General features: G+C 37.4%; 2 protein-coding genes across 2 annotated transcripts; one reads left to right on the top strand and one right to left on the bottom strand.

Annotated features, from left to right (window-relative positions):
- Nucleotides 1–7,165: 7,165 nt before the first annotated feature.
- On the bottom strand, nt 7,166–45,929 carry LOC120418602 (rap guanine nucleotide exchange factor 2). The gene is made up of 6 exons (XM_039581045.2): nt 44,844–45,929; nt 12,384–12,572; nt 11,913–12,326; nt 8,607–10,278; nt 8,167–8,544; nt 7,166–7,821 (listed from the first exon to the last, which is right to left on the bottom strand). The coding sequence occupies exons 1-6, from the start codon at nt 45,123–45,125 to the stop codon at nt 7,718–7,720; spliced, it is 3,039 nt and encodes a 1,012-aa protein (XP_039436979.1). The 5' UTR covers nt 45,126–45,929; the 3' UTR covers nt 7,166–7,717.
- On the top strand, nt 22,696–23,816 carry LOC120418596 (uncharacterized). Its single transcript, XM_039581042.2, has 2 exons — nt 22,696–22,952; nt 23,029–23,816. Exons 1-2 carry the CDS (start codon nt 22,950–22,952, stop codon nt 23,578–23,580), a joined length of 555 nt encoding a protein of 184 aa, XP_039436976.1. The 5' UTR covers nt 22,696–22,949; the 3' UTR covers nt 23,581–23,816.
- Nucleotides 45,930–63,758: the final 17,829 nt, after the last annotated feature.

The raw sequence follows: 63,758 nt of genomic DNA, 5'->3' as shown, positions 1-63,758 counted from the left end.
TTCGTTAACAGGATTCCGAGATATAATTTTTTGAAATTAAAATCCGTTTTTTTCAACGCGCCGCGCGCAAAACCGGAAAATGACGAAATCGGCAAAAAATCAACTTTTTTAAATAAAACTGCGATAACTTTAAAATTTCAGCGATGACCTATACATGTCTGGGTACCAAAAGTTGCGTCTTTTAATTACGAAAATAACTTTTTTCCATATTTTCATTCAACAACAACGAGTGGATTTTTTTTAGTTTTCAGATAACCAAAATCAAGCTTTATCAATAGTAATTTACCAATACTCACAAAATGTTCAAGGAAAACATTTGTAAAAAAAAATATTGGAAATGAATTAATTAACTTAGTCAAACAATTAAAAATATTTACCACAAAAAAAAAACAAACTCCAAACTCAAGTTTAAATCATTTTTCAAACATTCAATCAATGTGACAAAATGAAACAGAATCATAACTTTACGCTGGCCATAATCGTTAAAATTAGGCTCTATTTTTATATTAGTTTTTCATTAACTTTGTTGTTGTTTTAAGATAGATGTCCTTTTGTATGATATACAAAAATAATAAAAATCTTTAGTTTCATAACATATAACATGAATATCTATGTCAAATGCATCCAATATTTATTAGGAATTTTAATGTCTTAAATAACCGCTTCATTCTCAAATAAATTGAAATAGTGAAAGAAACCTAAAATTTATGGTAAATTCCCAAGGAAGAATTGAGTGTATTTAAATTGAAAATTATTCAAAATATTAAAATAATTTTCAAAAGAGTATACTTGGGATTACCGACTTTTTGACAAAAATCAGAAATTCACGACTTTTTCCCGTTTTTTTTTTCGGATTTTTGGGAATTCCTGACTTTTTCCCCGACTTTCTTGATTTCACGACTCGAGTGGCCACCCTGCTTACTCCCAACTTAAGCGGTATATGCACTTTGGAAGGAATCGGTCAAATTTCAAATGGGCAGCAGCGGCAGCGATACAAGCCAGAGAGGGTGGCTGTTCGTAAAGCCTTTTCTGGTCCCTTTTCTTGGGAGGTGCGTATTGGCCCTTTATTAAAAATGGAAATTGAACGAAGAAAATACCGTACTTTTCTTTTTTCCTAAAAATCTTCTAACTCTTGGTAGAATTAACCAATGTTGACGCTTCCGGTTGCAAAATATCCTGAATTTTCATATTTTTTTTCGACTGTTGGAAAAGGGAATAAAGGTCCAAATTTACCAGAGATATCCCAAATTCCGTTGGGGTACCTCGGCCCTCCGATGTGGGTTATATAGATACTGATTACTTTTCCTGTCATTCTCGCATGACGAAAAGGCCTACTTTTCTCTACTTAAAAATAAAAGAATCGAAAAGTAATACTTTTTAGCACTCAAATGGGTACTGAAAAGTTGAACTTTTCAGCACTTGTGTCGAAAAGTTATACTTTTCAATATTGTTTTGATTTTATCGGTGAATTGACTAAACACATAGACAATTGACTTAAAATTCCATTCAAAGGGTGTTTTTCGTAATTGCAAAAAATGTTGTATGGAACTCGTTGCAAAACTTGTTTTTCAGCACTCGTCGTATTTATCTAACGAGGTTTACCTGAAAAAATCTTCTTTTTGCAACTTTTTGCATAAACTACTCTTTTAAAAATTAAAGGTTTCAGTACTCTCATTCTCACGTATTTTCCCACAAGATTCACATTTCTGAGGAACAATCTCCACAATGTTATTTAAACAATGCATTCCTACACTTTCTACTGACGATTAAAATACCGGCATGCTTGTTTGATTCTTCGATTTCGATACAAAAAAAAACACAATAACTATTCCTGACATTTTGTATTGAGAGGGGAGGGTTTCTAAGGTTCTGATTGTCCTGCACGTCGTGTCCACAGAAAATAAAAACTATGGATCTGCCCGCACTCCAGGCCACGCTTAAATAGTGTTTTATTTTTCCTAAATAAAAATATCTCTTTTCCTCGTTTAAATATATATCATTGTGTGTACACCATCTACAGAAAATCTTACTTAAAAACCAAAAAAAAACGGAATTAAATCGAACAAATTTACACTGCCTTCCGAACTCGCACTATATATTGTACATACGCTCTGCCCTCCTGTTTCGTTCCTTCTCAGAACCGGGGTCCCCGCGGTCGGGAGATGTGACTGTGGAACTGCTGCGAACCGTACTGCGTGTACGAGGGTGGTCGCGCTGCAAAGATCGGGGGGGGTTTTGGAAATTACTACCAAGTGTTCGCGTACAAAAAGTCACACTCTACACAACGACACGACACTACGGGGATTAATCAACTCGCCGGAACATGGGTTTTCGCTCCTCTGGTTGGCGCGGTTTGTTAGCTAGGTTTCATTTTGCGTTTAGTATCTTTTGTTTTTGGTTTTAAATTTTTGGTAGTTTACCAGCACCTCAGGATACACGGGAAGGATATTCGGGAGGAACGCGGGTGGAGTCGCTCTCATCACCTGTGGTCCACACGCACTACAGAACTACAAGCAAAACAACGGGTTAATGATACAGACGACCACCTGTTTAATTTTTTTTCGGGCATGTCGATCTATGGTTTCGAAGCTACACTGTTTTTTGTTAAGGAAACTTGAAAGCTAAAATATTACGTTTATGGGAAATCCTTTGCGATTCGATTGTCGATACCTTACCTGGAATTATGCTGAAATGTCGTTTTCAATTGACAGGGAGAATTCGATAGAAATGAACCCAATGAAACGCAACACTTGTGCAACATGATGGTAAATGTGTCATAAATAGATTTATATTTGTTATTTGATTCGGTTTTGGTTTTGTTAGTTCTTCACAGACATAAAGATCTCTCAACAGCAGTATATCTTTTTAATTATAGTAATATATTTGTATTTTTGGAATTAAATATATAGAGCTCGTACCTTTTTCTTCGCTAATCTCTATTTTCTTAATAATATTCTTTTGATTATTAAGATGTGTCTAGTTGCTAGTTGATAAGCCGAACTGGCCAGAGATGTACATTTGTCCCACGTACATTTTCAACGAGTAGTTATTTCTAAGTCCAAACAACAAGGGATCGGTTCTGTCTGTGTTTTTTTTTTTATTTGGTAAAAGCGGTATACGCACTTCGGAAGGAACCGGTCAAGAAAAAAATCAAATGGGCAGCAGCGGCAGCGCAAGCAAGTCAGAGAGGGTGAAGAAAAGCCCCAAGAAATCGCTCTCTCTCCTTTGTTCTGCTGTTCGTAAAGCTGTTTCTTGACCCCTATCCTTCCGAACTGCATACTAGCCTAAAAGAAGTAATTTGGTCCGAATACTTCAAAGGATACAAAACTTCACATGGGACAACTGTGCATTTATGAGCAGTAAGCGGTTATTTGAAACACATCTAGTATAGTGTTGAAACTCGTACTTTGAATTTCTTTCTCTGGGAGGATACTCATTGCATTTGGCTGGCCACGGTTTGATTTGAACAAGATATTTCTCTTGTCAGGAATTAAACGATTTGTTTTCAACTGTTCAATACTGGGAACGCAATAATGCTATTAAATTAAGAAGATTTTTTTATTCTGATTGAACGTCTCGAGTGCGTGTCAAAAAATCAAAATAACATATAAGAACATTCAATGTGACCGAATATTAACATTCTAAAAAAATGACTAAATCTTGAGAGAAGATTCGAATTAAGCGGAGAAAATTACAAAGAAAAACATGTAGTTGGATTTTTTTAATTGATTGATATCTTTTGGAGGAATATTATGATCACTTTGATATAGAGGTGGGCAAAAAAAGAGCGAGCCGCTCAAAGAGCCGGTTCATTAAAAAGAGCGAACGAACCACGGCTCACAAAAAAGAACCGCGGTTCTTTTTTAAACTCCGGTCTTTTAAAAGAACCGGTCTTTTGAGAACCGTTCCGTTGAATGAATTTTCAACAAATTGTAGTGTTAAATTTGTTTTTGAGAATTGAAAATATAATTTCAAATATTTCAATGCTAATAAAAAATATCCCAACATTGTTCCTTGGTGTACTTTTTTCGAGTACCGTCATCAGGGGTGACATTGGGTCATACAAATTTTGGCATTTTTGTATGACTCAATCTCCCCCATACCCAATGTCACCCCTGATGACGGTACTTTAGAATAAAAATAGGCAGGTTAAAGAGGGACTATTTCCCGACATTTTCAGAGCTGAATCGTCATATTTCATTGGATAGCAACTTTCTCACCAATATATAATTGAAGACTCACCAAGCAATATTTGAAAACAACTGAATAGTTTTCAAGCTCAAATTTTAAGCTTCCTATTTTTTTGAAATTCCAAAAGTAAATGATTTTCTAAACAAAATTATGAAACTTTTCATTTTACTATTCGTACATTAAAGTATTACCCGAATACGAATTTGAGCATTTCAAATGGCTTACCTTATAAATTATTACCAGAGAGATTAGAGATTTTGGAAATAAAGTAAATCCTCTTGCCCGAATAAACTCATAGACTTTATAGTTCAAATCAAAATGTAGAAAAGAGATAACAGAATATTTTCTCTAAATAAAATATCAGCATTAGTTCAATTTTGGCAGAGATAAACGCAATTTTAAAATTAATAGCAATTTCTCCAAATTTAATTTTAGATTCCATTCAATTATTCGAACATTTAGGTTCGAGTAGAAATGTTGACATAGAGACCGCTAAGACCTATGGTTTTCAAGGGCATCTTCTCGTTTTTAGTCATTTTTTCTGATTATTTATATAATTCTAATGTTAAATAGCTTTAAAAATCGCACCATGCTTAACATAACATTTTCATCCTTATTTTGAAAAAGAGCGAAAGAGCCGTTCAAAAGAGCGGCTCTTTTTAATGAGCGAACGAAAATGAGCGGCTCCTAAAAAAGAGCGGTTTTGCCCACCTCTATTTGATATATTTTTACACAAGATCAAAATCCATATTTTCATAATTTTGAATTTCTTTTTATATGGGATAAAATCCGCAACTTTTAAGCCATAGAAAAGTACCTATTGATAAAAATTTGTCGCCGAGTTAGGATTCTTTGAAAAAAAATGTTTTTTTTTTTGGAAAATTTAAATTTCGCTCGATTTTTTTTATCAATTCTAAGACCGTTGCAAATATTTTTTCAAAGTTTAATGAAAATAGAAATCAAATCAACTGAAAACAATTTAAAATGCATTTTTCCGCATTAATAATCATATTAAGGGCTGGATTGAAAAATATTTGGATTTTTATGGAATTCCAATGCAAAAACTTTTTTTTGTCGCAAATAATAACATTTCGTCAATACATAGATATTTTAGAAACTAATGATTGCAAAACAACTGGACACAGTGTTGGTACTCTCGCGCTCTCGCGAGAAAAATACCTCTCTCTCGAGTTCTCGCCGCGAGTCTCGAGCTGCCGAGAGAAACTCACCGATTGCCCGTGCTCTCCTCCGCACGCGAACGGGCTTTCTCGCGAGCCAGAATAGAGTTATCTACGTGCGCATGTGTTGCGTGTACGCACACGAAAAAGATTGAGGTTAAATTTTGTACCCTCCAGCAAACCGAATGGCGTGCTAGTGTGCGTGAGATCGGACTTAGATAACTCTATTGGTTCGCATTCATAACCCTGAAACCAAAATAGAGTTATCTAAGCCCGCTCTCACGCACACTAGCACGCCATTTGTTTTGCTGGCCGGTACACAATTTAACCTCAATCTTTTTCGTGTACGTACACGCAATACATGCGCACGTAGATAGTCATATTGCTAGCTTAGGACGAACGGATAGCACGAGGCGCTCGCGAGTGCTCGCGGCGAGAGCGAGAACGCGAACGAAAATGCGAGCGCGAGCGAGAAGAGAAAAGTACTACAAGTTCTCTCCCTCGCTCGCGAACGAGAAATGCTTTCCTTCTTCTCGTTCAAATTCCAACACTGACTGGACAGGTGTAAAATGCATTTTAAAACACTTTTTTTTATTCAAATGTTGAAATCATGGCTCGTAAATACAATTTTTAAACTTTTTTATTTTTTGTCCCGCCCCTCGACTTTGGTCAGAGTCGAGAGACATAAACTTCAAAAAATATTTGCAACGGCCTAACATTGTAAAAAGGTCAAATATTCAATATTACGCCCTTTTGAAATATTGGAAATACTTCTAAAATTTGAAAAATATTTTTTAAGGGACCAAGATTTCACAAATGTTTAATTTTAAAGTTTTAACATTGAGAACAGGACTGTTAATTTCTGAGATATTGGCTTTTAATGGTCCAATTTTCAATGTTTGGATATGACTTGAAAAACACCAATTTTCTTGTTTCTTCTTCTTTTATTCGCTGTATTTCAGCAACCAGAGGTCCAATCTTCCCGTTGGGACATAAACCTCAAAAAATATTTGCAACGGCCTAACTCTTCGAAAAACAATATTTTCAGGAATGGACAATCATAGACACTATTTTAAAAAATCGAAAAACGGATTTTTTGAGTTCAAAATTAAACTTAAAAAAAAACTTTTCTATGACTAAGACATACCAGCTGCCTTGTATGGCGTCATCCATAAAGTATGTCACGCTCTAGGGGGGGGAGGGGGGGGTCTGAGCAAGTGTGACATTGCATGTTATAAGTATACGAAAAGCGTGACAAAGGGGGGGGAGGGGGGGTAAATTTTGGCTGATTTTAGCGTGACGTACTTTATGGATGAAGCCTTTGAGAGAACCAATGATATAAAATTGCTAGAAAAGGTCACCAAAAACATTGAGCCAAATAAAAAAAAAATACACAAAAAATAGAAATGAACGAAATCGATCGATTTCGTAGAGAATTGTTGCGTGGCTGTCCAATGTATTTTGGTTATGTCGTTATTTTTTATGTACTTAGCAAGTGTTTTTAAATTTAAATTATTGATAAAATTCGTTACATGTGAACGCAATCAACTTCAAAATAAGCCAAAATATATAAAATATAAAATATATTTAAAAAACAATACATTTCACCGACCAGTTTCGAAAGAATTTGATTAGTAAAAACAATACATTAAATTAACCAGTTTTTTTGTAAATTTAAGTGGAAATCATGTGCTGGAATTGAATAGTACCTTAACTTAAGATCGGAATGACTTTGTAGAGCACAAAAAGCTATTTTTCAAAGTTTGAATTTGCTAAAGAAACGTTACTTTGATGAAAAACAATTAAAGTTAATGCTTTGGTCACAGTTGGGATATCTAATCATTGAAATTAACATTTTGGCATGTGGTTTCAGTTAGTTCCATCATTTCCGGTTCACATCAGTCTTGGAGTAAGGTGCAATCGTGGCGAGTTGTATCACTAGCACACAGGGCTAAAATCTATTTTTCGACTAAAACAGACTTGCTAGAGACTTTGGTTGAAGGTGTGTAAAAGGGTTAAAAATATATATATTTTTATTTTATTTTTGGTTAACCTTCTTTTAAGTTTGATTTATCTTTCTGTTTGTGTACAGTTTTGCGTCTTGTTAAATCTTGTTTGGCAGAGAGTTGAAACATGGAATCAACATTCCACTTTACTTTAGACATCCATATGTGAATCAACGATAACAACAATATCTTAATTTACCGTCAATTTTGGAACAAATCCACGAATATCAATACACTTGCTTAAATGAGAATGATTGTTTTGAAACATATTAAATCCCCCGAAACGTGCTCTTGGAATGACGACACCACACCAACATTATTCGCCTAGATCAAACAGTAGTTTTAGACGTCGGTAGACAGCGTTTCAGTGACGTCGCGCTCGACCGACTCACACCCGTCGTCTTCCTCGTCGTCGACGTCATCCACCGAGGTCTCCACGAGCAGCTCTGCAAGAAGACGGAAAGACACGCGGTGTGTTGTGGTTCAGCATACTGTTGAACAGCCACATTCAACATGCTATTTACCATTGAGTCATGCGGTCACATAAGGGGGTGGGGGGAGGTGTGATGGTAACCAAAGATTGTGGGTGAACAAATTATTCACAAACGTTCCTACGGAACGGGAACGAAATTCACGGATAATGACTAAACCTAAAAACAAATTCGGCAGGCAATCGACAATCGCATTCACAAAGGATCAACCAAAAATTGTAGAAAGGGGAAAAAGCATGCAACATCTATCGTAGAGATCTAGCTATTAGAAACACCAATTACGTTTGGAGCAGGACTTACCAGGAGCGGCATTGCTGAGCACCGTCACCGAGCTGCTCTCGGCGGACAGGTCCAGGCTCGGTGGAAGCGGTGGCGGGGGCTGTTGCGGCGGGGGCTGCTGCTGGATCACATCAACGTGCTGCTGCTCGTGCATTCGAGCTGGAATGGCCGGCGGGAGATTGCTGGCGTTGGGCGAAGGTGCACCGCTGTTGGCCGCCGGTTGCTGCTGGTACATCGGTGAGATTGCGTTGACGCCGGGCGGCACGTAGCCGGGCGTGATGGGCGAGATTCCGACCGCGGCGATGATCCGCGACGAGGAGCCAAAGTTTTGGTGCGGGGTGGGAAACGAGGACAGGACCGAGGTGCTGTTGCCGGTGATGCGCCGGTGGGCTGCTTGGGCTGCAATGGGAGGGTTAGCACGCATTCTAAAAAAAAAAAAAAAACGCGGAGTTTGAACTCACCATAGTTCGGTGGACTGCGGAATGAGCTGCTCTCCGGTGGGAGCTCCATCGGTGGCGGCAGTTGACTAGGGGAGTCCACGGAGCTTTCCAGTATCCGGCTGGACATGACGACCGAGGGCCGCCCGTTCGGGTACATCGACATGGTCGCGTTATAGTTGGGTGGATTGGGTAGCATGTTGGATAAGTGAATTCCGCTGCTGGAAACCGCATAGCTCGGATGAGTATTCGGGTACGGCTGATGGGGTTGCGGAGGTCCGGCGCCGCTGCCACAGCACTGGCCACCGCCGCCACCACCGGAAGTGGCGGCAGCAGCGGCGTGCGCGGACGGACTGATCGAGATGCCCGCGTGATGATGATACGGCGTATGATGGGCGTGGTGATAATGGGACAGATTGTTATGATGCACGATCTGACTATGATGATGGATGTTGTTCAACGGGGGCGGCAGAACCGACCCGACCGAGGGATGTCTGGGTTGATGAGGGCGAGTTTTGGTTTGCTCGGAAAGCGAGAGCAACTTTTTGACCGCCTGCGGCGACGCGGCCCCAAATTTTGGCGCACCGCTGTTACCGCTACCGGAACTTCCGATCGACAGGCTGCTCATCCCGATACCGAGCGCGCCCTTTTTTCCCTCGCTCGTCGAACTCGTGCTCGACGTCGTCGATAGCGTCGGGGAGGGGTACCGTTTTCTCACCTGAACGTTGTTTGGTGTGCTTCCCCCCTGCTGTTCGCATTCCAACGACAGCCGGTGCAGTTCGTCTTCGTCCGTTGTGACCTTCATATTGTTCAAATATGCCTTCACCCGTCGCACCATCTGGGCTTCCTCGAACATCTTCTTCGGATTGGGCGCGGCCGTCGATTTCTTTCGTCGCTTCACCGTGTGGCTATTAACCACCGGTTGCGGAGGCAGCATCAAGTTCCCACTCGAAGGTACGGACATCTGGTTCAGCGCAAGCATGGCCGAACTCGGCGGTTGACACTTCAACTCCAGCATCGTCAGGATGTCGTACGGCGAGTTGCACATCTGCAGCAACGTGCGCACCTCCTTCGAAATCATGCGAAGCTTTTCAAAGTTGATGAGACTCTCGATTTTCGAATCATTTCCCAAATGGATAAACGTGAGATCTTTCTTGACCACCGGGTAAAACGGAATCACCGGATGCTGCGCGTTCAGCTCGGTTTGTATCAACTGCCGATACTTGGACATGTTCCGCGACGGATCCATCAGCTCTTGCAGATCGTTAAACAACTTTTGGTACTTGGATGGAAGCTTCTCCCACGTCTGCCGCAACCGGGAAACGGCCGCATGGCCTAACCCGCTCACAATCGCAAACAAACTGTTGAAGTTCTTGCACTCCTTGCAGTGCCGCGCAATCTTGATAAACTGCTTGATAATTTTACACCTTCGCATCATATTGTGCTCGCTGCACACTTCCGTCACCACCCAGAACATTTCCCGGTTGACTAGCTCGGCAAACTTGACCAGCATCGGTTTGCCGTAGCGACTCTTCAGATTGAACAAATCGTCGATATATTCGGTGGACTCGATCTGCCGAAAGATGGAAAAGTCCTGCAGCGTCAGCTGAATCGCCAGCTCGTTCGCGTTCAATTGCAAAAAGTGAAAACAGGAAATGGAACAGGGATTAAAAGACCGCGCGATATCGTCCGGATACTACTAAGTGTTTCCTTGGTAGTATTATGAATTAAAAAGAGATTTCGAATAGAAGATACATCGAAAGTTATGCAGCTGATACAGTGTTAAAGGTGTTTTGAACCATTCCGCCCTAGAAGGACAGATATACTCGAAATGGAAATGTTAGTGATAAGGGCCGTGATATGAAAATTATTGCAGTGCCAGCTGTACCCTACTCAGGCGCCGTGGTCTCAATTGTGAAAATGCAGTTGACTTGCATCGTCTGTCCGACTTGTAAACCTTAGATGATGTGTCTCACAGATTGTAGAGGGGAGCGGCAAAATCGCGGGCATAGTGAGATAAGGGGCAAACAATACCTTGGAATTGATGTGAATCCGTACGAATGAGTTTTATGCTGGGGAGTGATGCGGATGATGGAGCACGAGATGTACGGATGTGCTTAGTTACAGTCCGATGGCGTGGCGTAGAGTGAAGTGGAAATAGGTGGTTGGTAGGAGTTAGTGTAAGATGTGAGTGAATAAGTTTAAGGGGATAAAGTTGATAAGGAAGAGGATGGAGGTTTGGATTAATGGATTTTAGGGTAAGGAGGATTGGGTGTTGTCAGGATAAATGGAAAAATGTGTGATGATAGAGATTTAATATGTTATTGGAATGATGGGGAGTAGATTTATTGACTAAATGAGGATATTAATAAAGGTTGGTTGTTATAGAGTTGGATGGAGGAGTATTAAAAGTTGAAGGAAGGAAATTATAGGGTTTGTTATAAATAAATTGATAAGGGATGTGGAAAGTGAGAGATATTTAAGAATAGGGAAAAAAGTAGTGAGAAGTTGTGGTGAATTTGAAGATAATTAAGCATTTTGGAGAAATATACAATTATTAAAGATAGAGTGATTATGTGAGTTTGTTGCTAGTAAGAGTTATTTATGGAAATTTTAGAAAAAAGTAATATTATAAGGTTTGATATTAAGGTAGTTAAAAAGATTAGTTGAATGAGAAAGAGGAATATAGGTTGTGATATATTGTGATGTACATATAATCAATTTATGTAAATATAAATAAATATTATTAAATTAGTATTGTTATTAGAGATAAATTAGTTAAAAATAATAATAAGGATTTTGAATTTATGATAATAAGGAAAGTGTTCTAAAGAGATTGAGGTAAGTTTACGGATAAAAGAAGTATGATAAGGTATAATATAATGAAATTAAGAAAGATTGTTAGTAGGAGAATTATGTTTAAATATTGAGTTTTTATACTGATATAGTGAAGGGTATTAGTGCGGGAAAAATGATTGGGTTATATAATCAAAATATATTTTATTAGGAAAGTATAAGTATAAATTTATTAGTGAATAGAAAAGGTGCAAAGAGTAAATAAAAAAATTAAAGAATAATGAAGGTAAAATTTGTTAAATGAGATTAGGATTCGTTTAATAGAGTAGTGAAATTTTTTTAGTTTAGTTAAGTTTGATGATTTAGATTAATTAGTTGTAGTTAAGAGGGAGTGAAAGTATTTATGTGGAGTATAAATGAGTTAGAAAAATTAAATAGTAAAGGACGAGAGAATTAGACAAACGTTATGTTAAAATTAAGTATCAATATTAAATTGAAGGAAATTAGCAATATTAATGATAGGGAATCGGCGGCTTGGTGCTGTATCCGATAGTAATCCGTCTGGGTGATGCACACAAACTGACAATCGTCGCACTTGGTCCTCATGATCCCGCGATGGTACAACTTATCCATCGTCGGCATTATCCCGAAACTATCCCCGATGTGCAGATACTCAATCTCCCCATTCGCGTGCTCAATCTCCACGTGCCCATTGATCAGCACGCTCCACGAGTCCAACTCCTCCCCATCGTTCATGACGATCGTGCCGGCCTTCTCGACCACGGCAAACACCATCACCGAGCACAGATCCCGCCGCACCGCGAACGTCATGTTGGTGAACGCCTTCAACTTTTGCGTAAACTCCAGCAATATTTCAATATCATCCATCGTACGGTCGGTCGGATCCTTCTCCAAGCACTCGCGCACCGTGTCGCGAACACTCATGCTCTAAAAAAAGTTAACCAAATTAACATCACAACACAAAAAGAAAGCGAAAACACTCACGTCGATGCTCTCGGCGATGTCCTCCTCGTCGGAGTCGACCACCGATTCGACCAGCCCGGACAGGTCGACCTCGTCCGAGTCGAGCGACGAGCTCGTGACGGACGTCATCGTGTCGGTTTGGCTCGTGTCGCTCGAGTGGGACAGCCGGTTGCCCTTGTCGTACAGTTCCGGTGGGATGCCGGCGGTTAGCTGGGGAAGAGAGGAGAGAGAGAAGACAAATGTTAAAAATCATGCTTTAATCACATATATTTTTATGTCAGGGTAGCCACCAGATTTCAATTATCTATTTCCCGCTTTTTTCTGTAATTCTGTAATTTCGGAATACATTCGTCCGGCTTCAGCTGAAGATTCATGCTGTCCCATGTTGCATGTTCGAGTGTAGACCTACGGAAAACCTTGCCGCGAGGAGAGGTGAGTGAGAAGTACACGAACCACCTACGACATAATTCCTCGGGCGGCCCAGGTCAACTCGAAGTTACCCCAGGCACCCCCAGTGCAGGACACATTGGGGGTAGAAAGCGGATAGATATTTCAGTGAATACAATAATTATGACAATATAGTTTCATATAATCCTTATTCCTTAATCTTACCTTTTGACACTATCAAACCTAGCAATATTACTATTGCATCTTACCATTCCCTTTTGATAGTGTCAACTTCAAACCTTCACTCATTGTGCAATTAACACATAATTTCCGCTATATTCTTCATGCGGAATCTTCGTCTAATTTCTTCGCCTTATTATCACTGAACCACGGCGCGATATTGTTCTCACATTTTTTGAGCTTCAACGACCGATTGTTATTCGCGCACTTATAAAAATACTTGTTCTGTTTCGCGGCTTTGTGAAAAATACACGTGTGTTGGCTGATACAATGACTTTTTCGGTCATCGTATGCTCGCAAGGTACATGAAAGAGAAAAAGAGAAAAAATGGGATAAGTACAATGTAAAATAAAATCGAACATTGGAACAGACTAACACAGAAAGAAAGAATAAAGAAACCTTATTTTGCAACTAGACAGAAATACCAACTTGTAACGAGAAGTTTACAAGAAAACAACTGAAGTTGTGAAATATGGGACAAGACAAGCAAACTAGAATATTTAATATATATAATAAAACAGATTGAACGTACCTTTAATCATATTAATAACAGTTATGCCCAAATTTCTTACCAATTTTTTTCAGCAGTTACATTTCTACAATAATGTATTGCGATTCCAAGTTTGAAGAATAGAGTAGTTAAAGTTTGTGAGGTAAGGGACAAGTTATAGCAATAGCAAAATAAATAGATGGATAGATTTTAGATTTTACTAAATTGTATCTTAAAAGAATAGTAAACATCTATCTTGTTTTGAAAATAGCCAATGCACCAATTGCAAACATACAGCATGTCACGTTCACACCGTATGGAGTAAATGTGATAAGCTATATGTCCACATTCGGGGCACCACCTTTTTTCAAAATACAGGAAATGATAGAAGGAAGACCCCTTCTGTATAGTGGAAGATTTCTGCAACACCTTGGATTCGGACCAGACATTTTGTCTGAAATAAGAGAGAAAGACAAATATTAAAATTGTGGTATTATCACTAAATCCTATCATCCTTTCACCCCCCAAGACATGGTCTATCCTTCGTGCCTTCGTGTCTTGGGTGATGGCGAATTCTACCTTCTTCAATGATCTTCGGACCACCTCCAACTAGAATTCACAACAGGACCTCCCTCGGCTCCAGTTTACAACATGACAGCGACGAGAACACAGCCGAATGGGAGTTGACAGTATCAAATGCATGCTATACACTTTGCTTTGTTGGATACTTACTAATAGCAAAGGGCGAGAGTCCTGCGACTCTCAGCAATCATGAATACTGCCCATTTGCCACATCTATTTCCCGCTTTTTTCGAGACCAAAAGAATTATTTACGGGTTTTTTACAACAAATAACAACGATGTTTTAAATATGCCATTTTATTATTTTTTATAACTCAAAATCAATGAAATATCGTCTTTTTTAGAATTATGTAAATTATCTCTTCAAAGGTGGGTCATTCCACCTGAAGTGTGCAAGAAAAAATGCAAATTTGAAAATTACTATCTCCGATTCTGCTCAAATTTGGCAGAGCTGTTGAGACTATCAAAACATGCAAAAATCCCAAATTTCATCCAAATCGGACCACCCACTCCATTTTTGTACCCTCCCAAAAACTCGACTTTTTGGCGATTTTTGAGCGAAACCCCTATCTTCAAACGACGATAACTCAGGAACCACAAATCTTAGAGAGTCGGTATTAGACTCAATTTTGAAGGAAATTGGACGTAGAATCCTTTTCCGTGATCAAAATTTAGATTAAAACATTTTTCTACCTGTATTGCGCAATTGAAAATTTTAAATGGCCGTATCTCAAAACAGCCCTATTTATTTTTTTAAATTTGACCTCACCATCGTAATCCCCGGCCAATTTTACATATCGACTTATCGACAGAAAGGAATATGTTTCGTTCCAGAGATATCGAATTTTAAAGTTTTAAGTATTTGAGATTCAGCTACACTCGCCGCATCTGCTAGAAGCAATAACTGCTACCTGGTTATTTATTGAAATAAGATTTCATCCAAAATAATCATTAGCAAATTAGCCCTCAGGACAGAGCAAGAACGACACGTAATACAGGGCAGAATGGAATTCCCCCAGAGCTAGCAATTGATCTTGTAAGTAACACTTAAGAAAAAGTGTACGATACATTATCGTGTTAAAAATTATGAATTAACATGAACAAAACTCTCGTGAAGCATGATTAAGGAGGAGGATTTCTGGAAAGTATAAAACTAAAAAATGTAAGAAAATCACAAAGATTAATCTGATTTATTTCCTGATGAAGATCAAATTCAGTTGTGTTGATTTCGACACCGTCCGAACAATAATATTTTTTTGTTTGTCAATCATTTCGAAATCTTGGAAGACGATACAGCTGCTGTCCACATGTATCAGAAGTATATGGTTTTGTTTTTGAAATTAAATGTACCAGAATTGAAAAAATCATCAATTATTCAGATGAAACTGGCTCACAATATAAAAAATATGATCAATCTTTCAAACCGTAAGACAGATTTTGGGGTTTTTGCTGAATGGCACTTTTTCGCTACCGCACATGGCAAAAGCTCTAGAACCCATGAGAATTATTTCATCTACTACACTCAGCTCTACATTTCTTGACTTTTTTTATTACGTCCTATAAACATATAAAAGACAATAGGTTATAGGACCTTTTTTAAAAAAAAACTCTGGATTTGTTCGTTCTCGCTTCAAATAAAAGAAGAAATAAAAGAAATAATTTAATAAAATGGGAAGAAATGAGAAGTTAGGAAAAATATAAAAATAATAGATAAATAATGATAATTTTTTGAAAATTGTATTGCAAAAACTCAATAGCATTTGCAAATAAATATTAAAAGTTCAAATTTTACTTTAGATGGAGGCGATGAAATAAATAAATTAAATTAATATGGTTCAACGACACTGAGATCAGGAAGAACAGAGCATTAAAAATTACCCAATAAACATTCCTTAAACAAAATATCGTATAAAATTATAAAAATAATTCATCTTACACAACACCAGGTAGTAATTATTGATCAGCACGACTGAGTGCTTCTAGCAGATGCGGCGAGTGTAGCTGATGTAGGTAATCTCAAATACTTAAAACTTTAAAATTCGATATCTCTGGAACGAAACATATTCCTTTCTGTCGATTAGTGATTCTTATGTAAAATTGGCCGGGGAACACGATGGTGAGGACAAATCTAAAAAAATAAATAGGACTGTTTTGAGATACGGCCATTTAAATTTTTCAATTGCGCAATACAGGTAGAAAAAATATGTTAATAAAAAACTTGATCACGGAAATGGATTCTACGTCCAATTTCCTTCAAAATTGAGTTTAAGACCGACTCTCTAAGATTTGTGGTTCCTGAGTTATCGTCGTTTGAAGATAGGGGTTTCGCTCAAAAATCGCCAAAAAGTCGATTTTTTGGGAGGGTACAAAAATGGAGGGGGTGGTCCGATTTGGATGAAATTCGGGATTTTTGCATGTTTTGATAGTCTCAACAGCTCTGCCAAATTTGAGCAGAATCGGAGATGGTAATTTTCAAATGCTGTTCCGCTTCAGATGGAATGACCTCAATTTTGATTTAAAAAAATGGTGAATTTGAATCTGATTTACTCATTTTATCTGACAAAAAAAAAGTACCAATGTAATATTACTTATTACAATGATTTACTTTGTAGATTACAAAATTTATGCAAAAACTGTTTAATGTTTGTGTAATTTTTTTCAAATAAGCTTGTATAAATTCAAGAAGAGTAATTCATTTAATTCAACTGATTTCATTAGTAAACATTTAAACTGATATTTAGAGTTTTGGAGTTCCATTCAACTATGATGTGTGCGATTAATCATTTTGCTGTAATTGGATATTCTAAAATGGATTTGGGAAGAAAAGGAGAAGATTAGTAATTCTTCATCCATCGAAAAAAAAAAAATCTAAATGAAATTTAAAAAAATCACGTTATTGACAATTTTTGTAAAAACAGAAACTTTCAAAAAATTCCTAAATATAAAATTACTTCTAAAATTAAAGCACTCATTGTTTTGAATAAGAGTAGATATAAAAACAATATGTTTTAGAAAATAATCGAAAGCTTAACAATTCATATAATTTCAATGCTTGTTTTCCGAATTGGTATAGTTTTTGATACTTCGTTTCAACTGTAAATGGTAAAAAGTTAAAGATAACTTAATTTAAAATTGCGTATTACTGTTATTATTCTTCCGAAGAATTTAGAAAACTGTCTAGAACTTTGATTAAAACAATATTTTCACTGACCTCCATTTTTTTTATTGTTAATTTTGATATTCAATTCCATGTTTTAGATGTTTGTAGAGACAAATTCTTTAAACATATTTGCAATAACTTAAATCAAAATTGGATTATTCTTTTTTTTGTAATTTCAATATTGTCCTTATCTTTTCAAAACGTTAAACAGTTTTTCCAGTTTTTCATTCAGAACGAACAACGATTGGATTTTTTTTCTAAATTTAAGTTTTCCGATTACAATAAAGTTCATGGCAAACATATAGAAAAAAAATATTTGAAATTACATAATAGTTAAACAATTTAAAAAAAACATTTCCAAACTCAAAATGGTTTTTTTTTCTTCAAATATTCAATCATTTTTTTATGAACAAAAATTTATAAAAATCTTTTGATTTATTTATAAAAAATATTATGATAATCTGTGTCAAATGCATCAAATTTTTATAAGGAATTTAAATGTCTTAAATATATCTCGGGTTAGTTTTCAAAAGGTCGTAAGCGCCAGTTGTTCAAAATTTAGTTTTTGGCACGGTTGTACTCTTCTAACACACTACTAACGATCCACTCGAGCAGAATTTCCAAAAAAAAATAATTTAAACAAAAATATCGCCCACATATAAAACGTCGAATGTGCTTTTCATATGGAGAAGTCACATACGTCCTTGGTGATGCAAGGTCGTAAGTACTGGTAATTTCAAAAATGTACTTACGCTCATAGGAAAAGGACGTAAGTTCAATAATAATTGCTTAATTATTGTGGGCCCATGAGTTTTTACGAAAAAAGATGAATATTTGTTATCTCGTTAAATACATTGCGCTGATTATATGACCTAAAGGATGCGCGAAGAATATTTTCCAATTTGCCAGCCAACAAAACGAAGTTTCAGCCATTCATTCCGGCAGAGACGGCTAGCTTTCCCCAAAATCATCATTTTGTGTGGCAGCCGGAATCAACACAAAATCAAGATGCAGAATCTGTTCAGGAACGAGCGATAATGACCGCATCCATCTTATCACGCATAAACGCCCTCTGAAAACTCCAGGAACCCCGAGCTCTTCAAGGTCCTATGGACCACTGAAGGAAAGATAAACAAATCAGTGGTAATTCGTCATTTTGTTCGTGCTCTCAGCTGGCGTATGAGCCAACGCGAGAGAGAGAGAATAAAATCTGTCAGTTGGACTTTTCTCCTCTGCGATGTTTTCTCCCAATCTCTTCCAAACATCGACTGCTCTCTTTGCGGGGGGTGTTGAAACGATGTTCAAAATAAGAATGTTTGATTTAAATGTGGTTTAGTCATAAAATAAATAAATTTTGCCAATGGTCGTATTGTCATTCTTACTCAAAAAAGTCCCAAGTACAGGGACGTATGAAACAATTTGCTCATGTAAAAGGTCGAATCAACCTGGTGTGATAAAACAAGGCTAAAACACACATAAATTGCTATTTTTTTTTATTCACTTGATATGGCTACCATAGCTTATAGTCAAAGCAATGATTTTGACTGAAAATATGCCTTTGAAACCCTCTTACATATTAATAAGAATTAAAATAATGGTCAAAAACTTGTTCATCGTTTTTCTCCACTTGAGGGGTTTGGCTCTTAGGACGTTTTGAAAACTAACCCGAGATATCAATAATTCTCAAATAGATTGCAATTGTCAAAGAAACCTTAAATTTGAAGTAAGTTACTAAATAAGAATTGAGTAGATTCAATTTGAAAATAGTTTTTGAACAAGTATTCTTGGGATTCCCGACTTTTCCCAACTTTTTGACAAAAAATCACAAATTCCCGACTTTTTCCCGATTGTTGGCAAATTTTGGCGTATTCCCGACTTTCCCGATTTCCCGACTTGAGTGGTCACCCATCATTTTGCATCATTACATACAAACCTAAATACAATTTTGGCATCTGGCCATGCAAAAATGCTTTAAAAAAATAAAATAAATGGTACCTTGAAAAATATTTTTCGGAGCAATTTTACATCTTCGATAAATTTTTTGGAGAAGTTATTGTGAAAAATTCTAGACCAAGATTATAGTGAAAAAAGGTTTTTTTTTTATTTTAACGTTTCCTAAAACGTCTAAAATATAGTCAAACCATTTTTTAACATTCTAAAATTTAGAGCATAATTTTCAGATGAAGAATCAAATTTGAAATGAACAAGAATTCAATTTTTTTTTGTATCCGCCATATAGTGATTGTTTCTGTAAAAATCTTGGTAAAAATAAACTTTTTTGCCAGCAAAAGGCATGCTCATGCTGAACAAATCTGAATTTCTTTTTTTTAAATAGAAAATTTCGTATAGATTCGAAATTAATTTTTTGAAAAACTTTTGACTTGCATGATAAGAAAATTTAACTAATTCTAATACTTTGACATGCAAATATTCAAATCCGATAAAAAAAAATATTGCAAATATTTTCTCAAGTTTGCAAAATTTTCGTGGGAATATGGCCATAATAATTTAAAGAAATTATTTTAATTTTTTTTTTTTGAATTACACCTAATGTTTTGTTGTAATAACTGTAAGATACAATAATTTATTAATTAATATTTAAATACAGTTTCAAACTAAAAAGGACGTAGTTTAACGCGTTAAAGTGAAACGGGACGGAATTTTTCAATTCAAATGTGTTTTTATTAGAATTTAACAGTTCTGCTCCAGGATGTTACATTTGCAATACAGAGATTTGGAGAACCTTTCAACTGAGAACAATTCATAAGCCTTTGCAGGGAGGGTACATATTTATACGTTTAGATTTTGCTAGTTGAGTGCTCTTTTAGGGAAAATAAATTTTGAGAAAAAACCCTAGATCTATGGGAACGGAATGTTATTTTCAAAATTCAAAAACAATTTTGCAAGAGCTAAAATTATCATGGGATACTCACAAAAGAAAATACAAAGTCGAAAGCTTGAGACTATTATTTAGAATAAAACTCATGTTGAAAAAAACATATAGAATTTATTTAATAGAAGTTTGTCGAATTGTGTCTTAAATGATAAAATTTCCAGGTTTGTCAGTCGAATTCCTGATTTTTTCCTGGTTTTCATCCGGTCGAATTGAATTCCAGACTTTTTCTAGATATTGATGACAAATATTTCTCGCTTACTTTTTTCAAAAGATCCTATGTACAAAGGAAACCATGGTGCATTTTTTTCCATTTTATTACATACATGTATGATTCTTCAAAAAAGTCCGCAAAACCACTAAGCTATTTTCTGTAAATTACATGAAATCAGGATTTTTTTTCATTGAAAACTTAAAAAAAATGTTTGAAAAAATTTGGTTGTCAAGTTCGAAAATTTATATGACAATCTAATTGTATTTAAACTTGTCTAAGAAACAAGGTAATAAAACCCATTTTTCAAATAAATTTAAAACTGCTTTCTTAATCGAATAAATTAAACCAGCAAAAAAGACGATAATTGAATAACCACACACAAAAAAATATTATGGTAATGACAAAAGTAACTTACTTTTAAATTAATAAGTGGTTAAAATTTGCTTAATTAAAAGTTTTTTTCTTGTTTTGAAAATGAAAACTTTTACTGCTACAGTTTTTGAAAATCTCATTGCTAATTTATTCAAAAGTTTCAACTTTTAATTCGACTGTATAATTTCTTTCATTTTGTCGTTCTCGTGAAACCGTGTACGTCTAAGTCCAAAATGTAAACAAACGTTTAGGTGATTCCGATGGTTTGTGAGTGGTGGTCCACGACGTCAATCAAAACAGAACGCGTCCGCAGCCAGGACTTGAACGCGGATACCTTCGAAGGAGGATGGTGCGGAACAAGGTTAGGGGATTAGGGGAAAGTTGGTTTTCAAAAGGATGAGGCCAGCTTCCTGCCGGATCTGCAGCTGTTTCACGACCGAAATGGGTAAGAAGGAAGCTTGGGTGTTTGGTGGCGTTTGTGTTTGATTTTGTTTGTTTTTGTAGGACGCCGTTTATGCGGATGTGAATTTGCACCGGTTGTATTCGATAAAGTTAATTTTAACGGTGAGGAAAAGGATCCGACGGAAGAGGGAAACGACGAGAAGCGATCGGAGGTGGTCAGCGCGGATGTTGCACTCGGTGCCGGCGGTTTACGACCATCAGCAGCATTATGTGCCGGAAGTGAAGACGGGACAGTGTGGGATGTCCTGAGGGTCCGTAGTCCATTTCTCGGTGCGGGACATGTTTGACGAGTATTACATAAACATCCGGAAGAACAGTTTGCACCAGTTCTGAAAGAACCGTCTGTACGAAAGCCGCAGCTGTCGTACTCGGATTACTTCCAGAGGTTGGAGTGATATCCGACGAACCTGATCAAGAACATCTACCTGGAATACCGAAGAAGTCACCGGTGAGTATTGAGAATGTGTTCAGTGTCTAGCCAATTTAATTTACTTTCAAACTCTTTCAGCAACTCCCGCCCGCAAACTCTCAACTCGCGACGGCGCAGCTTCGGCCGGATGAACTGGCAGCGTCTGTGCCATTCTCGAAGGAGGACGATGCGATCGGGAACTATCGGTTCAGGCGCTTCACTTCCCAGTCGGAAAACGTCGACTTACCTTCCCGAATTAACACCCAATGGCCAACTCCTCCAAGCCTGTCCTGATGATGGCCGGCAACGAGACTACCCTGTTCTCTACTTCGCTGTCGCGCTCCAAAATGTAGGCCGCGATGTTAAGCAGCATAAGCAGCAGTTTTGATGTTAAAATAAAAATTAAAATAGAAATAAAATCCATCACATTTTTCGAAAATCATCACTGTAATGTTAAATGTTATTCATTGTTGCCATAAAAAGTTTCTTCTTATAATAAAAGTAAAAAACTTTTACCGATACAACGATTTTGTTCCAGAAGTGCATGGTAGTATCAAAAACTTTCCAACTTTTAAATTAAAAAGTTTGAACTTTCTACGAATATTCACCAACGCGAACTTTTAATCCAACGAACGATCTTTTTAAATTTAGAGTATTTTTTCTTTGTGTGCATCGGCGTACATCGGCACATTACTCAATCAGAACCCAATCGAATGAAAATTGAGGCAAACGAGTTAATCAAATAATGCTCGGCAGCCGTGAAGCCAATCAGCATCTTTCGAGAACGTAATAAAAAAAAAACGCAAACGCGAATAAACGAGAGAGAATCCATCAATGATCGATTGCTTCTACTACGAGAACCGTTATCCGAAAAAATCGACCGAACCAAAACCAAACTGTTGCTCCATTGTTTACAAATAAAAAAGAGAGTACCGCAAGCTTTTTTAGACCAGCGCTCTCGCACCCACACAAACGCACACCTTCATTGATGCCGCGCGCAAAGCTCGCTTGTACTAAAAGCATAAACGCCAACAGTGTTGTGTTTGTATTGGTGAGCTCGCTCGCTCGCTCACTCCAGCGCCCAGCCAGCTGTCAAATCTTTTCGAGACTTGGCTGTTTTGGCGAGGTCTAGTTTTCGGCTGCCCGAGTGTTTTGCATCGTTGCGTGAGCGCAGCTGGGTTCCCCAGGTCCGGTCGACATACGCCAGCGCCAGGCCAACAGCAGGAAAAACCTGAAAAACACACGTTTTCGCTCCGCGGGCGACTCGCAAACAAAACACCATAGCAACAGGAAGTGTCGTGTAACCGTGGTAGCAGCAGCAGGTTTCCGTGGACTTGTTTGTCCAGCAGATCGTGACGGACGCAACGCGAAACAACAATATGGTGAGTTTTGGGGCTTGTTCGTTTTTTCGTTTTTTGGGGGTTGATTAAACATTCAAGGGTGGTATCGATTTTGCAGGCCTCCAGCATCGGAACGGTTTCGACGGGATCGAAGAAGACAACGACGACGGCCACGGGCCAGACGGCGTCGACAGCACGCAAAAAGTCCGGGCCCAAGTTTGAGCTGTCGGACGAGCAGCGTCAGGACATTAAGGAGGCGTTCGATTTGTTTGATTCCGAAGGAACTGGCATGATTGATACGAAGGAGCTGAAGGTGGCCATCCGGGCGCTTGGATTTGAGCCGAAAAAGGAGGAGATCAAGAAGATGATTGCGGAAATCGACAAGGACGGCACCGGGAAGATTTCGTTCGAGGACTTTCTGTCGCTGATGACGGTCAAAATGGCCGAAAAGGACTCGAAGGAGGAAATCCTGAAGGCGTTCCGGCTGTTTGACGACGACGAAACGGGCACCATTTCGTTCAAGAATCTTAAACGGGTTGCCAAAGAGCTCGGCGAGAATCTCACCGACGAGGAGCTGCAGGAAATGATTGACGAGGCGGACCGCGACGGCGACGGCGAGGTCAACCAGGAAGAGTTCCTACGGATCATGAAGAAGACGAGCCTCTACTAAAAACATAACACATATTCTTTCCAGTACCTTTTAAGTAGCCGCGGCGCGCCACAGAAAATGCATTTTACGCTAAACTAGCAAACTTTTGCTCTCGATACAATAGAGAAATACAAATAAGTTACTTAAGCTAACAAAAACACAAAACATTTGATGCACTGTCGTACAGAAATATATTATTTACTAAGAAATACCTAATAAATACACACAGCCACAACCAGTGATGCACTGTTATTGAACTCGCCGGAAGCAGGCACAACCTTAATTCACTTTCCAATTTCCGAAAGTTCCCTCTCGCGCTCAACCAACTTCAATTAACAGCAAATAATGGACTCCATTAAACCGAAAATTGTGCGCCACCCCCCACCCATCTTCCTCCCCCGCCTCAAAAAAGGCCGGAAAATTTAATAGCCCCACGGTCACGGACGACCATCCTGGTTGGCCCGACTGAGTGTCCTTGCCCAGGTGAACGGAAAATGGGACTTTATTTCATTATACCGAGAGCGCCGAAAATCAAAATGGCAGAGCTCGGAAGATTCGGCGACGACCAACGACGGGGTGGTTTGGGTTGATTATTTTGGGACTCGGGGGGCGGTGGCACGGCAACAGATGTTCGCCGGGGGGGGGGGGATTGTATAAAAAAATCAACCCACCCCGTGACGATACGCACACACACACGGGGACAAACGGCAAACAAAAATCGATATCCGCTCCTCGGTTCTTGTAGTTGGGGAGTGAGAGAACAACAAACCTCGACCGTAAAATGGGCTCTGGGAGGGCTGATGGACCCGTTGATTGAAGGGAAAATAAAAGGGGGAAAACAGCGCCGTGACGCAAATGTAACAAAAAACAGGCAGCAGGCAGACGGTTATGTTTTAACGCTAATTAAATAAATTTTTACTATCGCGGTCGGGAAAAACCTGGAAAGGTATGAGAACACCTATTGACATGCGGTTGACGTGGAATGTGTGTGTGTGTGTGTGTGTGTGTTTTTTCTAAAATACTCATGTAAAAACATATAAATATTCTTCATAAATTCTTAAATTCTTAAATCTTAAATCCTTAAATTCTTAAATTCTTAAATTCTTAAATTCTTAAATTCTTAAATTCTTAAATTCTTAAATTCTTAAATTCTTAAATTCTTAAATTCATAAATTCTTAAATTCTTAAATTCTTAAATTCTTTTTTTTTTTTTTTTTTTTTTTTTTGGGAGGGTGATCCAGCCGCACATCGTTGATGTTGAAACCTCTAAACTGGGCCCTCGTCCTGTCACGTCAACTACAACTAGAATCAGATCTGCCAATGAATTAGTACACTTCGACCAAATAAACACTGACGCTGTATGGATCTGACTCTAGAATAAATGCACAGTTGTGTGTTATTCATAAGTCCAACTTATTCAATTATTCATAGAAGCCCAAATATTCATTTGCTAACTACTTTGGATTGAAAATCAAAATTTTAATCTAAAATCCTCTAAACTTAATGTTCAAAACTAAACGTTCCTTTAACTGTTGCAGTACTACTTCTATCAAAAAACAATAAAAATTTGTGAACTGATATACAAATAGGATAGAAACCGCGATTTGAAAAAGAAATGACCATTTACGTCAAAAGATCCGTAGTTCCTCGATTCGCAACAATGGTCGATACAACCATAATCCGAAAACCGTTAGTTCAACAGATCAACGAATTTTGTCCGATATCATTACATTATTGATTGATCGAGACTCTATGGACAGTTTGACATAAAAGAATGCCTAGTATTCTACATCAATCAAAGTTTATTGACAGCATTACTCTAACTTAACAATTGCAACTAAATTTATCATCAAATAGATTTGGAAAGCATACAGATTTATTTTAAATGCTAATGCTAAGCAATAAATCAATTGTACTATCAAAAAGTCCCACCTAAATCCCACATTGTGATAGTGAAAAAGTCACAGAAGCAGCGGTGTCTTGTGCAATTGTGATATTTTCACTATCGGAGAACTACCTAGTTCACGAAGACAGCTTATCGGTCAACGCTTAAGCCCTGGGGCTGCGGCAAAGCGAGTTCTCGTAGCATGAAGTGGTGTCCATAGTGCTTATAAAAAAAGAATGTATACCCAAATTTTAACTAATGCACTAGGATCAAATCATGCCCCTTGACTTTACAAGGCCCAGGGAAATTCTTAAATTCTTAAATTCTTAAATTCTTAAATTCTTAAATTCTTAAATTCTTAAATTCTTAAATTCTTAAATTCTTAAATTCTTAAATTCTTAAATTCTTAAATTCTTAAATTCTTAAATTCTTAAATTCTTAAATTCTTAAATTCTTAAATTCTTAAATTCTTAAATTCTTAAATTCTTAAATTCTTAAATTCTTAAATTCTTAAATGCACTCTGTCATATGAATTCAAATCCGAAATAAGTTTCTCACATATAAAAACCGAACTTGGCGGGATTCATCCCTTTTTTTTTTTTTGAAAATTCACCATGTTCTTCCGAGTGCTGCGCAAAATCAAACTTTTTTTCAGTAAAATCGCTGTATCTCGCCAATAGTTCATTTTAGTTTGAGTTCTACATTGATTATTATGTAAAATTGTCCGGGGAACACGATGGTGATAAAATAAAACAAATAAAAATATAAGGAATTGCTCAGAACTGAATTTTAATACTTAAAACGTTAAAATATAATATTAGTTGGCATTTAAGGGTTAAAATTTTATTTTTATCGAATTCCCTGGAAAATTTTCTTTTAAATGCAACCTGTAAAAAGTATGTGCTCAAATAGTTGCAAAGTTATGATTAAAAGAAAAAAAAGTTTTTTAGAAAATCGTCAAAAAAGAGGGCGGTGCTAAAAAAAAAGAGGGATGGTCCAATCAGCACCAAATTGGGATTTCTGTTAACTATCGATAGATGAACGTTCCCTCCAAGTTTGGTGGGTCGAGTCCAAAAGTGTACTCAGTTGACCTGGAATGACCCATTTGCAACGGCATAAATTCATACCTCTAAATTCATAAATTCTTGAATTCTGCAATTCCACAATTTTTTAATTATTAGCTTCTTAAATTCTTTTCCAATAACAGAGACATTTTTGGAGTCATAATTGTTACGCGCAAAATAACTTAAGAGTGTAAGAAACGTTGTAGCGTTCTAAATTTGACAGCTAGTCTCTAGAATTTTCTTGTTGCCACTGGCGGAAGTAGTGAACGAAGAGGAGGAGAAGAAGAAATACAAGTAAAAAGCTACTCGCGCGGTTAAGACGTGTTTTTTATTCCGCAATAAAATCTAGTTAGTAATACAGTCCACGCGTTCCCTTTTCCACTGACCAATCCGAAGAACATTTGGTCCACGTCGAGCCGGATGTGGGATCAGTGGAATTGAAGGACAGTTTCTCGGTTCGTGCGCGAGTCGGGAAAGAATCGACGTGTTCCGCGACGGTTGCGACGGTCGTGGCGCGCGATTCCGCTTGCACGCTCTGCAGCGGATAGTGGTTCCGGAGACTGCGGTTACCGGACGGGAGTTTCTGCGCGGTCGAGTCCGACCGAAAGAAGATTCCGGGTGCTTGCGAGTGCCGGAGAAGTGAAGGTCGGTGTGCAGAAACGTGAAAGAGGCTGGACGGGCGAAAAGTGAAAGTGGAGGTCTAACCTCAAAATAGGAAGAGCCGGAACTTGCGAGTTCCTGAAAAGTGGAAAGACCTCGCTGGAAGATTCCGATACGGATTGAAGCGAGAAAAAAGTGAGAAAAAGAAGTGCGATTTCGGGTGATGTTTTTACGCTCTGGGCGCGTAAAGAAAGTGTTGTTCCCTTCGCCATCGACGCCATTTTCGACGCCAACGGGTGTGCTGAGTGCGCCGCTTAGTATTTGTGAGCAGAAAGAAGCGGCGGAAAGAAGAAGAAGGGAGCGAGAAATGGCCGAAAGCATCGATGCGTTGGACCAGTGCTGCCAGGCAGCCAAGGCAAAAGTGAGTCGTATTCGGAAGGCGATTTTGGATGCAAAACAGGACCACACAAAGTTTGCGTACAATGCCCTCAAATTGTATGCGAAGCAAGTCGACGCGGCCTACGATGAGTACAACAGCTTCACGAATCGCATCTACCTCGTCGATCCAAAGAAGAAGCAAGAATTTGAGACGAAGTTCATCGACTTCGAGGAACTCTACGAGTTCGTCCGGATCGCTCTGAGCGAGATGATGCAGCAGTACGAGGACGCCGAAAAGGCTGCGGCAGAGGTGGCTGCCTTTGAGAGGGAGAAACAACTGCTCGCGCTGAAGTTCCGCAACGATGCTGTCGCAGTTACTAACGTCCCAGCGAACCCTGTGCCGTACCAAATTCCACCTTCGTTGCTGTTGCAGCAGACGCCTTTGCCGACCTTTGACGGTCGGTACGACCAGTGGCACAAATTCAAAGCAAGGTTTTGCGACATTGTGAATCGGTGCACGGCGGATTCTCCAGCGACAAAACTCCATTATCTGGACAAGGCGTTGGTCGGAGATGCACAGGGAGTGATCGACGAGCAAACCCTCAACGACAATAACTACGAGGGCGCCTGGAGAATTCTAATCGAGCGGTACGAGAACATCCCAATGGTGGTCCATGGTCACGTCACGAAGCTTCTGAACCTGAAGCCGATGGCTAGGGAGTCATCGCTGGAACTACGGAGGCTGCTCGACGACTGCACGAAGCGTGTGGAATCCCTAGAGTTCCACAAACTAAAGATGGACAAGATGGCTGAGGCCATCGTGATCACGCTGCTGACCTCGAAGCTGGACCCGAGTACCCGACGCAGCTGGGAAGCATCGTGTGACTACGGAAAGCTGCCGGTGTTCAAGGACACGGTGGCATTTTTGCGAAAGCACTCACACGTGCTGGAGCGGTGTGAGCAAAGCAGTACGGTGACAAAACCCAAAGTGGCGGCACTGAGGACCCAGACTCCAACCGTCACAAGTAAGGCGCACTCGGTGACGGTCTCGAAGACGAATGAAGGTTGTGCCGTGTGCGGAGCTACTCACTCGGTCGAAGCTTGTGGCGCATTCAAGAAGCTGATCGTCGAAGAACGATACTCGAAGGCGAAGCAGTTTGGATTGTGCTTCCTGTGCCTGAATCGTGGCCATCGCACAAATACTTGCAAGAAGACCGATCTGTGCACAGCTTGCAAGAAGAAGCACCACGCGCTGCTGCATCCTGACGAGAAGAAACTCGATACGCCCGATGCAGAACGGCGATCGGCGGAGGAGCAGGAGACGAGTTCCAGTTGCCCGAAACCACCGCTGACGGCGGCGAAGTGTTCGATCCCGAACGAACGAACGAAGAGTCTGCAGACCAAGCAGGTGTTGCTGGCGACGGCAGTTGTGTTGGCGTACGACTCCAGTGGCGCCGCGCACAAGTGTCGAGTGCTACTCGACTCCGGAGCGATGGCGAACTTCATGTCAACACGGATGGCGGAACTGCTGCGACTGCGAAAGGAGAGTGCTAACGTCCCGATAGACGGAGTGAACGGGATGAAGACCGTAGTGAAGTACAAAGTGAGTGCTAAAGTGGTATCCAGAACAACCAGTTTCGAGACGACGTTGGAGTACTTGATTGTCCCCCGAGTGACTGGCGCTTTACCAGCGATGAAGATCGATCCGAAGGGCTGGCACATTCCCGAGTCGATGCTGCTGGCCGACCCCAAGTTCTACGAGCCAGCGCGGGTCGATATGCTCGTCGGCGCCGAGCTATTTTTTGACGTGCTCCGAGAAGGTAAACTAAAACTGGCCCCCAATCTACCTCTGCTTCAAGAAAGCCAACTCGGGTGGCTTGTCTCTGGACCTGTGGCCGAAACTGCGGATATCGGCACCGTGAAGGTGTGTCACGTTGAGGCACTGGACGATCCTGAGGAGCAACTGACCGAACTGCTGCGGCGGTTCTGGACCATCGACGAGCTCGGAGGTGACGCGTCACCTAAGCCTGAAGACACGTGTGAGTTGAACTTCCTGGAAACTCACCGCAGAACGAACGATGGTCGCTACGTGGTGAAATTGCCGTTCCGCGAGAACGTTGGGGAGCTCGGGGAATCCCGAGAGCAAGCGATGCGGCGGTTCGTGGCGCTAGAGCGCCGCTTGGAGAAATACCCGGTGATGAAACAAATGTACGTCGACTTCATCAACGAGTATCTGGCACTGGGTCACTGCCGAGTGGTGACAAGTGCCGAGCCAACGAACGCAGACGCCTACTACCTTCCGCACCATTGCGTGATCAAGCCGGACAGCTCCACAACAAAATTGCGTGTGGTATTTGACGCCTCAGCGAAGAGCAGCACAGATTTGTCGTTGAACGATGTGATGGAGATCGGACCCACGGTGCAGGACTCGTTGTTCAACATTCTCTTGAGATTTCGCTTGCACAAGTTCGTGTTCACCGCCGATGTCCCGAAAATGTACCGGCAGGTAATAGTCGACGAAGCTCACCGGAAGTATCAACGGATCCTGTGGAGGGACAACGCTGGTCAGCCGATCAAGGAATTGGAGTTGAACACAGTCACTTACGGGACAGCAGCAGCACCCTTCTTGGCGACTCGAGCGATTGTACAGCTGGCACGAGATGAGCAGAAAGATTTTCCGGTTGCGAGCAAGGTCGTCGAGGAGTGCTTCTACGTTGATGATGTGCTAACTGGGGCTGACTCACTTCCGGAAGCAAAGGAGCTTCAAAGAGATTTGATCGCGCTGTTGGAGAGAGGAGGGTTTAAGCTCCATAAATGGTGTGCTAACGACGAATCGCTGCTTGAGGACATCCCAGTTGATGCTCAGGAGCAACAGTTCAACCTCGACGATTGCAACGCCAGCGGCGTTGTAAAAACGCTCGGAATCTTGTGGGATCCAGTCGGAGATGAATTTATGTACCACGTTCAACCCTTCAACGGCTGCTCTGAAGTTCCGACGAAGCAAATGGTTTTGTCTGAAATGTCAAAACTTTTCGATCCCCACGGCCTGCTTGCACCAACCATTCTGATCGCGAAACTCCTGATGCAGCAACTTTGGCAAGCGAATGTGGGATGGAAGGACCCGATTCCGCAGGAGCAGCTTCGAACCTGGAACCGATTTCGATCTGAGCTAAGCTGCCTGAACTCGCTGCGGATCAATCGGCGAATCACTGTTGACGATGCGGTTGATGTGGAGCTGCACGGGTACGCCGACGCGTCCAAGGTGGCGTACGGGTGCTCGATATACCTGAAAAGCTTCAAGCGAGACGGAACGACGGAGATGCAGCTGATTTGCGGAAAGTCGCGTGTCGCGCCAATGAAGGAGCTGCAGCGGAACGAGAAGCAGGATGCAACGCCTGACGAGCAGACGATTCCGCGGCTTGAGCTGTGTGCTGCGTTGTTGCTAGCCGAAATCCTTGAAAAAGTGCGCGAAACCTTAGCAATACCTATCGAAAAGGTAAAGCTTTGGTCCGACTCGAAAATAGTGCTGTGTTGGTTGAAACGAATGAAGCCTGGTACGCCAGTGTTCGTGCAAAATCGTGTGAAGAAGATCCTGAAGCTGTTTCCTGCTCACATGTGGCACTACATCTCGACGCTGCACAACCCTGCGGATTTGGTGTCGCGTGGGGTCTTTCCGGCAGAATTGATCCACTGCGATGGTTGGTGGTTCGGTCCCGTTGAGCACGCTGAACCGTGGCAGCAGAACTGCGAAGCGGAATTGGAACCGGAAGAACACGGGGAACCTCTCCAGGTTGTCGCTGCAGTTCTACCCAACGAGCCGAAGAAACAGCTGGACCCATACGACGTGATTTTGGAACAAAGCGACTATCGCAGACTGCAGCGTGTTTTTGCGCACTTGACTCGCTTCATCTTCAACTGCCGATCGAAGCAGAACAAGGTTGCGCGTAGAACGGGACGACTTGGCGGCCGAGACTTCGGCGAGGCGCAACGAGCAATGGTGAGTGTTGTGCAGCAATTTGTCTACAAGGATGAGATCGATTGCATTCAGAAGAACCGTGCCGTCAAGGGAAAGCTGCGAAACCTGAACCCGATATACGACAAAGACGACAAGCTGCTCCGGGTCGGCGGTCGTATAAGAAATTCGGATCTGCCCAAGGACCAGAAACACCCAATGATCCTGCCGGAAAACAACCACTTCACGGAGATCCTTATCAAAGCTTTGCATAAGGAACATCTCCACGTTGGACTCAACGGACTGCTTGCGGTCATCCGACGACGGTTCTGGCCAGTAAACGCTAAACGAACCATTCACCGGGTCCTGAAAGGGACTGGAATGGATTACGCCGGGCCGTTCTACGTCAAAGTGGGACGAATGAGATCGAAGGTGAAGGTGTACGTGTGTCTTTTTGTGTGCATGGCAATCAAGGCCGTACACCTAGAGTTGGTGGGCTCCCTGACGACGGAAGGATTCCTGGCAGCTCTACAGCGATTTGTGAACCGACGAGGGACGCCGTCCGAACTATATTCTGATAACGGAACAAACTTTCGAGGAGGAAATCGAGAGCTGTCAGAATTAGTCGAGTTGCTGCGATCCCAGATTCTGCAAGAGAAGGTGGATGCATTTTGCCAGCCGAGGGGAATCACCTGGAACTTTAACCCCCCCAAGGCACCCCACCAAGGAGGCATTTGGGAAGCGAACGTGAAATGCATGAAGTCGCACCTGTGCAAGACCTTGACTGAGAGCTACCTGACCTTTGAAGAACTGAACACCTTGCTCATCCAGGTAGAAGGAATCCTCAACTCAAGGCCCCTTGTGCAGCTGACGGACGACCCCTTCGATTACGAAGCACTGAGTCCCGGCCATTTTTTGGTTGGACGAGAATTGACCGCAGTGGCGGAGCCACTGTACGATGATTGGAAGGAGTCGAGTCTGTCCCGATACCAACTGGTTCAGAAACGTATGCAGCACTTTTGGAAGCGATGGTCAAGCGAATACGTCACTGGACTGCAGAAGCGGGGCAAATGGTACAAGGAACCTGCGCTACTTCGGAAGGGAATGCTAGTGCTGTTGAAGGAAGACAACGTGCCACCGAAGACTTGGAAGCTAGGCCGCATCATCGAAACACACCCAGGGAAGGACGGGATCGTACGTGTGATCACGGTGCGCACAGGCAACGGAGTCTACAAGCGGCCGACGACGCAGGTTGCGGTTCTACCCATAGACGACAACACAGTTCCAGCGGAGTCCCAGGAGTAGTGAGGCCCTTGCCCCACCGGGGGGAGGATGTTACGCGCAAAATAACTTAAGAGTGTAAGAAACGTTGTAGCGTTCTAAATTTGACAGCTAGTCTCTAGAATTTTCTTGTTGCCACTGGCGGAAGTAGTTAACGAAGAGGAGGAGAAGAAGAAATACAAGTAAAAAGCTACTCGCGCGGTTAAGACGTGTTTTTTATTCCGCAATAAAATCTAGTTAGTAATACAGTCCACGCGTTCCCTTTTCCACTGACCAATCCGAAGAACAATAATTTTAGATTAGAAAACCAAATTTAATTTTTTATTAAATTTTGATTTATCAATTTTCATAATATTTGATGTCATAATTCCTTTCAACTGTTTAATTAATAATTTTTGAAGTTATTTATTATTTTGTTTAAATTTGATTGTTTTCATTTTTGAATTTAAGATTTTTTGAATTTCAGAATATTATAATTTAAGAATTTTCAACTTTTTAACCCCTTCCCGCCCAGAGCAAAATTGATATTTTTTACGTTTTTCACCATTACTCGTAACTGGACGACCAAATTGGATGAAATTTTGATGGTTATAAGGTAACATTCTATTTAAACTAACGCATGTTGAAGCTGGTTGAAAAAATGCATGGTTGCAGAGAAATTTAATGTTGAAGAAAAAAATTAGTGGTGCTCTGGAGTAACCATGGGCGTTAGAGGGTTAAATTTACAAATTTCATTACCGTCATCAGGGGTTATATTGGGCCTGGGGGTGAGATTGAGTCATACAAAAATGCAGAAATTTGTATGACTCAATCTCACCTCCCAGACCCAATGTCACCCTTGATGACGGTTTGTTAAATTTTCATAATTTTGGAAATTTCATTTGATTTTTGATATTTTTGAGTTTTGAATTATTCAATTTTAGTTCTTGGTTTTAATATTGTTGTATATTTTTGTAATTTCTTAGTTTAAATTTTTTTATTTATTGAATATTTTTATTTTGGAATTTCTGAATTGCAGAATTTGCAATTTTTTTTTGGGTGTTTTATTATTGTTTTTTGTTGATTTTTTTTCTGCCAGAAAATTTAATGATTATTATAAGGCTTTTTCCTCTGGTTTAACTTATTTTGAGCAGAAAACAAAATCGATTCTTTTAATTTCAAGATTCTACGTTTTCAGATTCGGCAATTTGGAATATTAAATATTATTACATTGAAATAGTAGTTTATGCAACAAGTTGCAAAAAGAGGATTTTTTCAGCACGAGTCGTACATTTATCCAACGAGGTTCACCGAGTTGGATAAATACGAAGAGTGCTGAAAAAATCAAGTTTTGCAACGAGTTCCATACAACATTTTTTGCAATTCCGAAAAACACCCATTGAGTGAAATTTTATGTCAAATTTTCATGTATTTTGTCAATAAATCGTTTAAATAAAAAAAAATGTTGAAAAGTGTTACTTTTCGAAACAAGTGCTGAAAAGTTCAACTTTTCAGCACCCATTTCAGTGCTGAAAAGTAGAACTTTTCAGCATTTATTTTGAAAAGTGTTGCTATTCGATTCTGTTATTTTTGGTACAGAAAAGTAGGCTATTTCGTCGTTCAAGAATGACAGGAAAAGTACGTAGTTTCACGACGGAATTGCAAAAACAAAATTATTTAATGTTTACATACGTTATTTGATTTTTTTGCAAACAAGCACCACGCAAAAAAAAGGTCACAGTCGAGCTGGATCACAAAAGGTCTTAGACGTCAATTAACAGCGCAAAAAAAAAACCCTCAAAAGCCACTTTTCCGTTTCTGTTACTTTTCAACTGCGTTCCGTTTAAGGTATTTTTTTTGTGACTCTTTCCTTGACTGTTTCTTGTACTTTTTTTTATATGAGTTTCTTCATTTATAATTTGTTTTAGAGCATTTTCCAAAAAAAAATGTTTCCAAAAAATTAAGAAAATGTATGCTTCCGCTTGAATTTCAGAAATTCTCGGGAAATTAAAAAAAAATCCGGGAAACGGGAAATATTTTTTACGGGAAATTACGGGAATTTTTTCCCGCTCTAGCCACGACTGCTCCTTGTATCTTGATAAGAGATTTTCTGAACGAGTTAGTAGCTTAGGCAAAGTTTCTCGGGTGGCTTTGGATAGAGTTTAAAATGTTTTCATCGCGTTTTTGAAATTCAAAAAAATATGTTTTTTGAACAAAGATATCGTTTGTTGGTAATGAAAAACGGATCAATAGTTTCCAAGATATCGTTTTGAGCTAATTGGGTAGCACTAAGAAATATCAGTATCTCAGTTTTTCCTCATTTCCGTTTTCTGAAAGACTATTATATCGACGTGATTGTGATTCGCGATCGTGATAGATTTTCTGAAAACTTTGAAGAATAGGTAAATTTTTGTTTGAGATCGAAAATATTCTTTGCCTTTTTAAAATAGCAGTTTAAATCAAGGGGCTGGAAACTCTAATATTACTTAGGAATTCTGAGTAAACTAACGAGATTCCAGTATACTTGTTAGTATACTAACCGAAAAGCAATAAACTGTTAGTATTTTAAGATACTCTCAGTATATTGGTAAGTATTCTGGCTATATGTAAAGGAAATAATAAGTATACTAACATATATTTTGATATACTGGTTAACATAATAATTATAGCTCTAAGAGTTTCCAACCCCTTGGTTTAAATTGAAACATCACAGAGAAGTCTCACTATTTATTTGCTTATGTAGGTATTGCTGTTGTCCATTAATCACACATAAAAAAAACATGAAACTAATTGTATAATTGCGGCATCTCGCTGCCCTCGCGTTATGTTGTGCGGTGTCAATGCAATAAAACGAGTAATGGCGATGATAGCCACCACCGCCGCCGCACACAAGTCGTGAAGAATGCAAAGGTCACACCCGCCTGTCACCAACCCGATCCCAGCCAACATTCTATGAATCCGGATTGGTTGTTTGTGGTGGTGATGGTGAAGTTGGAAGAAGGCATTTCAGGAATTCTTCGCCGTCACGTCGTTGTCGTCTCACTCCACTTTTCACCGCTAGAGCAGGCTGAGTCGCGAAGTCTGTGTGGGACGCTGACGGTGGTGCCCTTAAGGCTGCCGGTGATGTTTTATGTTGTAGCGGAATAATGCACATCATGTGTCGTCGTCGGCGGCGGCGTTTTCTTGTTGGAAGTTGCAGGATCGCTTCGAGGTGTGTTGGGGCACAAATTGCCCCAAGTTTCTGAACTGGGCTCAACCAGGCACTACACACTGCTGCTGCTGCTAGTAGTGGCAAAACGGATAGACCAGGAGGCGGCGAGGAGAGTTATTAAATTTCCACTATTACGCCATCGCGCGCACTCTCTAAGGCTGTTTCATTCAAGAAATGCGCGGCTCAAAACTGCACCGTCGTCGTGGGATGTAATGTGTGCGGCGGCGCGCACGATGTGTGCTGGTGTTTTCGGTTGCATGCACAATATGAATATATGATAATATGTATCTAGATGTAGGCGAAGTGGATCGACGCTACTTTTAAAAAATATCTACCAAATTTGTAATAGTACGGGACACATTCCTACAGCTTATCTTCTATCTATCTATATATCTATATATATAAAAAATTTCGACGGTTTTGTTCGAACGCGTATCAATTCAACACGGAACGTCGGATCGAGGTGCTCTTTGTTGCGTTGGGTTCGTATAAGTTCAAGGAAGGTTCTTACGCCAAAAAGTTACAGCTTTGGCCACTCTGGAACCGATTCCGGAAAATCTGCCGATTGTATGGGAAAAGTTGCGTAAAACCAAATTTTGATCACAGGAGGCGGAATAAGCAAATACTTTCTGTAAGTTTTTTGAAAACTTTTTCTTACTCTTGTCTATTCTATAATTATAAGTAATAATGTTATTCGATTGAATTACGATGTAAAACGCAGCTGAAAGGAACACCAAAACTCTGTTATGTATCTAAATGAACTCATTGTAACTTGATTATTCACAAATAAAACCGAATTGAATTGAAAAAATAAGCAAATACGCTAAAAACGTCAAAAACGAAAAAAGACAAAACGAAGTTTGTCGGGGTTAACTTGTGTACAGATAAGAACTCATAGTGACATAACCATTGATTTACAAATATAAACAATTTTTTAGGCTAAAGGCAAGTACGGAGCTCGGGATAAACTCAAAACTACAACAAAAAAAAACGCTCAAGAAACGGTCAAGAAAAGGATCACGAAATTATTTTTCTTAAGCGATACGCAGCTGAAAAGGAACAGAAACGGATAGGAGCGTTTGACGTTTGCAATATGTTTCGATGAAAAAATCGAATAATTTGGATTTGCTAGCGCGAATGTGACTGAAAATTACAAACGTTTGGATAATGTTATTTTTTTATAATGTTATATTATTTAAAATCCAGATCTCAAAACGCAGAACGTAATACAAAAAATTTAAAGGACGGAGCTAGTTTTTTCTTATTTGCTCAGAACGAAAAAAACAGGCAGAAAAACAAAAAATTCAGAAATGCCTATTTTTTTAAAATTTTATAAATCCAAAACTCTTTGGAAAAAAATAAATATATTAAAGCTCAAACATACAAGACATTCAAAACTTTAGAAATTTCAAAACATTAAATTTTCTGAATTTAAAAATTAAAGCTTCTAAAATAAAAACGAAAATTAAGAAATTCACAAATAAAAAAAACATGTATAAGGTTCTGAAATTTAAAAAAAACTATGATTTTAAAATCTAAAAATTTGAAAACGCTAAAATTGAAATATTCAGAAACCCCAAAATTAAAAAAAACTCTACATTTAAAAAAAATAGAGATTTCAAAATTAAGTGGTCTAAAATTTAGAAAAAAAATTTAGGTTTCAAACAAAGTTTTAAAATTCGAAAATCAAGTTCAAAAATTGAAATATGCATACGATAAAAAATTTAGTAACCTCAAAATTTAAAAAAATAGTTTAAGAAAAAAAATCAATTTGAAAATTAAAATAGAAGTGCAAAAATTAAAAGCTTTAAAAATCAAAAAAATTAAAAAAATAAAAATTCTAAGACCAAAAAAAATTAAATTCTAAAATACAAAAATAAACATGATTTTAAAATCTAAAAATTTACAATTCTCAGAGTTTAACATTTAAATATCAAAAACCCCAAAATTTAAAAAACTCAAAAAATATAAATTAAAAAAACTCAAAAAATCTAAATAAAAAAACCTCAAAAATTCTAAGATTAAGGAGTCTATAAATAAAAATAATAAAAATTAAAAAAAATCAAATTTTAAAACAAGGTTTAAAAACATTCAAGAACTACAAAATGTATTAGTTTAAAAATTTGAAAAAAAAAAATTAAAAAAAAATTGACATTTTGAAGTTTTATAATCCATAAATCTAAAAATTTATGAATTCTTGATTTTCTTGAAATTTTGAAAATAAAAAACAAGGTTTTAAACTTCAAAAATCTAAAAAATTATGAATTTTCAAGCTCAAAAATTAAATATTTATAAAATAAATATTCAGCAACTTCAAAATTCAAAAATTGACAATTTTAGAAAAATATAAATTTAAATTAAAAATTTTTTTTTTTTTTTTTTTTTGGAGGGTGGTCCAGCCGCACATCGTTGATGTTGAAACCTCTAAACTGGGCCCTCGTCCTGTCACGTCCGTCAGTAGTCTTGTCGTACATTACAACTAGAATCAGATCTGCCAATGAATTAGTACACTTCGACCAAATAAACACTGACGCTGTATGGATCTGACTCTAGAATAAATGTACAGTTGTGTGTTATTCATAAGTCCAACTTATTCAATTATTCATTTAAGTCCAAATATTCATTTGCTAACTACTTTGGATTGAAAATCTAAATTTTATTCTAAAATCCTCTAAACTTAATGTTCGAAACTAAACGTTCCTTTAACTGTTGTAGTACTACTTCTATCAAAAACAATAAAAAATTTGTGAACTAATATACAAATAGGATAGAAATCGCGATTTGAAAAAGAAATGACCATTTACGTCAAAAGATCCGTAGTTCCTCGATTCGCAACAATGGTCGATACAACCATAATCCGAAAACCGTTAGTTCAACAGATCAACGAATTTTGTCCGATATCATTACATTATTGATTGATCGAGACTCTATGAACAATTTGACATACACGAATGCCTAGTATTCTACATCAATCAAAGTTTAATGACAGCATTACTCTAACTTAACAATTGCAACTAAATTTATCATCAAATAGATTTGGAAAGCATACAGATTTATTTTAAACGCTAATGCTAAGCAACAAATCAATTGTACTATCCTAAAGTCCCACCTAAATCCCACATTGTGATAGTGAAAAAGTCACAGAAGCAGCGGTGTCTTGTGCAATTGTGATATTTTCACTATCGGAGAACTACCTAGTTCACGAAGACAGCTTATCGGTCAACGCTTAAGCCCTGGGGCTGCGACAAAGCGAGTTCTCGTAGCATGAAGTGGTGTCCATAGTGCTTATAAAAAAGAATGTATACCCAAATTTTAACTAATGCACACAGCAAAAAAGGTAGTAAAATGCCTGCATGTAATGAAGGGGCATGTAAAAAAATATATGTGATATTACACGGTTTTTGCAGTACTCCCCTTCGCTATTTTTCCTAACACCATTTACACCCAATTTGTGTAATAATCACTGCATAATCCTTTAGAGTGTTGTTGATGGCGAAATGTCATAACAGTCAGTTTCGTCTTCGCAAGTTCGCGCACACCCGACAATTTTTTCGTTTTCAAACAGAATCGGTTCCAAAATCACCTCTGTTTGTGATTAACTTGTCGCAGCAACTGGACATTGTCCCGGGCGGGCGTCCAACTCCTGCTCAAGTGGAACCGTAGTCATTCCGATGTTGGCGGAAGTAAACAAAAAAGTGAGGAGATTTCCAGCTCCAGTTCTGGCAGAGGAAGCGGCTGCAGTAAGCTAAACTCCGGCGCAAAAAAAGCGGTCTCGATCGGCCTCCGCCTCTTTCGACCTCGAGCACCTGCAGCGTCACCGGAAATTGCAGAAACTCGCACAAACAGCAAACGGATGACGTCCAAGGACGAGGAGTAAGTTTGATTGAGAAATGATTTCGTGTGATAATAAGAAAACTAATATTTTATTTTTTGCATGAACGTCATCTACGTAGAGAACGCGACCAGTTGGTGCAGATCGGAAGTGTGCCGAAGGTGATTACGTGGCAGTCAAGTCCCCGCCGCAGATCACCACCCGAAGGTAACACAGACGGCATCGGCATTGGCGGTGGAGGTGGAAGTATGAGCACGGACACGATCCTCGATCTGTTCATAACTCGATAATCTTCCTGGCCGGGTGCTCCTGATCAGTTACGACTCGGAACTATTTGCTGCAACGTCACCTGTTCATTCACTTGGGCCGTGTGGCCTGACCTGCTCCCTGTGTTTCTGTACCGACTGTGGCAAGGTTCACGTTTGCAAGCTGGAGCGAACCTATCCAACAGCTGAGAAAATCACATTGCGAGGCGTTGATCACCGGCAACCAGACCCAGCCATGTTCGAGCTGCTGTACAAGATGGCCATCGACATTGTTCCTTTGACCAAGTTCATTTCGCGCAAACATCAAATTGAGGAGCATCACAAACAAAACAATAACTGACAGTCTTTTACCAGGTATCAACATATTGTATTTGTAATTTTTCTGGTTGAATGATGAAATATAACATTTTTCGGAAAAACTTGGTGTTTATTATTTGACATTTAACTTCTGAAGTAACCAATTCGATATCTGTCCAGGAGGGAAAATAATAATCTGTGTAATATTATTTTTTTTTTACGTTTTTTTTTACATCAAATTGAGGAGCATCACAAACAAAACAATAACTGACAGTCTTTTACCAGGTATCAACATATTGTATTTGTAATTTTTCTGGTTGAATGATGAAATATAACATTTTTCGGAAAAACTTGGTGTTTATTATTTGACATTTAACTTCTGAAGTAACCAATTCGATATCTGTCCAGGAGGGAAAATAATAATCTGTGTAATATTACACGTTTAAAGGGGTACACGCAGGAATGTAATTTTAAGTGTTTATTTTGACCAAAGTGATGTGCATGCTTTTGCATGCGATTTTACCATCGGATTTTTTGCTGTGCACTAGGATCAAATCATGCCCCTTGACTTTACAAGGCCCAGGGAATTTAAAGAATTGAAAGAATTGAAAGAATTTAAAGAAGCTAAAGAATTTAAAGAATTTAAAGAATTTAAAGAATTTAAAGAATTTAAAGAATTTAAAGAATTTAAAGAATTTAAAGAATTTAAAGAATTTAAAGAATTTAAAGAATTTAAAGAATTTAAAGAATTTAAAGAATTTAATGAATTTAAAGAATTTAAAGAATTTAAAGAATTTAAAGAATTTAAAAAAATTAAAGAATTTAAAGAATTTAAAGAATTTAAAAATTTAAAGAATTTAAAGAATTTAAAGCATTTAAAGAATTAAAAGAATTTAAATAATTTAAAGAATCTAAAGAATTTGAATAATTAAAAAAAGAGGTTAATTTGAAGAATTAAAAGAACTTGAACAATTTATTTTTTAAAAGAATTTACAGAATTTACCGAATTTAAAGAATTTAAATGAATTTAAAGAATTTGAAGAATTTAAAGAATATAAAGAATTTAAAGAATTGAAAGAATTGAAAGAATTGAAAGAATTGAAAGAATTTAATGAATTCAAAGAATTTAAAGAATTTTTTTCATAATTTACGAATTTAAAAAATTCAAGAATTTCAAGAATTTAAAGAATTTTAATAATTTAAAAAAAATAAATAATTGAAAGAATTTAAAGAATTTAATTAATTAAAAAAAATAATTAATTTAAAAAATAAAAAAAAATAAAAAAAAATATGCTTTAAAGAATTTAAAGAGCTCAATGAATTTGAAGAATTGAAAGCATTGAAAGAATTTAAAAACAAAATTAAATAATTTGAAGAATTTAAAGAATTCGTTTCGTTTTCGTTTTCGTTTTACGGAGCAAGGTGGGGGACGCGGCCTCAAGTCAGTCCAAGTCCGGTTTCTTGTGGAAAAAAGGGTAGTGGCCGAACTAGTATTGCATACAAAATGAACACCACCGGAAGATATAGGGGATCGGGAGGGGGAAGGTGAAAGAAAATTAGTGTTGGTGTGAGTAGTAAGAACTTGGATGACTTGAGCAGTTACGTTAATCTAACTTTAAAACTGAATAAAGGAAATATGAAGTTGTGATTCAAAGTAAAAAGGCCCGGAATAAATTAAATTATTAGTTAATTAAATAAGAAAATGTAACTGATCGGAGATCTATACAAAAGAAATCTATGATGTATTCCAAATTTAAAGGAAATAAAAAAATACTGGAGAACAAAAGATGAAAACTAACTGCCGACCTGTCGCGTCCGTCAGTATTACACTTCGACCAAATCAACTAATCATTTAAGTCCAATTATTCATCTACGGAAAACTAACTAACTTTAATCAACAACCTAAACTGTCTGAAACTGTCTGAAAGTAAATTTAATCTCAAATCCTCAAATGTTTTATTACAACGCCAAATAAGGTAAAGGACTTTGTTTTAAAACCAGTCTTGCCGCTTCCAAAAACCAATAAACATAAATGAACAGTTCATGAACATAAATGAACAGTTCATAAGTTGAACACTCGTCATTAAGACAACTATTTCGAGCCTTTCATTTCATTAGGGCATAAAGGCTTGCAAACAAGAGTGCATCTCTATCATACCATATGTAAACTGTCATTTAAGTGAAGGAGACACACTCCTGTTCACAAAACCCATGCGCCCTTTTGAAATGTTAGGCTCCATTTGATCGTCAAGGCTCCAGTAGATCCTCGATTCGCAACAATATTCGATACAACCATAATCCGAAACCCGTTAGTTCAACAGATTAACGAATTTTGTCCGATATCATTACATTATTGATTGACCGAGACTCTATGGAAATTTTGACAAATCAAAATGCTTTGTATTATTACTTAAATGGAAGTTTAAAATTTATGCAAGTAACAATAATTTTAAATAAAATTCAAAATCTATTCTATCCTACAATGCCTAGAAGAGGCCTCTGTTTCTGTTGTGAGTAAGCGCTGGTTTCAGAGTTCATTTTTCAATTTAAAAGGGGTGGGAGACGACTAATTTGCTTCATGAACTCCTACTCGGCCTTGGGACCACCTCTTAAGACACTGATGGCTCCTAGCTAAGAATTAAACCTAGACACAGCGTCGAGGCCCGCTTCGCATGGCAAAAATGTTGGCTGGGGGGAAGTGATATTATCAGGAAATTTTATTTTAAAGCCAACATTGCTAACGGCGTCGAGGTCCTTACTCATGCCCAAGGAAATTTAAATTAAAAAATTGGAAATTAAAAAAAAACAAAAGGCAATTGAAAATTCTGAAGCTCCAAAACAAAAAAAAATAAAATTTTAAAGGATTCAATAAGCTTAATAAAGCTCAATATAATTAGAAAAATTAAAAGTGCAAAAAAAAACAGTTTTAAAAAAAAATATAATTTTAGAGTTCAAAAATTAAAAGCTTGAAAAATCTAAAAAAATAAATAAAAATTTCTAAAAACTGTAAAACCAAAAAAATAAAGTTCTAAAATACAAAAAAACATGATTTTAAAATCTAAAAATTTAAAATTCTAAGAGTTTAACATTTAAATGTCAAAAACTCAAAAATTGAAAAAAAAATCAAAAAACTCAAAAATTTAAAAAAAAATCAAAAAACTCAAAAATTCTGAAACTTTGAAAATTCCAAAAATAAAATATCAAGGTTTAAAAATATTCAAGAATTACAAAATGTATTACTAAAAAAAATGAAAAAAAATTTGAGACAATTTTGAAGATCTAAAATTTAAAAATTTATGAAATCTTGATTTTCAAGTTCAAAAATGTAAATATTTAGTAACTTCCAAATTTTAAAATTTACAATTTTAGAAAAAAAATAATTTAAAAATTTGGAAAATTTAAAGAACTTAACAAACAATTGAAAATTCAGAAGCTTATATATTATATAATATAAAATAAAAACAAAAAAATGAAAATTTTGGAGAATTCAAAACTTAATATAATTTGAAAAATTAGAAGTTCAAAAATTAAAAAAAAAATCAGCCGTTCAAAAAATAATAATTTTGGAGTTCTGAAATTTAAAAATAATAAACAAACAGAAATTTTAATGCTTTTTATAATTTAAAAACGTGAATACAGTGGACTCTCTGGCTGTCGATCTTCTCGATATCAATATTGCTCCAGCTGTCAATAAATTTTTCAGTCCCTTCCAATAGATTGCTTTGATTTTCCATTCTATAATTTGATAACTCCCGCTGTCGACGGTCCCTTCAATATCGACAACGAGAGAGTTCACTGTATTTTGAAATTCAGAAATTCAAAAAATCAAAATAAAAAAAAAAGATATTTAAAAAATCAATTGGAAAAATGAAAATTCAGTTCGAACTCGATTATCCGAAGTCTTTGCCATTACATCTCCGGATAATCGAAACACGAAATTTTTAATTTTCTCAAAATTTTCCTAGCCTAAAATCTTACTCAAACAATGCAATCTGATTTTCTGTAAGCTAAATCTGGCGGCATTTATGAGTTCAAGCAATTTAGAATTTCAGAATGACTTTTCATAATTTTTTGTATTTTTTTATGAAAATTTAACAGTTTAAATTTTTTAACTTAAGTTTTAATTTTTTAGATTTTTTATTTTTTTTATTTTTTTATATTCATTTATTTTTTATTCAAAAAAATCTCACGTACCATCACACGCTCAAATCAAACTGTCAACTTTTCTTCAGAAAAGAAGGCACAACTTGTCTTGACCGCGTTCCTTACGAGCTTCGTACTAAGCTTAAATCCAAAACATTGAGTAGTAAGCTACTTGGTATAGAGAAAACGTTGAGAAAATACTAGTCGCTGTACAATAAAAAAAATCAACAACAGTAAACCATGCTCCAGCTTCCCAAACCTTGTGTCCAAAGTCACCCCCTCACACGCTACCATGACAATATTATGTGGTGCGTAGCGTACCCCCAACAAGTGGGAGTCAGTTAGTGGAGTCAACCAGCGTGTATATGAAGGAAGATAAAGTCGTATCACACTTACGGAATTGGTGTGCTTCAGACGTGCGATCGCATGCTTGTTGCCGCCGACCACATTCCCGCCACCGACGACTCCGGTCACCGCAGTTGCTGCCACTCCGAGGCCGCCAATTCCAGCTCCCTGAGGCGGTAGTGGTGGCAACACGGTTGTCGGCGTTGCTGCTGCTGGCAGGCCAATTCCGGCTCCAAGGAGGCAACCGGTGCCACCCCCGATGGCCGCCGATCCGTGATTGATTCCAAACTCGCTGTGGTCCGACAGACTAATTGGCAATTTTCGATCAGTCATTTATTGCGTTATTTTCCGTTTTCTTGAGATGGGGTGGGTTGTAACACAGTCGGACACTCGGGCTGATAGCGACCGAGACTCTTCACACGTACATTTGGCACATACACACACACTTGACACTTGTTGGGACACTCGACACTAAACTCCCCAGAGGACTCACATGCTGGACCGTGACGGAACAAAGATGCGAAGAGATGGCCGGGCGTTTTTTTTTTCGGGCGGTTGATAAAATACACAAAGTAAAATTTATGTATTCACTTGTATCTTTTCTTTTTTTCTCTCTTTCTGCGTGGACACACTATTTGCACTCAAACACACACGAATTTCGCGCGCCCGAAGCCCCTTGCCAGCGAGAGGAAAACTGATAATGCAGCTTTGTTACATGCACCACACAACACACGGCGCGGAGAAAAACTGGTTCTGCCTTGCGCTCCAAGCTTCAAGCCGCGCACAATTGTATAATTTTGCCTTCTCGCTTACAGTGGAATGCATATGATACTGGAGCAAAACGCACAAACACACACACACATACTAAGCTAAGCCGTGGCTGCTGTTTCTATTGCACAGTTGCGCTGCTGCTGCTGCTGAGATATCTTCGACATGGCCTGGCGAAGCAGCTGGAAGTGCGGACGGCGACGACGACGTTCTACATCATTGCAGTTTTGCATCGCGATGGTCACGGCGGAGCAGCATCATCATTAGCATAGATTTACCGCTGCCTGTTGGGTTGGGTTTAAGCAGTTCAGCCGCGTGACTGATGCTGCTGCTGCGAAGTGATGACGATGATGATGACGATGTTGTGGTTAAGGTCTCCTGCAAAGAGAAACAAGTTGGAGCTGGGTTAGAATGGGATGAATTTTTATTCTGTTGGTAGGTTTGTATTGCGAAGTGTTTCCCGTTAGGCAGAAATGACCCACAAACGGAGATGATGTAATTCATATTTGTGGCCCTAAGAAATTCATATTAGTAAATCAAATCGTAATCGATTTTCTAGTGAAAATCGTGTTCGTTCAATAGACTAATTTTTCTGTTACATTCTTAGTGGAATTCCATATAAACTGTAACGGGAACTGCAGGAGCGACGAAGCTAGATATATATATTTTTTTATTAGGCTGGTACGAATTTTATTTAAAGTTTTCTACAAAATGCAGTTTCTTTAATCCACAAAATTTCAAAAAAAATTAAAAGAACATTAATCAACAATTCTTTGAAATAAACCGCAAAAAAGCTTTTTTTATTTTTTTTGTATTTAAAATTATTTTAATTATTCAACGATAAAACAACGATGAACAAATTGCATTTAAATATTTTGCATAAAAATTATGTGTTTTAATTCAACTGATTAGTAACATAAAACATATTTTTTTTTTTTTTTTTTTTTTGGGAGGGTGATCCAGCCGCACATCGTTGATGTCGAAACCTCTAAACTGGGCCCTCGTCCTGTCACGTCCGTCAGTAGTCTTGTCGTACATTACAACTAGAATCAGATCTGCCAATGAATTAGTACACTTCGACCAAATAAACACTGACGCTGTATGGATCTGACTCTAGAATAAATGCACAGTTGTGTGTTATTCATAAGTCCAAAATGTTCAATTATTCATATAAGTCCAAATATTCATTTGCGGATAACTACCTAACTTGAATTGAATACAAGATTTAAAGTAACCTATCCGAAAGCTACTCTTATTTCAAATCCCCGAAATTTTAATTAATTTCAAACATTAAAAATAGATTAACAGTTCATATTTTACAAGTCGTGAATTGAAAAAGAGACGACCATTTGATCGTCAGAATTCCAGTAGATCCTCGATTCGCAACAATGGTCGATACAATCATAATCCGACAACCGTTAGTTCAACAGATCAACGAATTTAGTCCGATATCATTTCACTATTGATTGATCGAGACTCTACGGAAATTTTGACAAATCATAATGGTTTTTATGCTACTTGAATGAAAATCATCGATTCTGATAGAATTACTAAATTCACTGTTACTTATTTTGTCCCTAAATAACTAAATGCAAAGTATTAAAAGTTGATATTTATAGTTAAAATCCTAAATTCTACAAAAACTAAATTTTTAAAAACCCGCCTCCTAACCTGACACCCACATTAAGATAGGGAAAAATCACATATGTAGCGGTTCATTGTACAAATGTGATATTTCCACTATCGGAGAACCTCCTTGTCTCGATGACAGCTTACCGGCCATCGATTAAGCCCTGAGACTGCGCCAAAGTGGGTTCTCGCAGCATGAAGTGGTGTCCATGTGTAAAAATGGAAGCTTCAGCAATATACTGAACACTTCGATTTTAATTCCACATCGAATCAAATCATACTCTTTGCCAAACAAGCATCAAACCTATGACACTCATTATGACAAAGCCCAGGGAATTAGTAACATAAAACATATTGAAATCATATTTGTTAACCATTTTGCAATGTACCATATTTTTTCTTGAATTATATCAATAAATGTAAAAAATGCTTTTAATGAAGTTTTGCCTGAGCTTTATTAAAATATTAAAATTTTCCTATTGCTTAAATTAAGGAAAGCAAAAAAATCTCTATTGCACTTAGTTTTGATGAATTAAAGGTTCAGGACGTGCTTCGTTTTGGAGGTATTTAAGCAAATTAATTTTATAGAAACTCAATAAAATTAAATCAGCTGAATTACAAATTCTTGAACCTTTTTTTATTAGGTCTCATAAACAAATGTTAATATTGAGTGTATACCTATCTCACTTTATTTCATTTCATTTATTTCACCGCCTCCATCTAAAAAAAAAGGTCCATGTTCATTGGAGTAAGCGGGATACACTCAATGTTTACATTTATTTGTGAGACCTAATAAAAAAAATCTAGAATTCAACTGACGGAAATTTTTCAAAGTTTCCCAAGATTAATCCCATACGCATTTATTTTCAAATAAATAATTTGTGTTTTATTTTGTATCTAGAACTACTGCTAACTTTTTAGACACACAGCAAAAAAGGTAGTAATCCAGCTGCGTGTTAAAGGCTTGGGTATAAAAGAAATTTTGCATTGTTTTATGAAATTTTATGTAATATTACACACTGAAATATGTAGCCCATCAGTACAGGAAACCTACTGGACAGAAATGTCAAGCTCATATATGCGTTAATCCTTCCCATTTTTCATCGGTCTGATGGCCGAGCGGTCTAAGGCGCCAGTCCTTACAGTTAGTGCTGGGTTTGAATTCCGTCGGTTGCAACTTTTTTTTGTGTTTACAAAAATTGTACATGCAGATGTAATATCAAGTGTTTTTTTTGGCGAAGGTGATGTGCGTTTTTACCATCAGATTTTTTGCTGTGACTATTTTGTTAATAATTTTGTTAAAAGAATACATTTTTACGTTTATTTTGAGCAGTTTTTAGAGTACCGTGAAATTGCCGTGAAATTTCAATGTTTTGTAATTGTCATGACGCGTAATTTCGATTTTTTCCCGTGAAAAATCACTAGCCCTAATTGCTACACTCTAAAATATAATCTTTTTTTTTTTTTTTATTCTAAAAGTTTATTTTTATTAGGTCCTTTAAGACATTTACACATCAGGTTGGGACCGAGGGTCAATCATTCAATAATTTTTCCTAAATTCTAACTGTCAAAGCTGATAAACTCCAAGAGGATCGAATTCTCGGCATACTGTTTACCGATTGCTCGAAAGAAAGGTACCAGAGCTTCCACCATTGCAATGGTCGGTCCGCTCATCGTCGACAGAACCAGCTCTACGATGCTGGAAAACGGAATCCGCATGCCGGCGGACTTGATAGCCTCCTTTTGTGGAATAGGAACTTTCACTTTGGTCATCTCCTGGTGTTTCCTTGTTGAGCCTACCGGAGGGAATGCTTGGTTGAAATCTTCCTTGTCCACTAGGAGGGAAGTATCCTTCAAAACTTTTCCAGTTTTGTCAAGTTGGTTGCGAGATTGATCACTTCTTGCGATCTCCTCCTCCAGGGCGGAATGTCAGCTCTACACCGGCTGACTCCTGTTCAGGTTCTTCGTCTGAAAGGACAGCGTATCGATTCTCGTTCCTGGTTGTAGCTGCAGCCAATTTGACGATCTCCGCGAAAGATCGCTTTGAGCGCCTCTTCAGTTCCAGCTCCAACTTGTCCGAACGTTCCCTGTACTTGGAACAGGAACGAGTTTCGTGTGGAGCCCCTCCACAGAGCAGACACTTGTTTTCCACTGCCTGACATTGCTCGTCCTGATGCTTCTCACCACACTTGCCGCAGACCTTCTTGTTGTAGCAAAAAGACTTCGTGTGACCCAATTTCCGGCAATTCGTGCAGCTCATGACCTTGGGGTGGAACATTCGTACTGGTAGTCGGAGTACCTGGTCAATCAGCAGGAAATCCGGCAGTGCTGTTCCGGCAAACGTAACTCGGTACGAACTTGATGGAATGAACCGTTTGTTCGCGCCCTCGCCCTCCGAAGTTGCCATCCGTCGGACTTCGATGATCTCGACTGTCGGCAGGTTCCTCCGCTTGAACTGGCCAACTCCGTTCAGAATCTGTTTCGCTGTCAGTCCTTCCTCGCTCACCACTCCGTCGATTTCTACCGAACGTGCTGGAATCCATGCCCGGTACTCGACGCAGAATCGCGGATCACAAACGATGTCGTTGGCTTCCTTCGGATTGTTGACCACAACACGGAGTTTGTTCTGATTCAGCTTGGTCACGTTGGTCACTCCGGGGTAATGCTTCCACAGGTCGGCTGAGATCCGCATCGCATTCAACGGTTTACACTTCGGCCGGAAGTAAACAATCCATTCATCCCCTTGGCCGGCCAGGTACTTGCGAACACGGGGTGTGACATCCGGATCGTCATCCCAGTCATCCTTCTTGTCCGTCGCCGGTTGCTTCTCTGGTTCAAACCCGTCCGGTTTCTCCCACACACTTTTGTTCGTAGCTTTGTTCCAATAGAACAGCCTCCCTTCCTTGGTCTTTTGGACCGTCCAATCACTTCCCGCCTCCGCGGCCGCCGCCGTGGCCGTCGGCGAAGGTAAACAAAACACCGCCAGAAAACGCGCTAAAAATCACGACCACTCACTGTGAGCGCTGACGAGAGAGTGTAAAATATAACCTTGCACAGTTAGAAAAAAGCGAAATTTTAAAATGAAATTTTTTGTTCTAAATGAAAAAATACCCTTCTGGGTTAATGTAGATTCGAAAAGTACATTAAATTTTCCTTAAAATGACATGTTCCAAAAAAAAAAATTTGATTAACGAAAAATTGCAGAGTTTTAAAACTTTTTCTGTGTTTTTTTTTTTCGATGAAAAATACATTTTTTTCGGAATTTTGAGTACGCCATCAAATCGGGCGTCCAATTTTACCATCGGGCGTCCTTTGACACCAAATTTCCAGGCTGCAAATTATTGAAAAACATGTCTTTTTTTGCATGTTCAAAATTACGTACCGCTACTCCGTCACGAGATATCAAAAAACGGATTCGTGATCAGGGACAAAAGTTACCCCTTAGGACAAAGTTTCACGCAACTCGAAGAGGGGCGGGGCAGCTGCTGTGTGAGTTTTGCACTGTTTTTAAAGTTTCTGAGAGAAAATTATAAGAAATTTTCTCAGCTTTTCAAAAATATTCTTTTCATAGGTGCTTTTGTTTCAAGATTTTTTTGATAACCTTTTTACTTTAGAAAAATGCAAATTTGTAACTAAAATTACCTATAACTATAAAACGAAACATTATATTACAAAAAAATGTTGAGTACTTTTAGATTTTAAATTCGACTTATCTTTCAAAAATGATTTTAATATATGTCATGATTAGATTTTCCATAAAAAAAACGCTAAAAAAATATCTCTTGAATCAGATTTTGGCTCAAAAGATGTCACATATCGACGTCGTCGTGCTATCTTGTCGTACCCGCCATTTCGACGTTCCGAGAAAAACGCGTTTTAATGTTTGACCTTGAATAAACTAAAACGAAAGCACGCAATGTAAACAATAACAAACACGATTTGTTTGGCTGACCATTCAGTGCATTGTCCCGAAGTTTGGTTGAAGTTGGTTGCTGGAGTCCCGAGTTAAAATTAAAAATGTTTACGGTAGTCTAACTTGTACGTGCATCAAACGCGTGCTGACCTGAATTCCCTTTGGCCAGTTGTCGCACTTACATCAATTTTCAGGGAGTGACAAGATAGCACGACAAGATTGAAACTTCTCCAATATGAAAAGTGACAAAAAATTTCGGAGCTTTTTTGGTTTTCATTGATTATCTCAGGATTGAAATCGAATTTTGGGGATCTGTGATGGTCAAAAGATGAGGCATTGTGAGCTGCACAAAATGGCGTTCTTAACTCAATTTGGCTCAAAATACGATATAAAAAAAAAATATCAAAAAATTTCGAAAATAGAAAAATATGTATTTTGAGAATTACATTTTTAGTCATAAAAAAGTTAAATAAAAACGTAAAAAAAATCCATGTTCCTATTTTTCTGGAAAATCCTAATCATAACCTACAACTTTGCCGAAGACACCAAATCGATCAGAAAATCCCTTCTCAAAATACAGAATTTCATACATTTACATAACAATTTTGTATGACTAGCCTCTACAATTGTATGGAGACTTGTATAGTGAACAGTTTCATAAAAAAATACAAAGAAAATTAGATTTGCGAAATCGCAGAGTTCTTAATGGTTATTTTGCGTAACTCAGCTTTTTTGTTTGAAAAGTCGAATTAAAAAATTGGGTGAATGTTTTACTGTGTCATTTTTTTTCTGAGAAGTCCTATGCAATACTTACAACTTTGTCGAAGACACTAAATCGATCAGCCCTTATATAGTTAGGTTAGGGTAAACAATATTAAAATTTTGGAAAATCTCAAGAGATCTTGGCTTGTTTCTAAAGGTAAAAAAAAATAACTGTGCTAATTTTGAACCAAATCGGTCAAGGTTTAAGGGTTGCTTTCTGTCGTTGAAGTTTGCACGGGAAAATTAAAAAAAAAATGGAGAAAAGCAGAAATTTCTAGATTCTACCAAAAGGGAGCGTTAGATGTTGCGGATCTTTGTCAAGTGTGAGATTCTAATGTAAAATTGTACTATAAACAACTTTGTCTTAGACCGCAAAGCCATCCGAGTTAACCCTGACGAGTTATTAGCGATTTAAAGAAGACGTTTTTGCATGGACAGATCTTTTTCATCATCTTAAGTCTGTAGCAACCCTTAAACTTTTTGCCTAAAGGAATTGAACAAGGGAGTATCCCTGAGGTCGATTTTTTTATTGTCAAAACTGTAATGTACGCATGGTAATCCCTTAATCAAAAAATCATTCAAGCATTTTTTTTCTTCAGGGTGCATGCGTCGCTACCCGCAAAATCCTATAAATTAATCCTAGGCATCGTTGTCGAGCTTAAATCACATCCCGTCCTGTCCGTGTAGCAGCCACCACATACCTCAAACTACAAAGTAATATTAAAACCGAAAGTTTGCTAAACAATTTTCCTCGCCTTGTTTTCCTCTCACTTCCATCATCATCGCTCATCATCATCGGGCCATATACCAGGCACGTAGTACCTACTACCTGGTGATGGTGATGGCGAATAACCAACCAACCAACACAACAGGTAGACGAACGACCTCTCGGATGTCGTGTGTTGTACCGTGGACTGTGACCGGACCCCGGAGCTTCCACGCCGTGCCATGGCAGGTTTGCTGGACACAGTAACAAATTTACTGAAAGGGTTTGCGTAAGAATTTGCAATAACCCAGTAGGATCTTGAGATATGGACGACATTCGTATTTTAATAGTTTTGACTTTTTTTTAATGTGTTTAGTATGTGGTATGTCGTTTGAAGTTCGGTGAAGGTGGTTCGAGGAGGTGGAAAGGCAGGCAGATTTTCACATCATGGAAAACCATTGCCAAATGGTCCGGGAACCGACTATCCCATGGCAAACAACCAGTTGGACCAGGTGAAAAGGTGAAAGGATTTGTCCTCGTTCGAAACATCCGAGGATTCAAATATAGCTCCCTCGAGAGATGTACGCTTGTGTGTGTTAACAGTCATGGGTATACATAACAAAAAGTATAGCATGAAAGAGGAACCAAACATAAAGCAATGAGCATAAATTATTCAACAATGTCAACCGAAAGCCACTCTCGGAAGCAGGTTGGCCGTTTCCCCTATTGCCCATCGGATCGCTTTTGGTGCTAAGGCCAACAAGCTGTTGCTGGCGGTCATTTTCTCTCTCTCTCTCCCCGGACAAACGGGGTGGACAATTTAAATCCATTTGAACCAATTTGTTTCCCTGAATGTGGAACCTCCGAGCGGATGCTGTGTGAGGGACACAGACACTGTGAATGCCGGAGTTTTTTTTTATACATGTATGTATACACACTGGAAGCGGGGTGTATTCATTAAAGAATGCTGTTTGTTCACAGAGTGTAAAAAGGGGCTTCTTTCGGATTATCCGAACCGAAACTGCCCCGTTCTTGGCTGAAATTGAACCGATTGACCGATTGTGTGTGTGTGTGTGTGTGAGAGTGTGATTGGCGAAAATATAAATGTGATATCAACTAAGCAGTAAACGAGATAAAATGTTTCACGCCTTGAAGATAATAAATTAATTTTTTGCTTTGTATTTATTATTGTACTTACGACTAAGATATTTCAAACAAAGGTCAGTTTAGAAGCGATGAGAAATTCTTTGTAACAAAATTCAATAATTATCTGCAAAGCGACTAATTTTTAAATATTACTCAAGTGCCATGATTTTCTTTACAGAAATGGGTGCGAATCGGAAAATGTAACACACTTCTACACTGCCCCTGGGTGCATAAATGTCCCATTTGCATTTTCATCATTTTTGAGTAATTGATGCAGTTTTGTTCAAAATCGTGAGATCTTTCAGAAAAGCCTATAACATCCAGCACTTTGTTCTAGAAATCAGGAGGAAATCCAGTTTTTTCGTGAAAACTTAACACGTAGCCTTATGTGTGGGACAAACTTTCCTTGCATTTTTCTCAGCTTGCTGTTTTTGCGCATGGGAAATTTATGCGAACATGGGCAGTACAGTTTTATTTGAAATGGTCCTATAAACATAAGGTAGCTCATAGCTCACAGGACTTTAAAAAAATCTGGATTTTTAGGTTAGATTAGGTTTCATAGAAAAAGAAAATCAAAAATATCTTTCAAATTTAAACGTCAGAATCCTGAAAAATAATAGGCCTAATATAGGCACATCTACCCTAAATTCAACACTAAACCAATTTTTTTATTTGGATAAAACATTGTCCATGCATTCCGTATATCAAAAGAAGTAATTTTGCATCATTGGTTTTCCCTTACAAATCACCATAACAATTTTGGGTCTGGTCATGCAAAATGGGTAGGTATGTAAATGTATGAAATTCTGTAACTTGAGAACGGATTTTCTGATCGATTTGTTGTCTTCGGTAAAGTTGTAAGTTATAATTAGGACTTTTCGAAAATAATAGGCACACGAAATCCGATTTTTTATTTAACTGTTTATCACTGAAAGAGGAATTCCCAAAAAACTTTTTTTTTATTTTCGATTTTTTTTTTTTTGATAATTTTTGATAAAAGTACTTAGCCATAGTGCGTGATGGCGCAAGATCTTGTTTTTCATGCATTTTTGAAAAATATCGTACATCTGGACAAAAAATATTTAATCAATTTTTAAGCGATTTGCAATCGAAAAGTACTTTAAAAATGTATCATTTTAAAGTTATAGCCATTTTTGGGTATTTATTTTCGATTTCTTTGTTTTTTTTTATAAAAATATGTTTGAAAAGCTGAGAAAATGTCCTATATTTTTCTTCCGTGGAACTTTGAAAATCGGGCAATTAGATTCTGAGATACAGCCTCAAAAAGAATTCGAATCGATGAAAATTAATTTCTGTATGTGACCTAACTAGCCTGTAATTTTCAACTGACGGTATCTCGGTTACGAATACAGTTGTTGTTCGATAACTGGGCGTTGTTTAACTGGGCTGCTTTTTAACTGGGCGCTCGATAACTGGGCCGTAGCCCACTTAAAAAGCAGACAAACGTCTAAAAACCAAAACAAACCGAAATCACCGAGGGGTTGATGGATGCAAAAATCATGTTCAACAAATAAAAAACCTTTTTTCAAATTTTAATGTAATTTCAAGTCACAATTAAAGGAATATGAAAAGTAATCATTATAAATAAATTTGAGTAACTTTTAGTTTTATATTTCATAAAAAGAATATTATGCATCGTTAGTCCCCTCGTTATTTTTCGTTCAGCCCAGTTAGCGAACAGCATTCGGTGACTGGGCAATGTTCTCAGCCCAGTTACCGAACAACTACTGTAGTTCGATTTGCAATGTAAAAAAATGGAACTGTAGTGATTTTTTCTGGTCTTTTCATTAACAATAATTTCAAAATTTTAAAAACAAGCATAACTTTTGGAAATCACTTAAAAGAGATAATTTTAGCTTTATAATATTTTAGAATATTTTTTTTTATAATTTTATTGAAAAGATGAGAAAATTTTGCAATCAATTATAACATTGGAAATCGGACCAATCGTTTCCAGGATATCGTCAGTTCGAAATTACATATTAGGTGACACTTAGATAAATAAATTTTCATTCAATTCTTTGTGAGGCTGCATCTTAGAAACTATTTGCCCTAATTTTCAAAATTCCACAGAGGAAATTTTCTTAGCTTTTCAAAAATATTTTTTTAGGAGTGCTTTTTTTCACGAATTTTTTAAAAAAACCAAAAATTTACACCTAAAAGACTTGAAAACGGTACACTTTACAAAAAAAGGAAAGTAATTTGCGACTGAAAATTCGATTTACTTAAAAAATTATTATAATAATTGTTTTGTCCAAATTTTCGAAATTTTCCCAAAAAACTACTTTTCCAAAAAATCGTTTCCAGAACACATTTTATGTTACTTCTTAAAATTAAATTATTTCTAGTTTTAAAATATTTATATATTTTGACAAATTTGGGCGCGAAATTCGAATTGGATGTTTTTCGGTTTAAAAACTGTTCAAGTATAATTAAAAATTAAAAAAAAAGGAAAAATGTCTGTTCATAATTTAATTACTAGAAGTTTCTAAGAAACCACCGAATATTTGAACTTTTGATAATCGCAACTTTTGCTAATCGAGTCGGGACAGCATTGCACATTTTCGTTCTATTCCGTTTCTCAGAAAATCATTCGCCATAATGGACCATTTCCCCGAATCCCATTCCCCACAGTGAGCCCTTTCCCAAAAAAGTATACTGTTGTTGTTTACTAAAATAAATATCATGTAAATATTTAGGAGAGTTATGAAATCCATTGAGGTTCACTTTACTTTTTTATTAATTTGAAAATGTCAAAAATAAAGTTAAATTTATACGAGAATAAGCAAATTCTGTTTTACCCTTCTTTAAGAATTTAAAGTTTTAGAGATTTGAAGATATCAAAAATAAGGGTATATTTTCTGGGAAGTAATAAAAATCAAAGAGATTAACCTTCCTATTTTTTAGAATTAAAGATTACAAAAAGAAAATAAGATTATGAAACTTAAGTTAACCCATCATTCTTAAGATTTGATGATATGAAAATATCTAAAAGAAAGGTAATTTTTTAACGAGAATTTTTTTTTTTGTAGATGAAATTTGAAGATGCCATTTAATTTAGTAAACATTTGTCTATCAAAAAATCTGATACCGAGTCCCATAAGTCATTGACTTATAACAAGCTGTCTCTCTCCGCTGATGGCTATGACCGTCGCAAGACGCTACCGAACCGCACCGTGATAAGCTGCCGCGACGTCGACGTCTCTTTACGGGGGCGTCGCCACCATCATCGTATTGAACTGCGCGGCGTCAATTTTCCACCAAAAAGCCTTTTTTCTCTCTCTGCTCCGAACAGGCTTCGCTCCTCGTTACTTGACTGCTATTATTGTTATTGTTATTTCCATCAGCGGTGATTATTGTTATTGTTGCGCGATCTCGTCGGAGCCACGCAAGTGGAGAAAAAGAAATGTATATAATTTTTGGATGGAGAAGGCAAAAAAAACATATTTAGGCATAAATTTCTCTCGTTCCGATGCACGGACGACGAGCAACGACCAGGCAATGTGTGTTTCGTTGGTTGGGCTTTTGATGGATGTGTTGAACGCATTTCTTTTAAATATTTTTTTTTTTTTTGCTGATATTTTTTTTTTCTTTTCACGTCAAAAGCTAAACCGACAACAATTTTTTCAAGTTAAAGTTCCAAAATAAACGTTTGAATTTATTTTAAAAATATTATTAAAAAAAATATTGTGTCGAATCCACTTTACAGCATCACAGCTCGGATGGCACGTCGACAGAGAAGCTTGGAGTGAAATTGAAAATTGCACAAAATTTCACAAAAAATACAGTCAAAATCCAATTTTCCAGAGAACTGCCCAAACATTTCTTCAAACCTCAACCAATCTAGGCCGGTTCGCAGTGTGGCCAAAGTTTGATGACTCGTCGCGAGAGGCCTCCACGACGCGGAACAACAAATCGTCGCGGAAAATTGCCAACTGATGGCAGTGCTCCGCGGAGTTTGGTCATTTTTGTTTATATATTCATTCATAAGCCACTCACTCCGCGACCGAACGAACAGGTCGTAACAATTTGTTCAACGCCGCCATGAATGGCCAAAAACAAACCAAACAAGAAAAGCAGCAAAAAAACAATGCACATCTGGCATTATGCCATCGACGGAGCGCGGTGCGAAAAGATTTTTCCCAATTTATAAATTTGATGATGTTTCATAATTAGCCCCCGTGTGTATCAAGGAGTGTGTCTGTGTGTGGGGTGAGTATGCAGAGTAGAGCCCAGTCAGTGACCACCGTAGACACCTGAGGAGGATAATGGCCCCCGAGGCGAGATTTTGAGGGGCCCCCGAACTGTTGTGTTGTGTGTTATAGTATTGTTGCATAAGTTTGGCTAACTTTCACGTACGCTGCTGCTGAAGGCAGTGACATTGAAAACCAGCCCAGCCCCAGCGCAACTAATGCCGCGTCTTGGAATGTGGTGTTTACATGGCAAAATTTTACACAAACTCCGTAATCAGATATGGCGGGACGATTTTTAAGCCGCTTAGACATTTTACAGCTAAAGTTTGAAACTGTGACTTTTGGGACACCTCGGTGTTTACGTTAAAGAATACAGTCAATTCTCCGGATGTCGGTATCTGTTTTCTCGCCGTTCGTTGCTGCTTTGATGCATTCTTCAATCCCTGCAAATAGCTTTTCTTCGATGGTTTCGTTCTACGAGTCCGCTGTATAACCTGATGCATCTTATCCTCAACGGTCCTTTCAAGATCGACACATAAAGAATCGATTGTATAAAAAACATATACCGACCGAAACAAAGTAAAAAACGAGGAAATTTAGGAAAAACCTTTAAATATGTCTCCTCTGTCTATTTTTTTTTAAACTTTTTCTAGATTTATAGGTGGTTTTTGTCGTTTCTTTAAAATTTGAGTTTTTGTTCTATCGTTTAAGCATTTGCAATCATTGGTTTTCAAAAGATGTACGGTTTGAGAAAAACAAAAATTTTAGCGAAAAAATAACTTTTCCCGGTATTGTACATCGAAACTTTCATCGGTATATGGACCCTGGTCCGTTACAGTAAAAGGCGGTTCATTACATGCAAACTGGAACTTTTTTCGAAAATGATTCTTTGAGAGCACAAAAGCAATTGATTAAGTTTCACACATGTAAATCGGCAAAAATAATTACACACATAAACTTCAGGGCATAAAAATAACAAAATAAATTTGAAGACATTTGGTTGTATAATTGCTGAAATAAAGCTGATTAAAGCGCCTCGATATATCAACTGCTTTGACCAAACCGGCTCAAAATTTTGGTAGAGACTCATTAAAATGGTCTTGTGGGCATGACCAAGGCTAATTTTCAAAGAGTTTATTTAAAAAAAAGATAAATATATTATTTGTGATTTTTTGATTTTTTTTTTAAACAACAAAAAACAGAACAGAAAAAAAACAGAAAACTTCCAGAATTGATTAGAAATCATGTTTTAAGTGGATTTAATATATTTTTTTTGTTATTTTAAATTTTGAGGTTTTAATGAAAAAATAGTCAGGATTGTTCATAAGACTTCAGAGTTAATGGTTGTGTGCAATACCTTTAACATATTCCAAAAAAAAATCAGGTGGTAAAAAATCAAGCCTCAAATTTTGAATTCAGTTGCTTTTCTCCCTATGTTCAAACTTGACCAGATTGAGACAATAAAAAAAACCTTAAATAAAATTTTTAGTAGCCTAAAAAAGTTGCAGAACAAAATATTTGACTTGTTTCTTCAAAAAAAAATTAGCCTTTTGATTTTTTTTAAGCCCGCAGTCAAGAAATCGCATTTTGCTAGAATTTTTTTTTTGTAGAGCAGAATTAAAGCATATATTTTGAACGCAAAAGCTTAAATCTATTGTGTTTCATATATTTAAAGGACCTTTTCGAAGAAAATAATTACAATTGAAATTTCAAAAGTTTTTTGAGTTACTATTAACATTTTAGATCTTTTTTCGATTTGTCCAAATGAAATCATTTTGCATCATTACTTTATTCAATACAAAATTTCAAAAAGCTAGAGCAAGTATTTATTTCTCAGGACAAAAAAGAATTACAGAAAAAAATAAAACTTTTGAGATTTTAATTTTTTTATTCATAAAAATAGATTTTTGAAGAAAATTAAAAAAAAAATGGTCAACCAATTTTTAATTCTTTTTGTGACGGATATCAAAATTATAGTAAAAAGTATTCCTGTGAAAATTAATGTTTTATTTGACCTTATAAATCAAAGAGCTTGTTTCTGATGTATGGTTTCCGAAATAATAATTTATTTTTTCAAATTGTCGTCTAATTTAGCCTTGTTTGTAACGTCAAAATTATTTTTCATTTTTTTAAGGCCGAATCTCAATAATTCGAATCGGAAAATCATAATTGAATTGAATAGCTTTGAAAAATAAGCATAAATTGCTGAGAAAAAGTGCTCAATAATTGTTTGGGATTAACAAATGTACAACATTTCCTAAATTCCCTGCCAATTGCTATCGTATTTCCAAACAGAGTTCTCCACGATCAAAACATTACGTTTTCCCACTTGACGGACGGGCCGCGGCCTGGTGCTCGCCCGACATCAAAAGAACATCCAATTATTGTGACTGACTGGCTTCCACTTAAGTACTGACCGAAGGAGCAAAAACCCCCTCAAACTCACTCGAACACATACACCCGCTTCGTTCGTTCCATTCATCGCCCAAAGCACACATACACGCCACCACCGCCGCTGACTTTGGATCTTCAAAAGCAAATCCACTTCAGCCCCAGATATAAAGACGTCGATAAACTATAGGGTTAATATTTGTGTAACTGTTTCTCTTTGGGTACGCGCAGAGTGAGATTATCTCCATAAGACTGATTACACTAGTTATTACTTAAAAAAAAAATCTCTTAAATTCTCTTGGATTAAAATGATAAATTTAGCAAACAAACTAAACTGTGTTGATGTTTTTACAAAGTTTGTGATAATTTTGTAACCCAGTGTAGCCTGGTGTTGCCCGAGCAGCACACTTTTGTCGATCAATTTAGTGTTCCACTGTGTATGGTGCAGCGCAGGCATTAGTACCAGCAGCAGCAAACTTTCCTCCATCGCGGCTGATTAATTCGAACACATGATCGGTAGTAATTCATCGCACTCGGAAGCTTGTAAAAATGCACCAAACCGCCGCCACCGAACCAAACCAGCAACCAGCAGCAGAAGGTATAGAGGCTCGATGGTTTCCGTGGAACTTGAGGCGGATCTACAACCATCAACACCAACGAGGAACTGCTGCTGTTGCTCGCACGAAAAGGTTTCATTTACACACCTCTTCCAACAGCACGAGAAGGAGGAAAAACACACCACGGCGGTGACGACGTCGACGACGCGTATTATTTTTCATATTTTCATTTTTTCCGTTTAGACGAACTCTCTTTTTTTCTCCTGCGACGAAGGCACTGGTAGTGAGCAAGTCTATGCGAAAACTTGTTTTCGAAAATGATTTAGGTATGTCTTATATTAATTTGTTTTATCAAGGTCGAAAACAATCTCAAGCTAAATAAACACTTTGCCTAACCCTCTACAACCCAAACCCACCTCTAGACGTACTCGTATTTTTTTTTTAATTCGAGGTTTGGAAGTTTGTCTCGTTTTATGTGACTTTGCCAATGTAATGACATTTTTTCAGGGGTCGACATGGTTTTTTACTAAAATTTCCAATATTTTATGCAAGAATAAATTTACAGTTATATTTGTAAAGGCCGATACTATGCCTCTCCGTATTTTTAAGCAATTGAAATGATAATGGTATTATTCTATACCATTATTCTAGAAAATGTGAAAAACAAGCAAACAAATTAAAAAGTAACTGTAAAAACATAAGAAACTAAAATAATATAAGTTAATTTTAGGAGAGATTGAAGAATAATTCAAATACTACCGAAAAAAACAAGATTAACAAGATAAATGCAAGTTAAAATATTTTAGTATTTACTAAAAATTAAACATAAAACAAACATAAAACATGAAAGGTAAAATATTACGTAGAACAAAATTTGATCCACTTGACCTTAGGGAAAAATTGACCTTAGGGAAAAATTATAGCTTTCGAAAAAAATTGGGCTTTAGAGGGTAAATCCACTTTTAGTTAGTTTATTCTTTTCTCACATTCAGCCGGCCCTAAATTATTCTATAAATTTCAAAGTTCTTGACTCATGGGAAAACTTTTTCTTTCAAAAGTCAACCTCTTTTAAAAACTTCCGTAATTAAGCCAAAATATTTTTTTGAAGTACTTAATTCTTTCATCGATTTTTTGAAAACAAATGATTAATGTTTTATAAAGCATTTCCATCCTATTTCATTAAAATTTTTAAACTATGCCTTGAAATTTATATTTTCATATTTCGATTATTTTTTTTATTTCTTTTTAATCTGCATTCAACAAACTCTATGTTTATGTTACATCTGGAAATCTTCAAAATCTCGATGCTACAAGAAACGTACTTTAAACAGCGATTTGAGCCAATAAAAATGTTATTTCAAGTTTTTGTAACGTTTTTAGTACATTTTTAATCAGTCAGATCCAAAGTTTTTTTTTTTTCAACGAAAAAGTCCTAGAACCAAACTTTTATTATTCTTGTTTTTTGAATGTATTTCAAAATACAACATTTAACAGAAATTTTACGGAGTGAGAAAAACGCTTAAATAATTCGGAAAACCTTATGTTAAATATAAACCAGAAGTAAATAATCTAAAAAGCAAAAAAAAACTAAGCTAAAAAGCAAAAAAAATTATGCTCCAGAAGTAATTTTTTCCATAAATTTTTAATTTGAGGACCATAACAATACATCCAAAAATTCTTGATATTTTGCAAATAAGTGACAAAAGCATAAATGTAAAAATGTTATGTATTTTGTAATACTTTTTGTAGATTTTTTTTTGAAATGGGATTGAAATTTTAAGTTAGTCGTTAGGTTTTTTAATCGTAAGGCAAAAAAAAATGCATGAAAATCAAATTATAATAACTGAAAAAACAACAACAATTACTGAATCTTCAACAAATGATCTGTCAAACTGACAAAAGAATATTATTGAAGTTTCAGCAAAACAAACCGACATTTCTTTTGCTGAAATTTCAGTTGTTTAACAACTGTTTTACAGAAATTTCAGTCAATCATCTGTCAAAATGACAAATAGCATAGCATTGGTGTCTACCCGTAGCTGCTACTTCGTTATTGACCAGGACCTCCAAAAATTGCTCCCTGGACCACAGATGAAAAGTAGGAACCAATCATCACCCCTTCGCATGCTGATCAATACCGACGCCGGCCACGACCAGTGGTAAGACACGGGGAAGTGGATGGGAAAGTTAGTCCGATACTTGAGTGTTGGGACCGCTAAATCGGCTGCGTCTCGGACAAAGTATCACATCTGTCAAAATGACAAATTTTAATTAACTGAGATTTCAGTAAAATCAAAATTGCTGAATCCTTTACTGATATTTGATGAAAATTCAATGAAACTTTACTGGCGAACAAAAATGGTGTGAGGGCTTGGCAAAATTTTAAGCTTAAAAAGTCTGTTACTCACTTAAATCATGAAATATCTTCTTGAAACTTTCAGGGGGGATTGGATATCATCTTTTAATGAATTAAAAAAAATCAGTTATATGCAAAAATAATATTAAATCTTTGAAAATTATTATACGTAGGTACGTTCAAGATTTGTACACAAAAACTAAAAAAAAATATCCAAGATTGCTTTCAATTGAAGCAAACTAAAAAAAATGTGTTGCAAATATAAATTCAAATAGAAGACAAGTTTTTTGCAAAACCAAAAGATGGACAAGGCGAAAGCGAAAAACAAACACAATAGGGATTTTATTTTCATAAGCTTAAATGTAAAAAATAGCAAGATATTTAAGAAAATAAATGTACTACGTTTGAACTGCAAATTGTGGGAACACGACACAAGTCTAACAAAGCACCGCTTTCTATAGTTCGAAATCAAATTTTGAGCCAACGATTTCTCTTCAAAAAAGATTGAAATAACTAATATTTCT

Source organism: Culex pipiens, chromosome 2 (genome assembly GCF_016801865.2).
Source record: "Culex pipiens pallens isolate TS chromosome 2, TS_CPP_V2, whole genome shotgun sequence".
Taxonomy (NCBI): Eukaryota; Metazoa; Arthropoda; class Insecta; order Diptera; family Culicidae; genus Culex; species Culex pipiens.
Note: the sequence above shows the minus strand (reverse complement) of the source record. Positions and strands in the feature narration are given on the sequence as shown.

Excerpts from the sequence above, each read along its gene's own strand:
- LOC120418602 (XM_039581045.2), bottom strand. The coding sequence starts at position 45,125 with ATGACTGATCGAAAATTGCCAATTAGTCTGTCGGACCACAGCGAGTTT. Across the intron at positions 12,573-44,843 it reads GTCTGAAGCACACCAATTCC|CTAACCGCCGGCATCCCACC; the intron begins GTAAGTGTGATA and ends TCTCTTCCCCAG. Across the intron at positions 12,327-12,383 it reads ACATCGCCGAGAGCATCGAC|AGCATGAGTGTTCGCGACAC; the intron begins GTGAGTGTTTTC and ends AACTTTTTTTAG.